The sequence below is a fragment of the Pseudophryne corroboree genome, unplaced genomic scaffold, assembly GCF_028390025.1.
Source record: "Pseudophryne corroboree isolate aPseCor3 unplaced genomic scaffold, aPseCor3.hap2 scaffold_1256, whole genome shotgun sequence".
Classification (NCBI taxonomy): domain Eukaryota; kingdom Metazoa; phylum Chordata; class Amphibia; order Anura; family Myobatrachidae; genus Pseudophryne; species Pseudophryne corroboree.
This window is the reverse complement of record NW_026967882.1, coordinates 11,767-82,800: the sequence shown is the minus strand read 5'-3', so window position 1 is coordinate 82,800 and position 71,034 is coordinate 11,767. Positions and strand designations below refer to the sequence as shown.

The 71,034-nt window shown below is 46.4% G+C and overlaps 13 non-coding genes across 13 annotated transcripts; 7 read left to right on the top strand and 6 right to left on the bottom strand.

Annotated features, from left to right (window-relative positions):
• The first annotated feature begins 42,981 nt into the window (after positions 1–42,981).
• On the top strand, positions 42,982–43,144 carry LOC134993193 (U1 spliceosomal RNA). The gene has a single exon (XR_010197076.1). It is a non-coding gene; the product is annotated as a U1 spliceosomal RNA (small nuclear RNA).
• A 671-nt stretch (positions 43,145–43,815) lies between these two features.
• LOC134993183 (U1 spliceosomal RNA) lies at positions 43,816–43,979 on the top strand. Its single transcript, XR_010197067.1, has one exon. It is a non-coding gene; the product is annotated as a U1 spliceosomal RNA (small nuclear RNA).
• A 152-nt stretch (positions 43,980–44,131) lies between these two features.
• LOC134993186 (U1 spliceosomal RNA) lies at positions 44,132–44,294 on the top strand. The gene has a single exon (XR_010197070.1). It is a non-coding gene; the product is annotated as a U1 spliceosomal RNA (small nuclear RNA).
• Positions 44,295–44,964: 670 nt separating this feature from the next.
• LOC134993185 (U1 spliceosomal RNA) lies at positions 44,965–45,128 on the top strand. Its single transcript, XR_010197069.1, has one exon. It is a non-coding gene; the product is annotated as a U1 spliceosomal RNA (small nuclear RNA).
• Positions 45,129–45,280: 152 nt separating this feature from the next.
• LOC134993187 (U1 spliceosomal RNA) lies at positions 45,281–45,443 on the top strand. Its single transcript, XR_010197071.1, has one exon. It is a non-coding gene; the product is annotated as a U1 spliceosomal RNA (small nuclear RNA).
• A 671-nt stretch (positions 45,444–46,114) lies between these two features.
• Positions 46,115–46,278, top strand: LOC134993180 (U1 spliceosomal RNA). The gene has a single exon (XR_010197064.1). It is a non-coding gene; the product is annotated as a U1 spliceosomal RNA (small nuclear RNA).
• A 152-nt stretch (positions 46,279–46,430) lies between these two features.
• Positions 46,431–46,593, top strand: LOC134993192 (U1 spliceosomal RNA). Its single transcript, XR_010197075.1, has one exon. It is a non-coding gene; the product is annotated as a U1 spliceosomal RNA (small nuclear RNA).
• A 10,467-nt stretch (positions 46,594–57,060) lies between these two features.
• On the bottom strand, positions 57,061–57,219 carry LOC134993188 (U1 spliceosomal RNA). The gene has a single exon (XR_010197072.1). It is a non-coding gene; the product is annotated as a U1 spliceosomal RNA (small nuclear RNA).
• Positions 57,220–57,371: 152 nt separating this feature from the next.
• Positions 57,372–57,535, bottom strand: LOC134993182 (U1 spliceosomal RNA). The gene has a single exon (XR_010197066.1). It is a non-coding gene; the product is annotated as a U1 spliceosomal RNA (small nuclear RNA).
• Positions 57,536–58,205: 670 nt separating this feature from the next.
• Positions 58,206–58,368, bottom strand: LOC134993191 (U1 spliceosomal RNA). The gene has a single exon (XR_010197074.1). It is a non-coding gene; the product is annotated as a U1 spliceosomal RNA (small nuclear RNA).
• Positions 58,369–58,520: 152 nt separating this feature from the next.
• On the bottom strand, positions 58,521–58,684 carry LOC134993184 (U1 spliceosomal RNA). The gene has a single exon (XR_010197068.1). It is a non-coding gene; the product is annotated as a U1 spliceosomal RNA (small nuclear RNA).
• Positions 58,685–59,355: 671 nt separating this feature from the next.
• On the bottom strand, positions 59,356–59,518 carry LOC134993190 (U1 spliceosomal RNA). Its single transcript, XR_010197073.1, has one exon. It is a non-coding gene; the product is annotated as a U1 spliceosomal RNA (small nuclear RNA).
• A 152-nt stretch (positions 59,519–59,670) lies between these two features.
• Positions 59,671–59,834, bottom strand: LOC134993181 (U1 spliceosomal RNA). Its single transcript, XR_010197065.1, has one exon. It is a non-coding gene; the product is annotated as a U1 spliceosomal RNA (small nuclear RNA).
• Between the last annotated feature and the right edge of the window lie 11,200 nt (positions 59,835–71,034).

The following is a 71,034-nucleotide window of genomic DNA, read 5'->3' as shown; positions in this document are numbered from 1 at the left end:
AATACATGGATGGGAGACTGCTTGGTAGTATCAGATTCTTTAGGTGTTTTTAAACTACCAACACCATTTTCTTGGTACATTTAATTTTTACATGTATTCTTTTATGTACCAGAAGTTAGAAGTAGAAGAGCTGTAACAGAAACCACCAGCTCATCTACAGCCACAGCACACTGGATTTGCCCAATCTCTCCTGATCATGGAAGCTGAGCAGTGTTGGTCCTGGTTTTAGTACTTGGATGGGAGACCACAAGGAAATACCAGGAGCTGTGTGTATTTTTTCAATACTAACTAGAGATGAGCGCCTGAAATTTTACGGGTTTTGTGTTTTGGTTTTGGGTTCGGTTCCGCGGCCGTGTTTTGGGTTCGAACGCGTTTTGGCAAAACCTCACCGAATTTTTTTTGTCGGATTCGGGTGTGTTTTGGATTCGGGTGTTTTTTTCAAAAAACACAAAAAAACAGCTTAAATCATAGAATTTGGGGGTCATTTTGATCCCAAAGTATTATTAACCTCAAAAACCATAATTTACACTCATTTTCAGTCTATTCTGAATACCTCACACCTCACAATATTATTTTTAGTCCTAAAATTTGCACCGAGGTCGCTGTGTGAGTAAGATAAGCGACCCTAGTGGCCGACACAAACACCGGGCCCATCTAGGAGTGGCACTGCAGTGTCACGCAGGATGTCCCTTCCAAAAAACCCTCCCCAAACAGCACATGACGCAAAGAAAAAAAGAGGCGCAATGAGGTAGCTGTGTGAGTAAGATTAGCGACCCTAGTGGCCGACACAAACACCGGGCCCATCTAGGAGTGGCACTGCAGTGTCACGCAGGATGGCCCTTCCAAAAAACCCTCCCCAAACAGCACATGACGCAAAGAAAAAAAGAGGCGCAATGAGGTAGCTGTGTGAGTAAGATTAGCGACCCTAGTGGCCGACACAAACACCGGGCCCATCTAGGAGTGGCACTGCAGTGTCACGCAGGATGTCCCTTCCAAAAAACCCTCCCCAAACAGCACATGACGCAAAGAAAAAAAGAGGCGCAATGAGGTAGCTGACTGTGTGAGTAAGATTAGCGACCCTAGTGGCCGACACAAACACCGGGCCCATCTAGGAGTGGCACTGCAGTGTCACGCAGGATGGCCCTTCCAAAAAACCCTCCCCAATCAGCACATGATGCAAAGAAAAAGAAAAGAAAAAAGAGGTGCAAGATGGAATTGTCCTTGGGCCCTCCCACCCACCCTTATGTTGTATAAACAAAACAGGACATGCACACTTTAACCAACCCATCATTTCAGTGACAGGGTCTGCCACACGACTGTGACTGATATGACGGGTTGGTTTGGACCCCCCCTAAAAAGAAGCAATTAATCTCTCATTGCACAAACTGGCTCTACAGAGGCAAGATGTCCACCTCATCTTCACCCTCCGATATATCACCGTGTACATCCCCCTCCTCACAGATTATCAATTCGTCCCCACTGGAATCCACCATCTCAGCTCCCTGTGTACTTTGTGGAGGCAATTGCTGCTGGTCAATGTCTCCGCGGAGGAATTGATTATAATTCATTTTAATGAACATCATCTTCTCCACATTTTCTGGATGTAACCTCGTACGCCGATTGCTGACAAGGTGAGCGGCGGCACTAAACACTCTTTCGGAGTACACACTTGTGGGAGGGCAACTTAGGTAGAATAAAGCCAGTTTGTGCAAGGGCCTCCAAATTGCCTCTTTTTCCTGCCAGTATAAGTACGGACTGTGTGACGTGCCTACTTGGATGCGGTCACTCATATAATCCTCCACCATTCTATCAATGTTGAGAGAATCATATGCAGTGACAGTAGACGACATGTCCGTAATCGTTGTCAGGTCCTTCAGTCCGGACCAGATGTCAGCATCAGCAGTCGCTCCAGACTGCCCTGCATCACCGCCAGCGGGTGGGCTCGGAATTCTGAGCCTTTTCCTCGCACCCCCAGTTGCGGGAGAATGTGAAGGAGGAGATGTTGACAGGTCGCGTTCCGCTTGACTTGACAATTTTGTCACCAACAGGTCTTTCAACCCCAGCAGACTTGTGTCTGCCGGAAAGAGAGATCCAAGGTAGGCTTTAAATCTAGGATCGAGCACGGTGGCCAAAATGTAGTGCTCTGATTTCAACAGATTGACCACCCGTGAATCCTTGTTAAGCGAATTAAGGGCTCCATCCACAAGTCCCACATGCCTAGCGGAATCGCTCCGTGTTAGCTCCTCCTTCAATGTCTCCAGCTTCTTCTGCAAAAGCCTGATGAGGGGAATGACCTGACTCAGGCTGGCAGTGTCTGAACTGACTTCACGTGTGGCAAGTTCAAAGGGCATCAGAACCTTGCACAACGTTGAAATCATTCTCCACTGCGCTTGAGACAGGTGCATTCCACCTACTATATCGTGCTCAATTGTATAGGCTTGAATGGCCTTTTGCTGCTCCTCCAACCTCTGAAGCATATAGAGGGTTGAATTCCACCTCGTTACCACTTCTTGCTTCAGATGATGGCAGGGCAGGTTCAGTAGTTTTTGGTGGTGCTCCAGTCTTCTGTACGTGGTGCCTGTACGCCGAAAGTGTCCCGCAATTCTTCTGGCCACCGACAGCATCTCTTGCACGCCCCTGTCGTTTTTTAAAAAATTCTGCACCACCAAATTCAAGGTATGTGCAAAACATGGGACGTGCTGGAATTTGCCCATATTTAATGCACACACAATATTGCTGGCGTTGTCCGATGCCACAAATCCACAGGAGAGTCCAATTGGGGTAAGCCATTCCGCGATGATCTTCCTCAGTTGCCGTAAGAGGTTTTCAGCTGTGTGCGTATTCTGGAAAGCGGTGATACAAAGCGTAGCCTGCCTAGGAAAGAGTTGGCGTTTGCGAGATGCTGCTACTGGTGCCGCCGCTGCTGTTCTTGCGGCGGGAGTCCATACATCTACCCAGTGGGCTGTCACAGTCATATAGTCCTGACCCTGCCCTGCTCCACTTGTCCACATGTCCGTGGTTAAGTGGACATTGGGTACAACTGCATTTTTTAGGACACTGGTGAGTCTTTTTCTGACGTCCATGTACATTCTCGGTATCGCCTGCCTAGAGAAGTGGAACCTAGATGGTATTTGGTAACGGGGGCACACTGCCTCAATAAATTGTCTAGTTCCCTGTGAACTAACGGCGGATACCGGACGCACGTCTAACACCAACATAGTTGTCAAGGCCTCAGTTATCCGCTTTGCAGTAGGATGACTGCTGTGATATTTCATCTTCCTCGCAAAGGACTGTTGAACAGTCAATTGCTTACTGGAAGTAGTACAAGTGGGCTTACGACTTCCCCTCTGGGATGACCATCGACTCCCAGCGGCAACAACAGCAGCGCCAGCAGCAGTAGGCGTTACACGCAAGGATGCATCGGAGGAATCCCAGGCAGGAGAGGACTCGTCAGAATTGCCAGTGACATGGCCTGCAGGACTATTGGCATTCCTGGGGAAGGAGGAAATTGACACTGAGGGAGTTGGTGGGGTGGTTTGCGTGAGCTTGGTTACAAGAGGAAGGGATTTACTGGTCAGTGGACTGCTTCCGCTGTCACCCAAAGTTTTTGAACTTGTCACTGACTTATTATGAATGCGCTGCAGGTGACGTATAAGGGAGGATGTTCCGAGGTGGTTAACGTCCTTACCCCTACTTATTACAGCTTGACAAAGGGAACACACGGCTTGACACCTGTTGTCCGCATTTCTGGTGAAATACCTCCACACCGAAGAGCTGATTTTTTTGGTATTTTCACCTGGCATGTCAACGGCCATATTCCTCCCACGGACAACAGGTGTCTCCCCGGGTGCCTGACTTAAACAAACCACCTCACCATCAGAATCCTCCTGGTCAATTTCCTCCCCAGCGCCAGCAACACCCATATCCTCCTCATCCTGGTGTACTTCAACACTGACATCTTCAATCTGACTATCAGGAACTGGACTGCGGGTGCTCCTTCCAGCACTTGCAGGGGGCGTGCAAATGGTGGAAGGCGCATGCTCTTCACGTCCAGTGTTGGGAAGGTCAGGCATCGCAACCGACACAATTGGACTCTCCTTGTGGATTTGGGATTTCGAAGAATGCACAGTTCTTTGCTGTGCTGCTTTTGCCAGCTTGAGTCTTTTCATTTTTCTAGCGAGAGGCTGAGTGCTTCCATCCTCATGTGAAGCTGAACCACTAGCCATGAACATAGGCCAGGGCCTCAGCCGTTCCTTGCCACTCCGTGTGGTAAATGGCATATTGGCAAGTTTACGCTTCTCCTCCGACAATTTTATTTTAGGTTTTGGAGTCCTTTTTTTTCTGATATTTGGTGTTTTGGATTTGACATGCTCTGTACTATGACATTGGGCATCGGCCTTGGCAGACGACGTTGCTGGCATTTCATCGTCTCGGCCATGACTAGTGGCAGCAGCTTCAGCACGAGGTGGAAGTGGATCTTGATCTTTCCCTAATTTTGGAACCTCAACATTTTTGTTCTCCATATTTTAATAGGCACAACTAAAAGGCACCTCAGGTAAACAATGGAGATGGATACTAGTATACAATTATGGACTGCCTGCCGACTGCAGACACAGAGGTAGCCACAGCCGTGAACTACCGTACTGTACTGTGTCTGCAGCTAATATAGACTGGTTGATAAAGAGAAGATGTCTATGTAACTATGTATGTATAAAGAAGACTGAAAAAAATCCACGGTTAGGTGGTATACAATTATGGACGGACTGCCTGCCGAGTGCAGACACAGAGGTAGCCACAGCCGTGAACTACCGTACTGTACTGTGTCTGCAGCTAATATAGACTGGTTGATAAAGAGAAGATGTCTATGTAACTATGTATGTATAAAGAAGAATGAAAAAAAACCACGGTTAGGTGGTATACAATTATGGACGGACTGCCTGCCGAGTGCAGACACAGAGGTAGCCACAGCCGTGAACTACCGTACTGTACTGTGTCTGCAGCTAATATAGACTGGTTGATAAAGAGAAGATGTCTATGTAACTATGTATGTATAAAGAAGAATGGAAAAAATCCACGGTTAGGTGGTATTACAATTATGGACGGACTGCCTGCCGAGTGCAGAGACACAGAGGTAGCCACAGCCGTGAACTACCGTACTGTGTCTGCTGCGACTGGATGATAAATGATATAAAAAATATATATATATCACTACTGCAGCCGGACAGGTATATATTATATATTATATAATGACGGACCTGCTGGACACTGTCTGTCAGCAGAATGAGTTTTATTTTTATAGAATAAAAAAAAAAAAACACACAAGTGAAGTCACACGACGAGTGTTTAACTTTTTCAGGCAATCACAATATAAGTATACTACTAACTATACTGGTGGTCAGTGTGGTCAGGTCACTGGTCAGTCACACTGGCAGTGGCACTCCTGCAGCAAAAGTGTGCACTGTTTAATTTTAATATAATATGTACTCCTGGCTCCTGCTATAACCTATAACTGGCACTGCAGTAGTGCTCCCCAGTCTCCCCCACAATTATAAGCTGTGTGAGCTGAGCAGTCAGACAGATATATAATATATATAGATGATGCAGCACACTGGCCTGAGCCTGAGCAGTGCACACAGATATGGTATGTGACTGACTGAGTCACTGTGTGTATCGCTTTTTTCAGGCAGAGAACGGATATATTAAATAAACTGCACTGTGTGTCTGGTGGTCACTCACTATATAATATATTATGTACTCCTGGCTCCTGCTATAACCTATAACTGGCACTGCAGTAGTGCTCCCCAGTCTCCCCCACAATTATAAGCTGTGTGAGCTGAGCAGTCAGACAGATATATATAATATTATATATAGATAATAGATGATGCAGCACACTGGCCTGAGCCTGAGCAGTGCACACAGATATGGTATGTGACTGACTGAGTCACTGTGTGTATCGCTTTTTTCAGGCAGAGAACGGATATATTAAATAAACTGCACTGTGTGTCTGGTGGTCACTCACTATATAATATATTATGTACTCCTGGCTCCTGCTATAACCTATAACTGGCACTGCAGTAGTGCTCCCCAGTCTCCCCCACAATTATAAGCTGTGTGAGCTGAGCAGTCAGACAGATATATATAATATTATATATAGATAATAGATGATGCAGCACACTGGCCTGAGCCTGAGCAGTGCACACAGATATGGTATGTGACTGACTGAGTCACTGTGTGTATCGCTTTTTTCAGGCAGAGAACGGATATATTAAATAAACTGCACTGTGTGTCTGGTGGTCACTCACTATATAATATATTATGTACTCCTGGCTCCTGCTATAACCTATAACTGGCACTGCAGTAGTGCTCCCCAGTCTCCCCCACAATTATAAGCTGTGTGAGCTGAGCAGTCAGACAGATATATATAATATTATATATAGATAATAGATGATGCAGCACACTGGCCTGAGCCTGAGCAGTGCACACAGATATGGTATGTGACTGAGTCACTGTGTGCTGTGTATCGCTTTTTTCAGGCAGAGAACGGATTATAAAGTAAACTGCACTGTCCTCACTAGTAAACTCTCTCCACTCAGTCTCTACACTTCTACAGTAACAGTACTCCTCCTAGTCAGCTCCAGTAAATCTCTCTCAGTCTCTTATAATCTAAATGGAGAGGACGCCAGCCACGTCCTCTCCCTATCAATCTCAATGCACGTGTGAAAATGGCGGCGACGCGCGGCTCCTTATATAGAATCCGAGTCTCGCGATAGAATCCGAGCCTCGCGAGAATCCGACAGCGTCATGATGACGTTCGGGCGCGCTCGGGTTAACCGAGCAAGGCGGGAAGATCCGAGTCTGCTCGGACCCGTGAAAAAAACCATGAAGTTCTGGCGGGTTCGGATTCAGAGAAACCGAACCCGCTCATCTCTAATACTAACACCGTTCTCTTGATGCATTCCATTTTGAAACATTGGGGCAGATCTATTAAGCCTGGTGAACTGATAAAGTGCAAGGTGATAAAGTACCAGCCAGTCAGCTCCTAACTGTCATTTTTCAAACCCAGCCTGTGACATGGCAATTAGGAGCTGATTGGCTGGTACTTTATCACCATGCAAATTATCATTTCACCAGGTTTAATAAATCGGCTGCTTACTCATTTATGTACGAGTAGTTAGAAGTAGAAGAACTCTAACAGAAACCACTAAGCTCATCTACAGCCACACCACACTGTATATGCCCAATATCACCTGATTTTAGGCCTGGTTTGTTCTTGGATGTGAGACCACCTGGGAATACCAGGTGCTGTAGGTAGTTTTATACTACCAACACCGTTCTCTTGATGCATTATATTTTGAAACTTATTCATTGATGTACCAGTAGTTAGAAGTAGAAGTTAGAAACAGCAAAAATCATCTACAGCCGCATCACACTGGATATGTCCAATCTCATCTGATGTTGGAAGCTAAGCAGTGTTGTGCCTGGTTAGTTTTTGGATTTCAGGTCCTGCCTTCTGGTTTGGCCACGGCACCTCGGAAATTCACCAAGGTCATGGCCGTGATGACGACCCTTCACCATCGGTGGACCAGGGAGGAATCTCTCCTCCCGATAAACATTCTGGAATTGCGGGCAGTGTTCAATTCATTGACACTGGCCCTGCCTCTAGTACAGAACAGGCCTGTTCAAGAACAATCGGACAACGACACCACGGTAGTGTACACAAATCATCAAGGCGGCACTCGAAATTGCATGGCAAAGCTGGAAGTATCAAAAATCCTCAGTTGGGTAGAACGTCATCTGCCAGCAATATCGGCAGTGTTCATTCCCGGAGTCCTCAACTGGGGAGCGGATTTCCTCAGTCGTCAGTACGTTCACGCTGGAGAGTGGAGAGGCCGCAGCAGAAATGTCTGCACTGGTGTCAGTAGGTGACTGAGGCAGGGATGACTGGGAGATAGTGGGTGACTGAAGCATGTATGACTGGGAGATAGTGGGTGACTGAGGCCGGGGTGACTGGGAGATAGTCAGTGACTAAGGCAGGGGTGATAGGGATATAGTGGATGACTGTGGCAGGGGTGACAGGGACAGTAGGAGACTGAGGCAGGGGTGACAGGGATAGTGGGTGACTGAGGCAGGGGTGATAGGGTGACAGTGGGTGACTGAGGCAGAGGTGACAGGGATAGTGGGTGACTGAGGTAGGGGTGATATGGAGATAGTGGTTGACTGAGGCAGGGGTGACAGAGATAGTGGGTGACTAAAGCAGGGGTGACTGGTATAGTGGGTGACTGAGGCAGGGGTCGCAGGTATAGTGGTTAACTGAGGCAGCGGTGACTGGGAGATAGTGGGTAACTGGGGCAGGGGTGACAGGGAAAGTGTGTGACTCAGGCAGGGGTGATAGGGAGATAGTGGGCAGCAGATCACTGCCTCGCTGACAGCAGCACATCCCTGCTTCACTGACAGCAGCACATCCCTGCCTCATTGACAGCAGCACATACCTGCCTCACTTATAGCAGCACATCCCTGCCTCACTGGCAGCAGCAGATCCCTGCCTCACTGGCAGCAGCAGATCACTGCTTCACTGACAGCAGCACATCCCTGCCTCACTGGCAGCAGCAGATCCCTGCCTTACTGACAGCTGTATTCAGACCTGATCTCTGCTGTGCATATTCACACAACAGGAGATCAGGTCTGAAGTGTGTGTGTGTGTGCTGGTGCCGCAGTGCACCTGCACATGCCAGAGATGCGATCAGCATCTCTGCCCAGTGAGCGCCTCTGCCAACACATACTTATCTTGCATATGAGATCTCTTGATCATGAAGATAGTTCTCACAGGGTGAGGTTCATCCATTACATTTTAAAGTAGGAAGGTACAAATTACATATTCAAATTACATATATGTGCTGGATTCAAATGTTTTCCCCCCTTCCTTTCTCAATTGTGCCCATCAGCAGCTATTCTAATGTTGCTGCCAATGGGTGTGACACATTCATTTCTTCTGTGGGGTACACTGGACTCCACAAGGATTCACATTGTGGTGTAGAGTAGGATCTTGATCTGAGGCACCAACAGGCTCAAAGCTTTTGACTGTTCCCAAGATGCTCAGCGCCCCCTGCTCTATAACCTCGCTTCCATGAACAGGGAGCTCAGTTTGTAGTTGGTGCCTTCAGTAGCAGGACACTTAACAGGGGGCTGCCTGAGGCAGCCTATACTTAGCTATTAATTTTGACAAGAAAAGAAGAACTTTTTTTATAAGAATGTACAAGGGCTGCAGCAGGCTAGGTCTAATAGACATCTTTACTGCAGCTCCGTCACTCCCAGCGGCGCAGTATACTCCCGTGCCCTGGTTGCTGGGTCACTGCAGCGGAGGCTCCGGTTTCTTCCTAAGGTCAGTCACACACACACCGCCCTCCGGGATCACGAGGCCGCTGATGAAAGGGAGGTAAGGGGCTTCTGTGCCCACACTATACCGTGATCCAGCATGGCTGTAGGGGGCGGGCCGTGTGCGCACTGGCGTGGACACTGATTACTGGGCAGCCGCTCCACTAGCCACCAGGGACAGTTAAGGAGCACAGCTCTGGGGGGTTTTCTCCTATATTAACCCCATTTTGTACTACCTGCAGTGCATTGTGATAGGTAATAGAGCCTGATTCAGGTTGGATTGCAATCACAATAAGCAATCCAACTGCAAAAATTGCTAAGAGCATACGCATGCGCCTGCATTTTCTGTGACTGTCAATCGGTGCGGGGGGGGGTCAGCAACACTCCATTTCAAAGTCGGAGATGGAGCGGTGCGGGGGCAGGGCTTCAACGGAGAAACAGGAGGCGTGGTCAGAGCGGCTGCATGACATCACATGCAGCCGTTGCGATCACAAAAATGGTGGCGGCTTCCTGCGCACACGTACAGTCTGCACCAACAGGAGGCTAACCCATTTTTTGTGATCACGCTGAACTGCACTGAGACTGCAATTTCAGCGTGGTCAAGAAGGGAGGCGGCATGCTGGGTGGCCATGCCCTGTGATGGGTGGCCCCAGCATGCGAACCAAAGGATTGCAAATTCTGTTACTTAGCAGAATTTGCAATCCTTACTGAATTAGGCCATTGATTACAAAATTGTAAACAATATTTGAAGTTTTTCTTCAGGGACTAACACAAAAGATGCTTGGGGCTACTAACACATGGGTAAGCCACGTAAAGCTTCCCATGGGTCAGTGGCATCACAACGGGGTTGCGGCACACACCCGAGTGTCACCCGCCAAGTGGGGTGACACCAAAGTGCCGGCTCTTCTTCAGTGACAGAATATGGGTGTTTCACTGTGACATTACGTGCAACACCCAGTTTCTGTCACTGTGCAGGAGCCAGCACCACTCACACACTAGTCCCCGGGTACAGCCCCCAACCCCCGGGATACCCGCAGCAACAAAATGGTGATTCAGGCCACGCCCCTACCTATGAGACCATGCCTCCTTTTTACCATTGCGCTGCTTATCTGCGCGCACTGCATTACAATCTCCCTCGCCGCCTCTCTGGGTGTCACCAGTGATAGTGACACCTCTGCCATGCTTGTAGCAGCTGGTCCTAAGATCTACGCCTCCAGCCCTGAGTGTTTTCCCTTGTGACTTGTTGATCATCATAGCGAAGCAGATGCTTACAGAAAACTGCAGGGGTTTAGATTGAAAAGAAAAACATTGACGAACCCATCATTTCAGCGACAGGGTCTGCCACACGACTGACTGAAATGACTGGTTGGTTTGGGCCCCCACCAAAAAAGAATCAATCTCTCCTTGCACAAACTGGCTCTACAGAGGCAAGATGTCCACCTCATCATCCTCCGATTCCTCACCCCTTTCACTGTGTACATCCCCCTCCTCACAGATTATTAATTCGTCCCCACTGGAATCCACCATCTCAGATCCCTGTGTACTTTCTGGAGGCAATTGCTGGTGAATGTCTCAACGGAGGAATTGATTATAATTAATTTTGATGATCATCATCTTCTCCACATTTTCTGGAAGTAACCTCGTACGCCGATTGCTGACAAGGTGAGCGGCCGCACTAAACACTCTTTCGGAGTACACACTGGAGGGAGGGCAACTTAGGTAGAATAAAGCCAGTTTGTGCAAGGGCCTCCAAATTGCCTCTTTTTCTCCACCATTCTTTCAAAGGTGACAGAATCATATGCAGTGACAGTAGACGACATGTCAGTAATCGTTGCAAGGTCCTTCAGTCTGGACCAGATGTCAGCACTCACTCCAGACTGCCCTGCATCACCGCCAGCGGGTGGGCTCGGAATTCTTAGCCTTTTCCTCGCACCCCCAGTTGCGGGAGAATGTGAAGGAGGAGCTGTTGACGGGTCACGTTCCGCTTGACTTGACAATTTTCTCACCAGCAGGTCTTTGAACCTCTGCAGACTTGTGTCTGCCGAAAAGAGAGATACAATGTAGGTTTTAAATCTTGGATCGAGCACGGCGGCCAAAATGTAGTGCTCTGATTTCAACAGATTGAATCCTGGTTAAGCAAATTAAGGGCTCCATCCACAAGTCCCACATGCCTAGTTGAATCGCTCTGTTTTAGCTCCTCCTTCAATGTCTCCAGCTTCTTCTGCAAAAGCCTGATGAGGGGAATGACCTGACTCAGGCTGGCAGTGTCTGAACTGACTTCACGTGTGGAAAGTTCAAAGGGTTGCAGAACCTTGCACAACGTTGAAATCATTCTCCACTGCGCTTGAGTCAGGTGCATTCCCCCTCCTTTGCCTATATCGTGGGCAGATGTATAGGCTTGAATGGCCTTTTGCTGCTCCTCCATCCTCTGAAGCATATAGAGGGTTGAATTCCACCTCGTTACCACCTCTTGCTTCAGATGATGGTAGGGCAGGTTCAGGAATGTTTGGTGGTGCTCCAGTCTTCGGCATGCGGTGGCTGAAGGCAGAAAGTGGCCCGCAATTCTTCGGGCCACCGACAACATCTCTTGCACGCCCCTGTCGTTTTTTAAATAATTCTGCACCACCAAGTTCAATGTATGTGCAAAACATGGGACGTGCTGGAATTTGCCCAGATGTAATGCACGCACAATATTGGTGGCGTTGTCCGATGTCACAAATCCCCAGGAGAGTTCAATTGGGGTAAGCAATTCTGCGATGATGTTCCTCAGTTTCCGTAAGAGGTTGTCAGCTGTGTGCCTCTTATGGAAAGCGGTGATACAAAGCGTAGCCTGCCTAGGAACGAGTTGGCAATTGCGAGATGCTGCTACTGGTGCCGCCGCTGCTGTTCTTGCTGTGGGAGGCAATACATCTACCCAGTGGGCTGTCACAGTCATATAGTCCTGAGTCTGCCCTGCTCCACTTAACCACAGACAAGTGGACATTGGGTACAACTGCATTTTTTAGGACACTGGTGACTCTTTTTCTGAGGTCTGTGTACATTTTCGGTATCGCCTGCCTAGAGAAATGGAACCTAGAGGGTATTTGGTACCGGGGACAAAGTACCTCAATCAAGTCTCTAGTTGCCTCTAAATTAACGATGGATACCGGAACCACGTTTCTCACCACCCAGACCTGAGTTATCCGCTTTGCAGCAGGATGACTGCTGTGATATTTCATCTTCCTCGCAAAGGACTGTTGGACAGTCAATTGCTTACTGGAAGAAGTACAAGTGGTCTTCCGACTTCCCCTCTGGGATGACGATCGACTCCCAGCAGCAACAACAGCAGCGCCAGCAGCAGTAGGCGTTACACTCAAGGATGCATCGGAGGAATCCCAGGCAGGAGAGGACTCGTCAGACTTGCCAGTGACATGGCCTGCAGGACTATTGGCTCTCCTGTCTAAGGAGGAAATTGACACTGAGGGAGTTGGTGGTGTGGTTTGCAGGAGCTTGGTTACAAGAGGAAGGGATTTAGTGGTTAGTGGACTGCTTCCGCTGTCATCCAAAGTTTTTGAACTTGTCACTGACTTATGATGAATGCGCTGCAGGTGACGTATAAGGGAGGATGTTCCGAGGTGGTTAACGTCCTTATCCCTACTTATTACAGCTTGACAAAGGCAACACACGGCTTGACACCTGTTGTCCGCATTTGTGTACAGGATGCATACCTTCATGTCCCCATTTATCCACCTCATCAGGCGTAACTCAGATTTGCGGTACAGGACTGTCATTGCCAATTTCAGACGTTGCTGTTTGGTCTCTCCATGGCCCTGAGAATTTTCACCAAGGTAATGGCGGAAATGATGGTGCTCCTGTGCAAGCAAGGTGTCACAATTATCCCGTACTTGGGCGATCTCATAAAAGCGAGATCAAGAGAGCAGTTGCTGAACAGCGTATCACTTTCACTGAAAGTGTTACAGCAACACGGCTGGATTTTCAATATCCCAAAGTCGCAGTTGATTCCTACTACTCGTCTGTCTTTCTTGGGCATGATTCTGGACACAGACCAGAAGAGGGTTTATCTCCTGATAGAAAAGGCCCAGGAACTCATGACTCTTGTCAGGAACCTATTGAAACCAAAACAGGTGTCAGTGCATCACTGCACTCGAGTCCTGGGAAAGATGGTGGCATCATACGAGGCCATTCCATTCGGCAGGTTCCATGCGAGGACTTTCCAATGGGACCTACTGGACAAGTGGTCCGGGTCACATTTACAGATGCATTGGTTGATCACCCTGTCCCCCAGGGTCAGGGTATCACTCTTGTGGTGGCTGCAGAGTGCTCACCTTCTCGAGGGACGCAGATTCAGCATTCAGGGCTGGATCCTGGTGACCACAGACGCAAGCCTCCAAGTTTGGGGAGCAGTCACACAGGGAAGAAATTTCCAAGGTCTTTGGTCAAGTCAAGAGACTTGTCTTCACATCAACATCCTGGAACTAAGGGCCATATACAATGCCCTACGTCAAGCGGAGACCTTACTTTGCGACCAACCGGTTCTGATCCAGTCAGACAACGTCACCGCAGTGGCTCATGTAAACCGCCAAGGCGGCACAAGAAGCAGAGTGGCGATGGCACAAGCCACCAGAATTCTTCGCTGGGTGGAGAATCACGCAAGCGCACTGTCAGCAGTGTTCATTCCGGGAGTGGACAACTGGGAAGCAGACATCCTCAGCAGACACGACCTACATCCGGGAGAGTGGGGACTTCATCAGGAAGTCTTTGCACAGATTACAAGTCGGTGGGAACTGCCACAGATAGACATGATGCCGTCCCGGCTCAACAAAAAGCTACAGAGGTATTGCGCAAGGTCAAGAGACCCTCAGGCAGTAGCTGTAGACGCCCTAGTGACACCGTGGGTGTTCCGGTCGGTCTATGTATTTCCTCCTCTTCCTCTCATACCCAAGGTGTTGAGGATAATAAGACAAAGAGGAGTGAGAACAATCCTCATTGTTCCAGATTGGCCACGGAGGACCTGGTATCCGGATCTGCAGGAAATGCTCACAGAAGATCTGTGGCCTCTCCCTCTAAGACAGGACCTGTTGCATCAGGGGCCCTGTCTGTTCCAAGACTTACCGCGGCTGCGTTTGACGGCATGGCGGTTGAATGCCGGATCCTAGCATTCCGGTTGAGGTCATCCCTACGCTGATAAAGGCTAGGAAGGATGTAACGTTAAAACATTACACCGTATATGGCGAAATTATGTTTCTTGGTGTGAGGCCAGGAATGCTCCTACGGAAGAATTCCATCTGGGCCGTTTCCTTCACTTCCTACAAACTGGAGTGAATTTGGGCCTAAAATTAGGCTCTATTAAGGTCCAGATTTCGGCCTTATCCATTTTCTTTCAAAAAGAATTGGCTTCTCTTCCAGAAGTTCAGACTTTTGTAAAAGGAGTGCTGCATATTCAGCCTCCTTTTGTGCCTCCGGTGGCACCTTGGGACCTTAACGTGGTGTTAAGTTTTCTAAAATTACACTGGTTTGAACCACTTAAAACAGTGGAGTTAAAATATCTCACATGGAAGGTGGTCATGTTATTAGCCTTGGCTTCGGCTAGGCGAGTGTCGGAATTAGCGGCTTTGTCACATAAAAGCCCATATTTGGTATTCCATGTGGATAGAGCGGAATTGCAGACCCGTCCTCAATTCCTACCAAAAGTGGTCTCATCTTTTCATATGAACCAACCTATTGTGGTGCCTGTGGCTACGCGTGACTTGGAGGATTCCGAGTTACTTGATGTGGTTAGGGCTTTGAAAATTTACGTGGCCAGGACGGCTAGAGTCAGGAAAACTGAAGCGCTGTTTGTCCTGTATGCAACCAACAAGATTGGTGCCCCTGCTTCAAAGCAGGCTATTGCTCGCCGGATTTGTAACACGATTCAGCAAGCGCATTCTATGGCTGGATTGCAGTTACTGAAATCGGTCAAGGCCCATTCCACGAGGAAAGTGGGCTCTTCTTGGGCGGCTGCCCGAGGGGTCTCGGCACTACAGCTGTGTCAAGCTGCTACTTGGTCGGGTTCACACACCTTTGCAAAATACTATAAGTTTGATACCCTGGCTGAGGAGGAACTCATGTTTGCTCAATCGGTGCTGCAGAGTCATCCGCACTCTCCCGCCCGTTTTGGAGCATTGGTATAATCCCCATGGTCCTTACGGAGTCCCCAGCATCCTCTAGGACGTTAGAGAAAATAAGATTTTAAACCTACTGGTAAATCTTTTTCTCGTAGTCCGTAGAGGATGCTGGGCGCCCGTCCCAAGTGCGGACTACTTCTGCAATACTTGTATATAGTTATTGCTTCAATAAGGGTTATGTTATAGTTGCATCGGTCCTGCACTGATGCTATGTTGTTTTTTCATACTGATAACTGGGTAGTTTATCACAAGTTATACGGTGTGATTGGTGTGGCTGGTATGAATCTTGCCCTGGATTAACAAAATCCTTTCCTCATACTGTCCGTCTCCTCTGGGCACAGTTTCTCTAACTGTGGCATAGAGGGAGGAGCCAGTGCACACCCAGAACTAAAGTCTTTCTTAAAGTGCCCATGTCTCCTGTGGAGCCCGTCTATCCCCATGGTCCTTACGGAGTCCCCAGCATCCTCTACGGACTACGAGAAAAAGATTTACCGGTAGGTTTAAAATCTTATTTTCTACTTTATTCTTTTCTATCCTAGTTTATTACGACCAACTCTCATCCAAGGAGTTTGATATTCTACTACCTGCATGCAATTTAAATTGCTTAAATTGTTTATATGGTTGATTTGTCCTTCACAATCCATAATCTGCAACTTGGATGTACTTGTGTCATTGAAAATCTTATAATAAAAATGTATATACAGATACTCAACCTGTATATTGAAAAAAAAAAGTTATAAGACATATGCATTCAATATTTGAAGAAACAAAATAAAATAAAGCTATCTATTGGGTTTCACTAACAAGCACATTGGAAGACTTGACTACTGTTAAAAGACATGCATTACATGGTATAGAGCCACAAACCACAATGTAGTAAAATAAAAACAAACTTACATGTGTATCAAACCTATGTGAGGCTTACATTGATAGTGCAAGATCAACACTCTATCAACTGTGCAAACTAGACTGCACATAAATGCCATAAATGTCACGCAGCCGTCACGGCCCGCCCCCATACGGTCCGGTCATGTCTGCGTTGTCCTGACTGTGCCCCCAAAATGGCGGCACAACGCCGCTGGCCCGACTCCTCCTGCCCAGTGACCGCCTCTGCCTGTCAATCAGGCAGAGGCGCTCACTGGGCAGAGATGCTGATCGCATCTCTGGCATGTGCCGGTGCACTGCGGCACCAGCACACACGCACTTCAGACCTGATCTCCTGTTGTGTGAATATGCACAGCAGGGATCAGGTCTGAATTAGGCCCTATATACAGCTGTCAGTAAGGCAGGGATGTGCTGCTGCCAGTGAGGCAGGGATGTGCTGCTGGTAGTGAAGCAGTGATGTGCTGCTGTCAGCGAAGCAGTGCTGTGCTGCTGTCAGCGAGACAGGGATGTGCTGCTGTCAGCGAGGCAGGGATGTGCTGCTGTCAGCGAAGCAGGGATGTGCTGCTGTCAGCGAAGCAGGGATGTGCTGCTGTCAGTGAAGCAGGGATGTGCTGCTGTCAGCGAGGCAGGGATGTGCTGCTGTCAGCGAGGCAGGGATGTGCTGCTGTCAGCGAGGCAGGGATGTGCTGCTATAAGTGAGGTAGGGATGTGCTGCTGTCATTGAAGCAGGAATGTGCTGCTGCAGTGAGGCAGAGATATGCAGCCCACTATCTCCCTATCACCCCTGCCTGAGTCACACACTTTCCCTGTCACCCCTTCCTCAGTTTCCTGGTGGTCTCCCATCCAAGTACTAAAACCAGGACCAACACTGCTCAGCTTCCATGATCAGGAGAGATTGGGCAAATCCAGTGTGCTGTGGCTGTAGATGAGCTCGTGGTTTCTGTTAGAGCTCTTCTACTTCTAACTTCTGGTACATAAAAGAATATGTGTAAAAATTAAATGTACAGTACCAAGAAAAGGGTGTTGGTAGTTTAAAAACACCTAAAGAATCTGATAATACATGGATGGGAGACTGCTTGGTAGTAACAAAGTCCAATACTGCTTTGCTTCAAAGATCAAATGAGATTGGGCATATCCAGTGTGGTGTGGCTTTAGATAAGCTTTGTGGTTTCTGTTAGAGCTCTTCTACTTCTAACTACTGGTACATTAATGAATATGTATAAGGTTGTAGTTTATCCAATATCCCTTTACTACATTACCTCCCCCCCCCCTCCCCTCCCCTCCCCTCCCCTCCTTATAGCTTCCTTTGTTCTCTCCTCCTCGTGTGTGTGTTATTTGTTTTCTCATACGTCCTAGAGGATGCTGGGATCACATTAAGAACCATGGGGTATAGACGGGATCCGCAGGAGACATGGGCACTTTAAGACTTTCAAAGGGTGTGAACTGTCTCCTCCCTCTATGCCCCTCCTCCAGACTCCAGTTTTAGAATTGTGCCCAGTGAGACTGGATGCACTACAGGGGAGCTCTACTGAGTTTCTCTGAAAAGACTTATGTTAGTTTTTCTTATTTTCAGGGAGGCTGCTGGCAACAGTCTCCCTGCTTCGTGGAACTTAGGGGAGAGAAGTATGACCAACTTCTAGTGAGTTCAATGGCTCTGCTTCTGGCTGACAGGACACCATTAGCTCCTGAGGGTGCTGATCGCTGGGTACGCCTAGATGCCCACTCCCGTAGCCTGCCATCACCCCCTTACAGAGCCAGAAGTCAGAAGACAGGCGAGTAGCAGAAGAACAGAAGACTTCTTCTCCAGTGACGGCATTCTGAGGTACCACGCAGCGAGCGGAATGCTGTGCGCCATGCTTCCACACAAACACAGGCACTGCAGGGTGCAGGGCATGTGGGTGGGTGGGGGGGGGCACCCTGGGCAGCATAAATTCCTCACAAAAGGCTGGCAAAAGTGGACATTAGTGCCTGGGCACTGTCCTTACCCCGCCAGCGTAATTAATTATTTGTTTCTGAGCGGGACAGAAGCGTGCCATTACAGCGGCGGGGCTTCTTCCTCACCTCACCAGCACATCTATAGAGCGTTACAAGTCTATCACTATAGAGTTTATTATTTCCCAGACTGTGTACTTTTGGCGCTGGGTTGTGAGCTGAAAAATCCTCTCTGTCCCTCTGACAGATTTACTGTAGGTCTATCCCCGATAAGCCGATGTGTCTGTGGGTACTTGGTACATGTGTGTCAACATGTCGGTGGCTGAATGTTTTTCCCAAGAGGAAACTATATTAGGAATGCAGACATATGATGGTGGCCCTGTTGGCACCACCAATAACTGACTGGGTGAAAGTTTCAATAATATCAGAGTGAGGTTGGATAAATCTGTGTCCCAGACACAGACGTAGAGAATAGATGTGATGTTCATGGCTATGCTTCTTTTCCCTCAGGCCCGCAAAAATGTTACTACACACTGATACTGACTCGGATACTGATTCCTATGTCGACCATAATATTTCCTGATTAGATCCAATATTGGCAAGGAGCATTCAGTACATGATTGTGGATATTAAGGACATATTAACATCACTGAGGACCCTGCTGTTCCTGACAAAGGGGTCTATATGTATGTATATATAGATATATAATGAAAGCTGATGTAACGTTCCTCCATCTCTGTTTGAGAAAGTCAGGGCCAGCTCGACAAGATGGTTTCAAATCCCCAAAAGGTTTCCGATTGTTTATTCATTTCCTGCTGCGGACAGAATAAAGTGGGAGTCACCCCCTGTTCTGCACGGGGCCCTGTCACAAATCCAGCGGATCATATGCAGGAAGCTACATTATTTCTAGTTATGTAACCACGGGTACATTACTTAGACCTGCCATTACATGCGCATGGGTGAGTAGTAGTATTCAAGAATTGGTCGAATACCTTGTCTTCCGATATAGATATCTTGGAGAGATGGGATACTCCTTACGTTGGATCATATCAAGGACACTGCAGCATACTTACGACTGCAAGGGATATAGGACTCTTGAGTTCACGGGCCAATTTCATGGCAGTCTCGGATAGGAGGGCATTGTGGATTCACCAAGGGAATGCTGATGCTGACTCCAAGAAGAAAGGGAGTCTCTTCCCTATGAAGGTGAAGCCTTGTTTGGCAACGGCCTAGTTAATTTGATCTCGGCAGCTCCCGCAGGTAAGTCAACCTTCTTGCCTTATGTTCCCTCTCAACGGATGAAGACGCATCATTGTCTAACGCAGTCATTTTGTCCCAATAGATATGCAAGAAGTTAAGATTCCCCTTTCTTTGCAGGTAGAGGAAGGAGAAGAGGGAAGAGGTCTGTAGCCTCTTCAAGATCGCAGGAGCAGAGATCGTCCTCTGCTTCTGCCAAATCCACTGCATGACGCTGGGGCTCTCTTGCAGGAGCCCGCACCAGTGGGGGCACGTCTAAAACACTTCAGTCAGTTCTGGATTAATTTGGACCTGGACTCGTGGGTTTTACAAATAGTGTCACAAGGGTACAAACTGGGGTTTCAAGACGTTCCCCCTCACCGATTGTTCAAATCGGCCTTAGTCAGCAGGGAGAAGGTTTTTATTCAAGCCTCTTCGTGCTCCCGAAGCCGGACGGCTCAGTCAGACCAATCTTAAATCTGAAATCCCTCAATTTCTACCTGAAGAAATTCAATTTCAAGATGGAATCTCTCAGGGTAGGGATCTCCAGTCCGGAGGAAGGAGATTTCATGGTTTTGGTAGACATAAGGATGCCTAATTACATGTTCCCGTTTAGCCACTGCATCAAGCTACCTGAGGTTTGCAATTCAGGATTGTCATTACCAATTTCAGACGTTGCCGTTTGGTCTGTCCACGGCTCCGAGGATTTTCACCAGGGTGATGGTGGAAATGATGGTTCTCCTTCGCAAGCAAGGAGTCACAATTATGCCGTACTTGGATGATCTCCTGATAAAGGCGAGATCCAGGGACCAGTTGGTGCAAAACATCTACTCTCCCTGACAGTTCTTCAACAACATGGTTGGCTCCTAAACTTGCCAAAATCGCAGTTGGTCCCAATGACGCGGTTGTTGTTTCTGGGAGTCATACTGGACACAGAATAGGCTTTCTTCCAGTGGAAAGGCTATGGAGTTCCAGAGTCTGGTCAAACAAATTCTGAAACCAGCAAGAGTGTTAATCCATCAATGCATTCTGTTGCTGGGGAAGATGGTTGCGGCCTACGAGGCCATTCAGTTTGGCAGGTTCCATGCCAGAGTGTTCCAGTGGGACCTGTTGGACAAGTGGTCCGGATCCCACCTACACATGCACCGGAGGATAATCCTGTCTTCCAAGACCAGAATCTTACTCCATTGGTGGCTGCACAGTTCTCACCTCCTAGAGGGGCGATGGTTCGGGATCCAGGACTGGATCCTAGGGACCATGGATGCAACCCTCCGAGGCTGGGGAGCAGTCACACAGGGGGAAAACATCCAAGGAAGATGGTCAAGTCAGGAAAGTTTTCTCCACATAAATGTTCTGGAGTTAAGGGCCATTTAATAACTGCAGGCACAGTACGCACTGGGACGGGTGCCCAGCATCCTCTACGGACTAAGAGAAAAGGATTTACCGGTAGGTATTAAAATCCTATTTTCTCTAACGTCCTAGAGGATGCTGGGGACTCCGTAAGGACCATGGGGATAGATAGGCTCCGCAGGAGACATGGGTACTTTAAGAAAGACTTTAGTTCTGGGTGTGCACTGGCTCCTCCCTCTATGCCCCTCCTCCAGACCTCAGTTTGATACTGTGCCCAGTGGAGACTGGGTGCTTTTCAGGAGCTCTCCTGAGCTTTCTGACAGAAAGTATTTTGTTAGGTTTTTAATTTTCAGGGAGCACTGCTGGCAACAGACTCCCTCATCGAGGGACTGAGGGGAGAGAAGCAGCCCTACTCTCTGAGTTGCAAGGTCCTGCTTCTTAGGCTACTGGACACCATTAGCTCCAGAGGGATTGGTACGCAGGATCTCACCCTCGCCGTCCGTCCCAGAGCCGCGCCTCCATCCCCCTTGCAGAGCCGGAAGATAGAAGCCGGGTGAGTATGAGAAGAAAAGAAGACTTCAGAGGCGGCAGAAGACTTCATAATCTTCACTGAAGTAACGCACAGCACTGCAGCTGTGCGCCATTGATCCCATACACCTCACACACTCCGGTCACTGTAAGGGTGCAGGGCGCAGGGGGGTGGGGGGGCACCCTGGGCAGCAATATAAACCTCTTTTTGGCAAAAATATAACACATATACAGCGGGGCACTGTATATATGTATGAGCCCCCGCCAATTTTACAGTTTAAGCGGGACAGAAGCCTGCCGCCGAGGGTGCGGGGCTTCTCCCTCAGCACTCACCAGCGCCATTTTTTCTTCACAGCACCGCTGAGAGGAAGCTCCCCGGACTCTCCCCTGCTTATACCACAGTAGACAAGAGAGTTGAAAAGAGGGGGGGGGGGCACATAATTTGGCGCAAATTACATGCTGCAGTACTACTGGGCAAACATTAAGTTACTGTGTATTCCTGGGTTATATAGCGCTGGGGTGTGTGCTGGCATACTCTCTCTCTGTCTCTCCAAAGGGCCTTGTGGGGAAACTGTCTTCAGAAAAAGCATTCCCTGTGTGTGTGGTGTGTCGGTACACGTGTGTCGACATGTCTGAGGAAGAAGGCTATATTAGAGAGGAGCAGGAGCAAATGAATGTGGTGTCTCCGCCGACAGCTGATTGGATGGATATGTGGAATGTTTTAAATGCTAGTGTAAACTCATTGCACAAAAGATTAGACAAGGCTGAAGCTTTGGGACAGTCAGGGTCTCAACCCATGCCTGATCCTATGTTGCAGGGACTGTCAGGGTCTCATAAGCGCCCACTATCCCAGATTGTTGACACAGATACAGACACGGATTCTGACTCCAGTGTCGATTACGATGATGCAAAGTTACAGCCAAAATTGGCAAAATCCATTCGATATATGATTATGGCAATAAAAGATGTTTTGCACATCAGAGAGGAACCCCCTGTCCCTGACAAGAGGGTACATATGTACAAGGTGAAAAAGCCTGAGGTAACCTTTGAGGGGGTCACATGAGCTGAACGAGTTATGTGAAAAAGCTTGGGAATCTCCAGATAAAAGACTGCAGATTTCCAAAAGGATTCTTATGGCGTATCCTTTCCCATCAACGGATAGGTTACGATGGGAATCCTCCCCTAGGGTGGACAAAGCATTAACACGCTTATCCAAGAAGGTAGCCCTCCCGTCCCAGTATACGGCTACCCTCAAAGAGTCTGCTGACCGCAAACATGAGATTACCCTGAAGTCCATTTATACACATTCAGGTACCTTACTCAGACCGGCAATTGCGTCGGCCTGGGTGTGTAGTGCTGTAGCGGCATGGACGGATACCTTATCTGAGGGGATGGATACCCTAGATAAGGATACTATTTTATTGACCCTGGGGCATATAAGAGATGCTGTCCTATATATGTGTGTATGCAAACTACAGGTGGTGCTGCAGGGCTCACACCCTTTTACTTGTCTTGTAGAGCAACTCTGGAGCTGTTTCTGGGTCCAGCTGCTGCAAGAAATCAGCTTGAATGCTTCAGGGGCTGGGGCATGGCCAACATGAGCCCACACTGATGGGGGGTGGGGGTGTATAAAGCGATTTAGGGGTCATCCAAGCGCAACCCCACAAAGGCCGCCATGCCCTGCGTGACCCTTTTCTCTTTTCATATGCAGACGAGGGTTGCAGCCAACTATGCCCACTGCTTGGATGACATCACTATATGCAAATCCATCTGCTGCAGGCCTTCCCCCAGGAATGCTTGCAGTAGTTGTTGCATTTGGTTTGTTGTTTGGGGGTGCTTCAGTATTAGGCAGCCTTCTGCCCTCCCACATTCGTCTGAAATGTGTTCTCCCTGCAGTTGTTGTTCCCAGATGAGAGTTCCCTTGTGCTTCCTCAGTTGAATCTCCTTAACTTGACAGGGGTGTGCCCGAGCAGCCGCCCTCCACAGCCCTATCCCAACACATACTTATCTTGCATATGAGATCTCTTGATCATGAAGATAGTTCTCACAGGGTGAGGTTCATCCATTACATTTTAAAGTAGGAAGGTACAAATTACATATTCAAATTACATATATGTGCTGGATTCAAATGTTTTCCCCCCTTCCTTTCTCAATTGTGCCCATCAGCAGCTATTCTAATGTTGCTGCCAATGGGTGTGACGCATTCATTTCTTCTGTGGGGTACACTGGACTCCACAAGGATTCACATTGTATATGTACACCAGAGTAGGATCTTGATCTGAGGCACCAACAGGCTCAAAGCTTTTGACTGTTCCCAAGATGCTCAGCGCCCCCTCCTCTATAACCTCGCTTCCATGAACAGGGAGCTCAGTTTGTAGTTGGTGCCTTCAGTAGCAGGCCACTTAACAGGGGGCTGCCTCAGGCAGCCTATTCTTAGCTATTAATTTTGGCAAGAAAAGAAGAACTTTTTTTATAAGAATCTACAAGGGCTGCAGCAGGCTAGGTCTAATAGACCTCTTTACTGCAGCTCCATCACTCCCAGTGGCGCAGTATACTCCCGTGCCCCGGTTGCTGGGTCACTGCAGCGGAGGCTCCGGTTTCTTCCTAAGGTCAGTCACACACACACCGCCCTCCGGGATCACGAGGCCGCTGATGGGGGCGGGCCGTGTGCGCACTGGCGTGGACACTGATTACTGGGCAGCCGCTCCACTAGCCACCAGGGACAGTTAAGGAGCACAGCTCTGGGGTTTTTTCTCCTATATTAACCCCATTTTGTACTACCCGCAGTGCATTGTGATAGGTAATGGGGCCTAATTCAGGTTGGATCGCAATCCAACTGCAAAAACTGCTAAGAGCATACGCATCCGCCTGCATTTTCTGCGGCACCCCGCAGATAATGCGATCACCTCTGCCTGTGAATCGGTGAAGGGGGGGGGGAGGGGGGTCAACAACACTCCATTTCCAAGTCGGAGATGGAGCGGTGCGGGGGCACGGTTTCAAAATGGGGTCGGCAACGGAGAAACAGGAGGCGTGGCCAGAGCAGCTGCATGACATCACATGGGCCGGACTCTGCCAGTGGAGCCCCAGCGTCATGAGGTAGATTTTGTAGAGGCCGGGGAGGACTTCTGTTCCTGGGAACTAGCTGTGTTGTGCAGCTTTATTCCTCTGCCCCTACCTCTGGCAAGAAAGGACGCACCTCGCACTTTCTTGTTTCTTTGTGACCGAAAGGACTGCATTTGATAGTGCGGAGCTTTCTTATGCTGTGAGGGAACATAAGGTAAAAAATTTGATTTTCCAACTGTAGCTGTGCGTGTTAATGCTTTGTCCATCCTATGGGAGGATTTCCATCGTAACCTATCCGTTGATGGAAAAGGATACGCCATAAGAATCCTTTTGGAAATCTGCAGTCTTTTATCTGGAGATTCCCAAGCTTTTTCACATAACTCGTTCAGCTCGTGTGACCCCCTCAAAGGTTACCTCAGGCTTCTTTCCCTTGTACATATGTACCCTCTTGTCAGGGACAGGGGGTTCCTCTGTGATGTGCAAAACATCTTTTATTGCCATAATCATATATCGAATGGATTTTGCCAATTTTGGCTGTAACTTTGCATCATCGTAATCGACACTGGAGTCAGAATCCGTGTCGGTATCTGTGTCAACAATCTGGGATAGTGGGCGCTTATGAGACCCTGACAGTCCCTGCAACATAGGATCAGGCATGGGTTGAGTCCCTGACTGTCCCAAAGCTTCAGCCTTGTCTAATCTTTTGTACAATGAGTTTACACTAGCATTTAAAACATTCCACATATCCATCCAATCAGGTGTCAGCGGAGACACCACATTCATTTGCTCCCGCTCCTCTCTAATATAGCCTTCTTCCTCAGACATGTCGACACACGTGTACCGACACACCACACACACAGGGAATGCTTTTTCTGAAGACATTTTCCCCACAAGGCCCTTTGGAGAGACAGAGAGAGAGTATGCCAGCACACTCCCCAGCGCTATATAACCCAGGAATAACACAGTAACTTAATGTTTGTCCAGTAGCGCTGCTGTATGTAATTTGCGCCGAATTATGTGCCCCCCCTCTCTTTTCAACCCTCTTCTCTACCGTGGTATAAGCAGGGGAGAGTCCGGGGAGCTTCCTCTCAGCGGTGCTGTGGAGAAAAAATGGCGCTGGTGAGTGCTGAGGGAGAAGCCCCGCCCCCTCGGCGGCGGGCTTCTGTCCCGCTTAAACTGTAAAATTGGTGGGGGCTCATACATATATACAGTGCCCAGCTGTATATATGTTATATTTTTGCCAAAAAGAGGTTTATATTGCTGCCCAGGGCGCCCCCCCTGCGCCCTGCACCCTTACAGTGACCGGAGTATGTGAGGTGTATGGGAGCAATGGCGCACAGCTGTAGTGCTGTGCGCTACCTCAGTGAAGATCATGAACTCTGTGGAGCCCGTCTATCCCCATGGTCCTTACGGAGTCCCCAGCATCCTCTAGGACGTTAGAGAAACTAGGATTTTAATACCTACCGGTAAATCCTTTTCTCTTAGTCTGTTGAGGATGCTGGGCACCCGTCCCAGTGTGTACTGTGTCTGCAGTTATTAAATGGCCCTTAACTCCAGAACATTTATGTGGAGACAACTTTCCTGACTTGACCATCTTCCTTGGACGTTTTCCCCCTGTGTGACTGCTCCCCAGCCTCGGAGGGTTGCATCTGTGGTCCCTAGGATCCAGTCCTGGATCCCGAACCATCGCCCCTCTAGGAGGTGAGAACTGTGCAGCCACCAATGGAGTGAGATTCTGGTCTTGGAAGACAGGATTATCCTCCGGTGCATGTGTAGGTGGGATCCGGACCACTTGTCCAACAGGTCCCACTGGAACACTCTGGCATGGAACCTGCCAAACTGAATGGTCTCGTAGGCCACAACCATCTTCCCCAGCAACAGAATGCATTGATGGATTAACACTCTTGCTGGTTTCAGAATTTGTTTGACCAGACTCTGGATCTCCATAGCCTTTCCAGTGGAAGAAAACCTCTTCTGTGTCCAGTATGTGTTATGATTCCAGCACTCTGGTCAGAGAAGATCTTATGGCAAGGACCGGAGCACTGGAACGGAATGCTGGGGAAGGGAGCAGGACAGGAAAATAGCCCTTGGCGCCCTAACTCTGTTGTCTCACCCGTGTTGTCAGAAATCCCCTGCGAGACTATGGTTTCTTGAGCCCTTGGCAGCCGCGTTTGAAGGGCGGATTATGTCTGCCCAACTTCGATGCCCCCCGGTCTTAATGAGAGACAAAGGGAAACCCGAGACAGGGTGATAACAAGAGGCCCTCTAACTAAACAACCAGGCCAGGGGCTAAGCAAACTCAAAACTATAATATGTGCTGAGAAACCGCCAGGAAAAAGGACAACCAAAATATCCACTTGTCCAATTCTCCTACCCGGCACCGCCGAGTACCAGAGAGGACTTGTGGAAGCGGAACCCTCCGCAAATGCTCCAAACACAAAATATAAAAGGTAAAGCGGCTGAGCCGCAACACACGGCAGAGCCGCAACTCACGAACACCACTGGATATAAAACGGTGATCAGTCAGGACTCCAGGGAACCAAACGACCTCTTGGGATGAGATGACAACTCCCGAATACCGGACTTCTGCGGACTGGAATGACCGGATACAGCAGGACTGGAAACAGACTCTCAGCAAACAAAGGCAGCATGCAGGAAGCTATTACCGGCATCTGTGAGAAGCCCTGGGAGTGTATTTAACAAGGAGTCCTCCAATCAGCTGCTAAAGGCTGATTAGAATAAATGCCGTGCAGCTGCCTTGCTGCACGGCCAGAGAGCAGGTGAATATCTTAATTTCCTAAAGCCTAGCAACGGGGAACGCGGTCCACCAGTGGCGTCCCCGTTGCTAGGGTCCGTGCGGCTCAGCGCGCCCGGCGTCTAGCATTGCTAGGGAGCCGGCGGCTGTACGTGCATGGCATCTCTAGTTGATAGGCGGGCCGCGCAGACCATCAAGCGGACCCCGGCGCCTAACAGTACCCCCCCCTTGAGGAGGGGTCAAGGAACCCCTAAAGCCAGGTTTCTGAGGAAATTCCCGAAAAAATGCCCTCTTGAGCCTCGGGGCATGAAGATCCTTATCCAGGACCCAAGACCTTTCCTCCGGACCATAGCCTTTCCAGTGAACCAGAAAATACAGCCGATCCCGGGACAATTTGGAATCGAGAACCTTCTCTACCAAGAACTCCTGTTGTCCCTGTACATCCACTGGAGATCTACCCTGAGAGATCTTCCGAGGAAATCTACTGGAAGAAACGTATTGTTTCAACAGGGAACAATGAAACGTATTTCCAATCCTGAGAGATCTTGGTAAACGTAACCGAAAGGCAACTGGGTTGACTCTTTTAATAATAAGAAATGGCCCAATAAATTTGGGTCCCAGTCTAGCTGAGGATTGTCGAAGCCTGATGTTGCGAGTCGACAACCACACCCTATCTCCCACCTTAAAAGTGCAAGGACGTCGGAGCCTGTCAGAAAATTTCTTCTCTCGAAAGGCCGCTTTTCTGAGAGCAAGGTGCACCTTTTTCCAAATGGCTCTGAGATGGGAGGTTAAGGTAAGCGAGGAGACTGAGGAATGATGAAAAAAAGAATTAGATCTGGGGTGAAAACCAAAAACTGAAAAGAATGGAGACTCTTTAGTGGAGGAATGACAAGAATTATTGTAAGCAAATTCAGCCAACGGAAGAAACTCGGACCAATCATTCTGGAGTTTGGCTGAATACAAGCGCAAATATTGTTTCAATGATTGGTTAACTCGTTCGGTTTGCCCGTTGGATTGTGGGTGGTAACCGGATGTTAACGACAATTTCATCTTCAATGAGGCACAAAAACATTTCCAGAATTGTGCGATGAATTGTGGACCCCGATCAGAAACAATATCAGTAGGCAACCCATGAAGCCTGAATACATGGCGGAGAAACAAAACTGCCAACCCTTGGGCAGAAGGCAATCGGGGAAGAGCAATAAAATGAGCCATTTTACTAAAACGGTCCACTACCACCCATATGACTCGGAATCCGGCTGAAAGGGGAAGGTCAACCACAAAATCCATGGAAATATGAGACCACGGCCGGAGAGGAACATTTACGGGCATAAGTTGCCCGATGGGCAAGGAACGGGGAACCTTATGCTGTGCACAAACCTGACTTGAATAAACAAATTCCTTGACGTCTTTAGAAAGACCAGGCCACCATACTGAGCGAGAGACTAACTCCAATGTCTTAGAGACTCCTGGATGCCCTGAAACTTTGTTATCATGGAATTCCGTTAAAACAGTAACTCTCAAAAACTCAGGGACGTAAAGACGACCAGCAGGAGTAATTCTAGGAGCTTGGTGTTGAAGCTGTTTTAACTGGGTAAATAAATCTTGTGTGAGGCCCGCCCAGATGACCGAAGATGGAAGTATGGGGGTAACAGGATTGTTATTGTGAACCGGAAGAAAGCTATGTGACAGGGCATCAGCCTTAGTATTCTTGGAACCAGGCCTGAAAGTGATTATAAATTTGAAACGCGTAAAAAATAATGCCCAACGTGCCTGCCGGGCATTAAGCCGCTTAGCCGATTCAATCTATTGCAGGTTCTTATGGTCAGTCAATACCGAAATAGTATGTTTTGCTCCCTCCAGCCAATGCCTCCACTCCTCGAAAGCCCATTTTACCGCCAGTAACTCCCGATTACCAACGTCATAGTTGGATTCAGCGGAGGAGAATTTCCTGGACATAAAGGCACAAGGATGTAACTCCAGAGACTCCGGATCCTTTTGAGAAAGGATAGCCCCCACTCCAACCTCCGAGGCATCAACCTCCACCACAAAGGGCAATTCCGGATTAGGATGTCAGAGGACTGGAGCCGAGACAAAGGCTTGTTTCAAGGCCCGGAAGGACAACTCAGCTTCACGCGACCAGTTGGTAGGATCCGCTCCTTTCTTTGTCAGAGCTACAATGGGAGCAACCAGGTCAGAAAAAGAATGAATGAACCTCCTATAATAATTCGCAAACCCTAAAAAACGCTTAATTGCTTTTAAATTGGTGGGTTGCGCCCAACTAAGGATGGCCTGGAGTTTCTTTGGTTCCATGGAAAATTATGTACCCTAAAAAAGATACTTCCGTGACATGAAACTCACACTTCTCCAGCTTGGCATATAAATGATTCTCACATAACTTTTGAAGAACCAGACGCACCTGGGTAACATGTTGTTCCATTGATTTAGAAAAAATCAGGATGTCGTCTAAGTAAACGACCACGAATTTCCCTAGGAAGTCACGGAGCACATCGTTAATGAGGTCTTGAAAAACTGCCGGAGCATTGGACAGGCCGAACGGCATCACCAGGTATTCGTAGTGACCCGACTGAGTACTGAAGGCCGTTTTCCACTCATCTCCAGATTTAATTCGGATGAGGTTGTACGCTCCTCTAAGGTCAATTTTAGAAAAAATCACAGCAGAACGTAACTGATCAAAGAGTACAGAAATCAACGGCAAAGGATAGGTGTTTTTAACTGAGATCTTATTCAGGGCTCTAAAATCAATGCAAGGTCTAAGCGAGCCATCCTTTTTCTCCACAAAGAAGAAGCCTGCACTTAAAGGAGATTTTGATGGTCTAATAAATCCTTTCTCAAGGCTCTCCTTTACATAATCATTCATAGCCGCAGTTTCTGGCCCGGATAATGCATATAATCTTCCCTTTGGCAATGCGGCACCAGGAATTAACTCAATAGCACAATCATAAGGCCGATGGGGAGGCAGAATGTCCGCATTGCCTTTGGAGAAAACATCAGCAAACTCCTGGTATTCCACCGGAATGAGTTCTGGAATGATAGCTGCTACTCTGACTGGAAACGTGATACATTCCTTATCACAAAAAGTACCCCAATGTGAAATCTTCCCCGACCGCCAATCAATGGTGGGATTATGAAAGGCCAGCCAAGGGTGACCCAGAACAACTGGAACTGCTGGGCAATGTGTAAGAAAGAACTCGATTTTCTCGGAATGTAGAGCTCCTACTGTAAGTAGTACAGGGGGTGTACGGAGAGAAATAATCCCATTAGACAGCGGACTCCCATCTAAGCCATGCATGGTGACACACCTACCCTACAAGGTGAAAAAGCCTGAGGTAACCTTTGAGGGGGTCACATGAGCTGAACGAGTTATGTGAAAAAGCTTGGGAATCTCCAGATAAAAGACTGCAGATTTCCAAAAGGATTCTTATGGCGTATCCTTTCCCATCAATGGATAGGTTACGATGGGAATCCTACCCTAGGGTGGACAAAGCATTAACACGCTTATCCAAGAAGGTAGCCCTCCCGTCCCAGTATACGGCTACCCTCAAAGAGTCTGCTGACCGCAAACAGGAGATTACCCTGAAGTCCATTTATACACATTCAGGTACCTTACTCAGACCGGCAATTGCGTCGGCCTGGGTGTGTAGTGCTGTAGCGGCATGGACGGATACCTTATCTGAGGGGATGGATACCCTAGATAAGGATACTATTTTATTGACCCTGGGGCATATAAGAGATGCTGTCCTATATATGTGTGTATGCAAACTACAGGTGGTGCTGCAGGGCTCACACCCTTTTACTTGTCTTGTAGAGCAACTCTGGAGCTGTTTCTGGGTCCAGCTGCTGCAAGAAATCAGCTTGAATGCTTCAGGGGCTGGGGCATGGCCAACATGAGCCCACACTGATGGGGGGTGGGGGTGTATAAAGCGATTTAGGGGTCATCCAAGCGCAACCCCACAAAGGCCGCCATGCCCTGCGTGACCCTTTTCTCTTTTCATATGCAGACGAGGGTTGCAGCCAACTATGCCCACTGCTTGGATGACATCACTATATGCAAATCCATCTGCTGCAGGCCTTCCCCCAGGAATGCTTGCAGTAGTTGTTGCATTTGGTTTGTTGTTTGGGGGTGCTTCAGTATTAGGCAGCCTTCTGCCCTCCCACATTCGTCTGAAAATGTGTTCTCCCTGCAGTTGTTGTTCCCAGATGAGAGTTCCCTTGTGCTTCCTCAGTTGAATCTCCTTAACTTGACAGGGGTGTGCCCGAGCAGCCGCCCTCCACAGCCCTATCCCAACACATACTTATCTTGCATATGAGATCTCTTGATCATGAAGATAGTTCTCACAGGGTGAGGTTCATCCATTACATTTTAAAGTAGGAAGGTACAAATTACATATTCAAATTACATATATGTGCTGGATTCAAATGTTTTCCCCCCTTCCTTTCTCAATTGTGCCCATCAGCAGCTATTCTAATGTTGCTGCCAATGGGTGTGACGCATTCATTTCTTCTGTGGGGTACACTGGACTCCACAAGGATTCACATTGTATATGTACACCAGAGTAGGATCTTGATCTGAGGCACCAACAGGCTCAAAGCTTTTGACTGTTCCCAAGATGCTCAGCGCCCCCTCCTCTATAACCTCGCTTCCATGAACAGGGAGCTCAGTTTGTAGTTGGTGCCTTCAGTAGCAGGCCACTTAACAGGGGGCTGCCTCAGGCAGCCTATTCTTAGCTATTAATTTTGGCAAGAAAAGAAGAACTTTTTTTATAAGAATCTACAAGGGCTGCAGCAGGCTAGGTCTAATAGACCTCTTTACTGCAGCTCCATCACTCCCAGTGGCGCAGTATACTCCCGTGCCCCGGTTGCTGGGTCACTGCAGCGGAGGCTCCGGTTTCTTCCTAAGGTCAGTCACACACACACCGCCCTCCGGGATCACGAGGCCGCTGATGGGGGCGGGCCGTGTGCGCACTGGCGTGGACACTGATTACTGGGCAGCCGCTCCACTAGCCACCAGGGACAGTTAAGGAGCACAGCTCTGGGGTTTTTTCTCCTATATTAACCCCATTTTGTACTACCCGCAGTGCATTGTGATAGGTAATGGGGCCTAATTCAGGTTGGATCGCAATCCAACTGCAAAAACTGCTAAGAGCATACGCATCCGCCTGCATTTTCTGCGGCACCCCGCAGATAATGCGATCACCTCTGCCTGTGAATCGGTGAAGGGGGGGGGGGAGGGGGGTCAACAACACTCCATTTCCAAGTCGGAGATGGAGCGGTGCGGGGGCACGGTTTCAAAATGGGGTCGGCAACGGAGAAACAGGAGGCGTGGCCAGAGCAGCTGCATGACATCACATGGGCCGGACTCTGCCAGTGGAGCCCCAGCGTCATGAGGTAGATTTTGTAGAGGCCGGGGAGGACTTCTGTTCCTGGGAACTAGCTGTGTTGTGCAGCTTTATTCCTCTGCCCCTACCTCTGGCAAGAAAGGACGCACCTCGCACTTTCTTGTTTCTTTGTGACCGAAAGGACTGCATTTGATAATGCGGAGCTTTCTTATGCTGTGAGGGAACATAAGGTAAAAAATTTGATTTTCCAACTGTAGCTGTGCGTGTTAATGCTTTGTCCATCCTACGGGAGGATTTCCATCGTAACCTATCCGTTGATGGAAAAGGATACGCCATAAGAATCCTTTTGGAAATCTGCAGTCTTTTATCTGGAGATTCCCAAGCTTTTTCACATAACTCGTTCAGCTCGTGTGACCCCCTCAAAGGTTACCTCAGGCTTCTTTCCCTTGTACATATGTACCCTCTTGTCAGGGACAGGGGGTTCCTCTGTGATGTGCAAAACATCTTTTATTGCCATAATCATATATCGAATGGATTTTGCCAATTTTGGCTGTAACTTTGCATCATCGTAATCGACACTGGAGTCAGAATCCGTGTCGGTATCTGTGTCAACAATCTGGGATAGTGGGCGCTTATGAGACCCTGACAGTCCCTGCAACATAGGATCAGGCATGGGTTGAGTCCCTGACTGTCCCAAAGCTTCAGCCTTGTCTAATCTTTTGTACAATGAGTTTACACTAGCATTTAAAACATTCCACATATCCATCCAATCAGGTGTCAGCGGAGACACCACATTCATTTGCTCCCGCTCCTCTCTAATATAGCCTTCTTCCTCAGACATGTCGACACACGAGTACCGACACACCACACACACAGGGAATACTTTTTCTGAAGACATTTTCCCCACAAGGCCCTTTGGAGAGACAGAGAGAGAGTATGCCAGCACACTCCCCAGCGCTATATAACCCAGGAATAACACAGTAACTTAATGTTTGTCCAGTAGCGCTGCTGTATGTAATTTGCGCCGAATTATGTGCCCCCCCTCTCTTTTCAACCCTCTTCTCTACCGTGGTATAAGCAGGGGAGAGTCCGGGGAGCTTCCTCTCAGCGGTGCTGTGGAGAAAAAATGGCGCTGGTGAGTGCTGAGGGAGAAGCCCCGCCCCCTCGGCGGCGGGCTTCTGTCCCGCTTAAACTGTAAAATTGGTGGGGGCTCATACATATATACAGTGCCCAGCTGTATATATGTTATATTTTTGCCAAAAAGAGGTTTATATTGCTGCCCAGGGCGCCCCCCCTGCGCCCTGCACCCTTACAGTGACCGGAGTATGTGAGGTGTATGGGAGCAATGGCGCACAGCTGCAGTGCTGTGCGCTACCTCAGTGAAGATCATGAACTCTGTGGAGCCCGTCTATCCCCATGGTCCTTACGGAGTCCCCAGCATCCTCTAGGACGTTAGAGAAACTAGGATTTTAATACCTACCGGTAAATCCTTTTCTCTTAGTCTGTTGAGGATGCTGGGCACCCGTCCCAGTGTGTACTGTGTCTGCAGTTATTAAATGGCCCTTAACTCCAGAACATTTATGTGGAGACAACTTTCCTGACTTGACCATCTTCCTTGGACGTTTTCCCCCTGTGTGACTGCTCCCCAGCCTCGGAGGGTTGCATCTGTGGTCCCTAGGATCCAGTCCTGGATCCCGAACCATCGCCCCTCTAGGAGGTGAGAACTGTGCAGCCACCAATGGAGTGAGATTCTGGTCTTGGAAGACAGGATTATCCTCCGGTGCATGTGTAGGTGGGATCCGGACCAATTGTCCAACAGGTCCCACTGGAACACTCTGGCATGGAACCTGCCAAACTGAATGGTCTCGTAGGCCACAACCATCTTCCCCAGCAACTGAATGCATTGATGGATTAACACTCTTGCTGGTTTCAGAATTTGTTTGACCAGACTCTGGATCTCCATAGCCTTTCCAGTGGAAGAAAACCTCTTCTGTGTCCAGTATGTGTTATGATTCCAGCACTCTGGTCAGAGAAGATCTTATGGCAAGGACCGGAGCACTGGAACGGAATGCTGGGGAAGGGAGCAGGACAGGAAAATAGCCCTTGGCGCCCTAACTCTGTTGTCTCACCCGTGTTGTCAGAAATCCCCTGCGAGACTATGGTTTCTTGAGCCCTTGGCAACCGCGTTTGAAGGGCGGATTATGTCTGCCCAACTTCGATGCCCCCCGGTCTTAATGAGAGACAAAGGGAAACCCGAGACAGGGTGATAACAAGAGGCCCTCTAACTAAACAACCAGGCCAGGGGCTAAGCAAACTCAAAACTATAATATGTGCTGAGAAACCGCCAGGAAAAAGGACAACCAAAATATCCACTTGTCCAATTCTCCTACCCGGCACCGCCGAGTACCAGAGAGGACTTGTGGAAGCGGAACCCTCCGCAAATGCTCCAAACACAAAATATAAAAGGTAAAGCGGCTGAGCCGCAACACACGGCAGAGCCGCAACTCACGAACACCACTGGATATAAAACGGTGATCAGTCAGGACTCCAGGGAACCAAACGACCTCTTGGGATGAGATGACAACTCCCGAATACCGGACTTCTGCGGACTGGAATGACCGGATACAGCAGGACTGGAAACAGACTCTCAGCAAACAAAGGCAGCATGCAGGAAGCTATTACCGGCATCTGTGAGAAGCCCTGGGAGTGTATTTAACAAGGAGTCCTCCAATCAGCTGCTAAAGGCTGATTAGAATAAATGCCGTGCAGCTGCCTTGCTGCACGGCCAGAGAGCAGGTGAATATCTTAATTTCCTAAAGCCTAGCAACGGGGAACGCGGTCCACCAGTGGCGTCCCCGTTGCTAGGGTCCGTGCGGCTCAGCGCGCCCGGCGTCTAGCATTGCTAGGGAGCCGGCGGCTGTACGTGCATGGCATCTCTAGTTGCTAGGCGCCGGGCCGCGCAGACCATCAAGCGGACCCCGGCGCCTAACAGTACCCCCCCCTTGAGGAGGGGTCAAGGAACCCCTAAAGCCAGGTTTCTGAGGAAATTCCCGGAAAAATGCCCTCTTGAGCCTCGGGGCATGAAGATCCTTATCCAGGACCCAAGACCTTTCCTCCGGACCATAGCCTTTCCAGTGAACCAGAAAATACAGCCGATCCCGGGACAATTTGGAATCGAGAACCTTCTCTACCAAGAACTCCTGTTGTCCCTGTACATCCACTGGAGATCTACCCTGAGAGATCTTCCGAGGAAATCTACTGGAAGAAACGTATTGTTTCAACAGGGAACAATGAAACGTATTTCCAATCCTGAGAGATCTTGGTAAACGTAACCGAAAGGCAACTGGGTTGACTCTTTTAATAATAAGAAATGGCCCAATAAATTTGGGTCCCAGTCTAGCTGAGGATTGTCGAAGCCTGATGTTGCGAGTCGACAACCACACCCTATCTCCCACCTTAAAAGTGCAAGGACGTCGGAGCCTGTCAGAAAATTTCTTCTCTCGAAAGGCCGCTTTTCTGAGAGCAAGGTGCACCTTTTTCCAAATGGCTCTGAGATGGGAGGTTAAGGTAAGCGAGGAGACTGAGGAATGATGAAAAAAAGAATTAGCTCTGGGGTGAAAACCAAAAACTGAAAAGAATGGAGACTCTTTAGTGGAGGAATGACAAGAATTATTGTAAGCAAATTCAGCCAACGGAAGAAACTCGGACCAATCATTCTGGAGTTTGGCTGAATACAAGCGCAAATATTGTTTCAATGATTGGTTAACTCGTTCGGTTTGCCCGTTGGATTGTGGGTGGTAACCGGATGTTAACGACAATTTCATCTTCAATGAGGCACAAAAACATTTCCAGAATTGTGCGATGAATTGTGGACCCCGATCAGAAACAATATCAGTAGGCAACCCATGAAGCCTGAATACATGGCGGAGAAACAAAACTGCCAACCCTTGGGCAGAAGGCAATCGGGGAAGAGCAATAAAATGAGCCATTTTACTAAAACGGTCCACTACCACCCATATGACTCGGAATCCGGCTGAAAGGGGAAGGTCAACCACAAAATCCATGGAAATATGAGACCACGGCCGGAGAGGAACATTTACGGGCATAAGTTGCCCGATGGGCAAGGAACGGGGAACCTTATGCTGTGCACAAACCTGACTTGAATAAACAAATTCCTTGACGTCTTTAGAAAGACCAGGCCACCATACTGAGCGAGAGACTAACTCCAATGTCTTAGAGACTCCTGGATGCCCTGAAACTTTGTTATCATGGAATTCCGTTAAAACAGTAACTCTCAAAAACTCAGGGACGTAAAGACGACCAGCAGGAGTAATTCTAGGAGCTTGGTGTTGAAGCTGTTTTAACTGGGTAAATAAATCTTGTGTGAGGCCCGCCCAGATGACCGAAGATGGAAGTATGGGGGTAACAGGATTGTTATTGTGAACCGGAAGAAAGCTATGTGACAGGGCATCAGCCTTAGTATTCTTGGAACCAGGCCTGAAAGTGATTATAAATTTGAAACGCGTAAAAAATAATGCCCAACGTGCCTGCCGGGCATTAAGCCGCTTAGCCGATTCAATCTATTGCAGGTTCTTATGGTCAGTCAATACCGAAATAGTATGTTTTGCTCCCTCCAGCCAATGCCTCCACTCCTCGAAAGCCCATTTTACCGCCAGTAACTCCCGATTACCAACGTCATAGTTGGATTCAGCGGAGGAGAATTTCCTGGACATAAAGGCACAAGGATGTAACTCCAGAGACTCCGGATCCTTTTGAGAAAGGATAGCCCCCACTCCAACCTCCGAGGCATCAACCTCCACCACAAAGGGCAATTCCGGATTAGGATGTCAGAGGACTGGAGCCGAGACAAAGGCTTGTTTCAAGGCCCGGAAGGACAACTCAGCTTCACGCGACCAGTTGGTAGGATCCGCTCCTTTCTTTGTCAGAGCTACAATGGGAGCAACCAGGTCAGAAAAAGAATGAATAAACCTCCTATAATAATTCGCAAACCCTAAAAAACGCTTAATTGCTTTTAAATTGGTGGGTTGCGCCCAACTAAGGATGGCCTGGAGTTTCTTTGGTTCCATGGAAAATTATGTACCCTAAAAAAGATACTTCCGTGACATGAAACTCACACTTCTCCAGCTTGGCATATAAATGATTCTCACATAACTTTTGAAGAACCAGACGCACCTGGGTAACATGTTGTTCCATTGATTTAGAAAAAATCAGGATGTCGTCTAAGTAAACGACCACGAATTTCCCTAGGAAGTCACGGAGCACATCGTTAATGAGGTCTTGAAAAACTGCCGGAGCATTGGACAGGCCGAACGGCATCACCAGGTATTCGTAGTGACCCGACTGAGAACTGAAGGCCGTTTTCCACTCATCTCCAGATTTAATTCGGATGAGGTTGTACGCTCCTCTAAGGTCAATTTTAGAAAAAATCACAGCAGAACGTAACTGATCAAAGAGTACAGAAATCAACGGCAAAGGATAGGTGTTTTTAACTGAGATCTTATTCAGGGCTCTAAAATCAATGCAAGGTCTAAGCGAGCCATCCTTTTTCTCCACAAAGAAGAAGCCTGCACTTAAAGGAGATTTTGATGGTCTAATAAATCCTTTCTCAAGGCTCTCCTTTACATAATCATTCATAGCCGCAGTTTCTGGCCCGGATAATGCATATAATCTTCCCTTTGGCAATGCGGCACCAGGAATTAACTCAATAGCACAATCATAAGGCCGATGGGGAGGCAGAATGTCCGCATTGCCTTTGGAGAAAACATCAGCAAACTCCTGGTATTCCACCGGAATGAGTTCTGGAATGATAGCTGCTACTCTGACTGGAAACGTGATACATTCCTTATCACAAAAAGTACCCCAATGTGAAATCTTCCCCGACCGCCAATCAATGGTGGGATTATGAAAGGCCAGCCAAGGGTGACCCAGAACAACTGGAACTGCTGGGCAATGTGTAAGAAAGAACTCGATTTTCTCGGAATGTAGAGCTCCTACTGTAAGTAGTACAGGGGGTGTACGGAGAGAAATAATCCCATTAGACAGCGGACTCCCATCTAAGCCATGCATGGTGACACACCTACCCAAAGGTAACTGAGGAATGCCTAAGGCCTTAGCCCAAGTTAAATCCATAAAGTTTCCTGCAGCTCCACTGTCAACAAAAGCCGACACCAAAGAACTGAGGCTGCCAAAGGAAACTTTAACTGGGACTAAAAGGGAGTTATTCGAGGAGATAAGCTGCAGACCTAGGTGAACCCCCTCACAATTCACCTGGTCAAAGCGTTTCCCGACTTGTTCGGACAATTACGAGCAAAATGTCCCTTACCCCCACAGTACAGACAAAGACCAGAATTTTGCCTTCTGGCTCTTTCTTCAGGAGACAGCCGGGAGAGACCCATCTGCATGGTCTCCTCTACGTCTTCAGGAATGGAATATACACACGGACTTGTCCTTACAGGTGCTCCTTTTTCAGCCCTCCGCTCTCTGAGACGACGATCAATCTTAATAGAAAGCTCCATGAGTTTATCGAGAGTCTCAGGAGCAGGGTACTGAAGGAGACTGTCTTTTATAGACTCTGATAAGCCGAGGCGAAACTGACTGCGCAGGGCTGGGTCATTCCAGCCACAGTCGTTCGACCAACGGCGAAACTCCGTACAATAAACCTCTGCAGGATTTCTACCCTGTCTGAGAGGGCGCAACTGACTTTCAGCGGACGCCTCTCTATCAGGGTCATCATACAAGAGCCCTAAAGACTCAAAAAAAGCGTCAATTGACAACAATGCCGGATCCTCTGCTCTTAAACCAAATGCCCAGGTCTGAGGATCCCCCTGGAGCAAAGAAATAATAAACCCGACCCGCTGAGATTCAGTACCCGAGGAAGTCGGTCTTAAACGAAAATAAAGTTTACAGGATTCTTTAAAATTAAAAAACTCTTTTCTATCACCAGAAAAACGGTCAGGCAAATGCATCTTTGGTTCAGGGACTACCCTTGGGGAAGCTCGCAAAAGATCTTCCTGCGACTTCACCCGAAGAGAAAGATCCTGAACCATCTGAGTAAGTTCTTGAATCTGGCTGACTAAGAGCTGACCAGGATTTGGCCCTAAACCTGTTGGATTCATGAGGCCGATAAACTCTCACAAAACTGAATGAGAAAAAATTAAACCCCGTTTAATTTTAAGTTTTGGTATGGCCGGTAATAATGTTATGATTCCAGCACTCTGGTCAGAGAAGATCTTATGGCAAGGACTGGAGCACTGGAACGGAATGCTGGGGAAGGGAGCAGGACAGGAAAATAGCCCCTGGCGCCCTAACTCTGTTGTCTCACCCGTGTTGTCAGAAATCCCCTGCAAGACTATGGTTTCTTGAGCCCTTGGCAGCCGCGTTTGAAGGGCGGATTATGTCTGCCCAACTTCGATGCCCCCCCGGTCTTAATGAGAGACAAAGGGAAACCTGAGACAGGGTGATAACAAGAGGCCCTCTAACTAAACAACCAGGCCAGGGGCTAAGCAAACTCAAAACTATAATAAGTAGACAAGTCAAAATTTCAAACCCCCTGTTATGGTGTAGGGTACCTGGCCTTCTCTGATGTAATCAGAGTTAGATTTGATTCAGTGATTTTATAAAAACAGCTAGGAAGCACAATTTAGCAGTGGGTTGCAGAGAAAAAAAATATGCTGGCAGAAAAATCCAATTGAGTGATTAAACAGCTCTTCATTTTCTGGCTTTATTTTTATGCTAACAAATTTGTTCTCTGAAAAGTGTCCACAAAGCTAAGTCTCTGATTAACACCTTTGTAAGGATGGTTTTTCACCTATTACTAAATTAAACTTGCTTCATTGGAAAGGCAGCAAGATGCATCCTCATTTCAATGGTAAGTCAACCTTCTTGCCCTATGTTCCCTGTCAACGGATGAAGACGCATCATTATCTACCGCAGTCATTTTGGCCCAATAGATATGCAAGAAGTTTAGATTCCCCTTTCTTTGCAGGTAGAGGAAGGAAAAGGAAGAGGTCTGTAGCCTCTTCAAGATCGCAGGACCAGAGATTGTCCTCTGCTTCTGCCAAATCCACTGCATGACACTGGGGCTTTCTTGCAGGAGCCCACACCAGTGGGGGCACGTCTAAAACTCTTCAGTCAGTTCTGGATTCATTCGGACCTGGACTCGTGGGTTTTACAAATAGTGTCCCAAGGGTACAAACTGGGGTTTCAAGACGTTCCCCCTCACCGATTGTTCAAATTGGCCTTAGTCAGCAGGGAGAAGGTTTTTATTCAAGCCTCTTCGTGGTCCCGAAGCCGGACGGCTCAGTCAGACCAATCTTAAATCTGAAATCCCTCAATTTCTTCCTAAAGAAATTCAATTTCAAGATGGAATTTCTCAGGGCAGTGATCTCCAGTCCGGAGGACGGAGATTTCATGGTTTTGGTAGACATAAAGGATGCCTACTTACATGTTCCCATTTAGCCACTGCCTCAAGCTACCTAAGGTTTGCAATTCAGGATTGTCATTACCAATTTCAGACATTGCCGTTTGGTCTGTCCACGGCTCCGAGGATTTTCACCAGGGTGATGGCGGAAATTATGGTTCTCCTTCGCAAGCAAGGAGTCACAATTATCCCGTACTTGGATGATCTCCTGATAAAGGCGAGATCCAGGGACCAGTTGGTGCAAAACATTGCACTCTCCCTGACAGTTCTTCAACAACATGGTTGGCTCCTAAACTTGCCAAAATCGCAGTTGGTCCCAATGACGCGGTTGTTGTTTTTGGGAGTCATACTGTTAGGCGCCGGGGTCCGCTTGATGGTCTGCGCGGCCCGGCGCCTAGCAACTAGAGACGCCGTGCACGTACAGCCGCCGGCTCCCTAGCAACGCTAGACGCCGGGCGCGCTGAGCCGCACGGACCCTAGCAACGGGGACGCCACTGGCGGACCGCGTTCCCCGTTGCTAGGCTTTAGGAAATTAAGATATTCACCTGCTCTCTGGCCGTGCAGCAAGGCAGCTGCACGGCATTTATTCTAATCAGCCTTTAGCAGCTGATTGGAGGACTCCTTGTTAAATACACTCCCAGGGCTTCTCACAGACGCCGGTAATAGCTTCCTGCATGCTGCCTTTGTTTGCTGAGAGTCTGTTTCCAGTCCTGCTGTATCCGGTCATTCCAGTCCGCAGAAGTCCGGTATTCGGGAGTTGTCATCTCATCCCAAGAGTTCGTTTGGTTCCCTGGAGTCCTGACTGATCACCGTTTTATATCCAGTGGTGTTCGTGAGTTGCGGCTCTGCCGTGTGTTGCGGCTCAGCCGCTTTACCTTTTATATTTTGTGTTTGGAGCATTTGCGGAGGGTTCCGCTTCCACAAGTCCTCTCTGGTACTTGGCGGTGCCGGGTAGGAGAATTGGACAAGTGGATATTTTGGTTGTCCTTTTTCCTGGCGGTTTCTCCGCACATATTATAGTTTTGAGTTTGCTTAGCCCCTGGCCTGGTTGTTTAGTTAGAGGGCCTCTTGTTATCACCCTGTCTCAGGTTTCCCTTTGTCTCTCATTAAGACCGGGGGGCATCGAAGTTGGGCAGACATAATCCGCCCTTCAAACGCGGCTGCCAAGGGCTCAAGAAACCATAGTCTCGCAGGGGATTTCTGACAACATGGGTGAGACAACAGAGTTAGGGCGCCAGGGGCTATTTTCCTGTCCTGCTCCCTTCCCCAGCATTCCGTTCCAGTGCTCCAGTCCTTGCCATAAGATCTTCTCTGACCAGAGTGCTGGAATCATAACATTATTACCGGCCATACCAAAACTTAAAATTAAACGGGGTTTAATTTTTTCTCATTCAGTTTTGTGAGAGTTTATCGGCCTCATGAATCCAACAGGTTTAGGGCCAAATCCTGGTCAGCTCTTAGTCAGCCAGATTCAAGAACTTACTCAGATGGTTCAGGATCTTTCTCTTCGGGTGAAGTCGCAGGAAGATCTTTTGCGAGCTTCCCCAAGGGTAGTCCCTGAACCAAAGATGCATTTGCCTGACCGTTTTTCTGGTGATAGAAAAGAGTTTTTTAATTTTAAAGAATCCTGTAAACTTTATTTTCGTTTAAGACCGACTTCCTCGGGTACTGAATCTCAGCGGGTCGGGTTTATTATTTCTTTGCTCCAGGGGGATCCTCAGACCTGGGCATTTGGTTTAAGAGCAGAGGATCCGGCATTGTTGTCAATTGACGCTTTTTTTGAGTCTTTAGGGCTCTTGTATGATGACCCTGATAGAGAGGCGTCCGCTGAAAGTCAGTTGCGCGCTCTCAGACAGGGTAGAAATCCTGCAGAGGTTTGTTGTACGGAGTTTCGCCGTTGGTACCTGCCAGGTGAGATACTATGATCATGTTGGTGCTTCTCCCAGGGCAAGGCTCACCCATTGCACTCTGGGTGTGCTGCCCCTGTGATTTCCCCAAATGTGGGAAACTTGACTGCATAATTTGTGTTTCCCCTGGTCGGCTCTCGTATAATTCAGATCTCTTTGTCTCAGGTCTCTCTCCAGCCTAGTTTGCTGTCTGTTTCCACTTCTCTTTTCTTGAGCCGCTCCCTTCTATGCCCTTGCGCACTATCCTGACTTCTCCCGTCTGCTTACTTTGTGCCTTCCAACACACAATGCAAACTACAGGTAGTGCTGCAGGGCCCACACCCTTTTACTTGCCTCACAGAGCAGCTCTGGAGCTGTTACAGTGCCCAGCTGCTGCAAGAAATCAGCTTGAATGCTTCAGGGGCTGGGGCATTGCCAACATGAGCCCCACACCGAAGGAGGGTGGGGGTGTTTAATGCGAACTAAGGGTCACCCAAGCGCCGCAAAAGGCCGCCATGCCCTGCATGCCCCTTTTCTCTTTTCATATGCAGACGAGGGTTGAAGCCAACTTTGACCCACTGCTTGGATGGCATTACCATATGCAAATCAATCTGCTGCAGGCCTTCCCCCAGGAATGCTTGCACTAGTTGTTGCATTTGGTTTGTTGTTTGGGGGTGCTTCAGTATTAGGCAGCCTTCTGCCCTCCCATGTTCATCTGAAAATATGTGTTCTCCCTGCAGTTGTTGTCCCCAGATGAGAGTTCCCTTGTGCTGCCTCAGTTGAATCTCCTTTACTTGACAGAGATGTGCCTGAGCAGCGGCCCTCCCCAGCCCTATCCCAAATCATACTTATTTTGCATAGGAGATACCATGGTCATGAAGATTGTTCTCCCAGGTTGAGGTTCATTCATTGCATTCTGGGTATGCTGACCCCTGTGATTTCCCCAAATGTGGGAAACTCGACTGCATTATTTGTGGTAGTGGGGGACTGTGTTTGTGCTTTCCTCTGCTCAGCTCTGGTAAAAATCAGATTTCTATGTCTCAGATCTTCCTCTAGCCTTGTTCTTCTTTCGAGAGTTCCCTTGTGCTGCCTCAGTTGGATCTCCTTCACTTGACAGGGGGGTGCCCGAGCAGCGACCCTCCCCAGCTCTAGCCCAACTCCTACTTACCTGCCAGGTGAGATACTATGATCAGGAAGGTGCTTCTCCCAGGGCAAGGCTCACCCATTGCACTCTGGGTGTGCTGCTCCTGCGATTTCCCCAAATGTGGGAAACTTGACTGCATAATTTGTGTTTCCTCTGGTCGGCTCTCGTATAATTCAGATCTCTTTGTCTCAGGTCTTTCTCCAGCCGAGTTTGCTGTCTGTTTCCACTTCTCTTTTCTTGAGCCGCTCCCTTCTATGCCCTTGCACACTATACTGACCTCTCCCGTCTGCTTACTTGTGCCTTCCAACGCACAATGCATACTACAGGTAGTGCTGCAGGGCCCACACCCTTTTACATGCTTTTCAGAACAGCTCTGGAGCTGTTACAGTGCCCAGCTGCTGCAAGAAATCATCTTGAATGCTTCAGGGGCTGGGGCATAGCCAACATGAGACCCACACCGAAGGAGGGTGGAGATGTTTAATGTGAATTAGGGGTCATCCAAGCGCCACAAAAGGACGCCATGCCCTGCACATCCCTTTTTTCTTTTCATATGCAGACGAGGGTTGAAGCCAACTTTGACCCACTGCTTGGATGACATCACCATATGCAAATCCATCTGCTGTAGGCCTTCCCCCAGGAATGCTTGTACTAGTTGTTGCATTTGGTTTGTTGTTTGGGGGTGCTTCAGTATTAGGCAGCCTTCTGCCCTCCCATGTTCATCTGAAAATATGTGTTCTCCCAGCAGTTGTTGTCCCCAGATGAGAGTTCCCTTGTGCTGCCTCAGTTGAATCTCCTTTACTTGACAGAGATGTGCCTGAGCAGCGGCCCTCCCCAGCTCTATCCCAAATCATACTTATTTTGCATAGGAGATACCATGGTCATGAAGATTGTTCTCCCAGGGTGAGGTTCATTCATTGCATTCTGGGTATGCTGACTCCTATGATTTCCCCAAATGTGGGAAACTTGACTGCATTATTTGTGGTAGTGGGGGACTGTGTTTGTGCTTTCCTCTGGTCAGCTCTGGTAAAAGTCAGATTTATTTGTCTCAGATCTTCCTCTAGCCTTGTTCTTCTTTCGAGAGTTCCCTTGTGCTGCCTCAGTTGGATCTCCTTCAATTGACAGGGGGGTGCCCGAGCATCGACCCTCCCCAGCTCAAGCCCAACTCCTACTTACCTGCCAGGTGAGATATTATGATCATGAAGGTGCTTCTCCCAGGGCAAGGCTCACCCATTGCACTCTGGGTGTGCTGCTCCTGCGATTTCCCCAAATGTGGGAAACTTGACTGCATAATTTGTGTTTCCCCTGGTCAGCTCTCGTATAATTCAGATCTCTTTGTCTCAGGTCTCTCTCCAGCCTAGTTTGCTGTCTGTTTCAACTTCTCTTTTCTTGAGCCGCTCCCTTCTATGCCCTTGCGCACTATCTTGACTTCTCCCATCTGCTTACTTTGTGCCTTCCAACGCACAATGCGAACTACAGGTAGTGCTGCAGGGCCCACACCCTTTTACTTGCCTTACAGAGCAGCTCTGGAGCTATTACAGTGCCCAGCTGCTGCAAGTAATCAGCTTGAATGCTTCAGGGGCTGGGGCATAGCCAACATGAGCCCCACACCGAAGTAGGGTGGAGGTGTTTAATGCGAACTAGGGGTCATCCAAGCGCCGCAAAAGGCCGCCATGCCCTGCACGCCCCTTTTCTCTTTTCATATGCAGACGAGGGTTGAAGCCAACTTTGACCCACTGCTTGGATGACATCACCATATGCAAATCCATCTGCTGCAGGCCTTCCCCCAGGAATGCTTGTACTAGTTGTTGCATTTGGTTTGTTGTTTGGGGGTGCTTCAGTATTAGGCAGCCTTCTGCCCTCCCATGTTCATCTGAAAATATGTGTTCTCCCTGCAGTTGTTGTCCCCAGATGAGAGTTCCCTTGTGCTGCCTCAGTTGAATCTCCTTTACTTGACAGAGATGTGCCTGAGCAGCGGCCCTCCCCAGCCCTATCCCAAATCATACTTATTTTGCATAGGAGATACCATGGTCATGAAGATTGTTCTCCCAGGGTGAGGTTCATTCATTGCATTCTGGGTATGCTGACCCCTGTGATTTCCCCAAATGTGGGAAACTCGACTGCATAATTTGTGGTAGTGGGGGACTGTGTTTGTGCTTTCCTCTGGTCAGCTCTGGTAAAAGCCAGATTTCTGTGTCTCAGATCTTCCTCTAGCCTTGTTCTTCTTTCGAGAGTTCTCTTGTGCTGCCTCAGTTGGATCTCCTTCACTTGACAGGGGGGTGCCCGAGCAGCGACCCTCCTCAGCTCTTGCCCAACTCCTACTTACCTGCCAGGTGAGATACTATGATCATGAAGGTGCTTCTCCCAGGGCAAGGCTCACCCATTGCACTCTGTGTGTGCTGCTCCAGCTATTTCCCCAAATGTGGGAAACTCGACTGCATAATTTGTGTTTCCCCTGGTCGGCTCTCGTATAATTCAGATCTCTTTGTCTCAGGTCTCTCTCCAGCCTAGTTTGCTGTCTGTTTCCACTTCTCTTTTCTTGAGCCGCTCCCTTCTATGCCCTTGCGCACTATCCTGACTTCTCCCGTCTGCTTACTTTGTGCCTTCCAACGCACAATGCGAACTACAGGTAGTGCTGCAGGGCCCACACCCTTTTAGTTCCCTTACAGAGCAGCTCTGGAGCTGTTACAGTGCCCAGCTGCTGCAAGAAATCAGCTTGAATGTTCTTCGTTGATTGATGGAAGAAACATCTTACAAAAACTCTCCAGATTATTGACTTTTTAAAGTTTTTCTAGGAAACGTTCTAGATGAATGCTTATTAGCGTTTGTCAGAATGTACGTTTGCAAAGTGTCTCTGTGGCGCAATCAGTTAGCGTGTTCGGTTATTATCCAAAAGGTTGGTGGTTCAATCCCACCCAGGGACGTAATTTACCTTGTTATCAGATTTTGGTGATCTTTAAGTAGACAAGTCAAAATTTCAAACCCCCTCTTGTGGTGTAGGGTACCTGGCCTTCTCTGATGTAATCAGAGTTAGATTTGATTAAGTGATTTTATAAAAAAAACAGCTAGGAAGCACAATTTAGCAGTGGGTTGCAGAGAAAAAGAAATATGCTGGCAAAAAAATCCAATTGAGTGATTAAACAGCTCTTCATTTTCTTGCTTTATTTTTGTGCTAACAAATTTTTTCTCTGAAAAGTGTCCACAAAGCCAAGTCTCTGATTAACACCTTTGTAGGGATGGTTTTTCACCTATTACTAAATTAAACTTGCTTCATTGGAAAGGCAGCAAGATGCATCGTCATTTCAATATCTACTGAAATAATACAGGTTGACACCAGGAAACATTAACGCCACTGCATCCTTGCTGCTTTCTCATGTGGAAGTCTGTTTAATGTGAAAACAAGGTGATATCTAATTAGCACACAGGTAAGGAATTAAGAAAATCTTTATTTAAGGGTGAAGATGTTTCTCACAAAATCGTTGCCCCAATGCATCATTGAAATTCAAGCTGGAAAGATGATTTTAATATATCACTTGTACATTTTGTATTGCTCTTCTGGTGACAATGTAGTTTGTTTTTGTCAATTACCATTTTAATAATAGGGTAAAGAAAATTAAGTGGATTTTTGAAAGAAAACAATACTGTCAATATACTATTAAACAAATTAAAATGGTAAAAGTTATTGTACTTTAAGTAAAAATAAAAGAGCCAAAATATCAATCCCAATATTGGATTACTTTAATTAAAAAAAAATGCATATAGCAGAGGATAGTTTCAATCTGCCTACCTCTGGGTTATCGGCCCAGCATGCTTCCATTGCAGTACTCTGCTGCACATGTAAGTGCAAGAGATCCTGAAGCACTCACTCATCGTGGGAAAGTACCAATGTGTTTCTTCGTTGGTTGATGGAAGAAACATCTTACAAAAACTCTCCAGATTATTGACTTTTTAAAGTTTTTCTAGGAAACGTTCTAGATGAATGCTTATTAGCCTTTGTCAGTATGTACTTTTTGCAAAGTGTCTCTGTGGCGCAATCGGTTAGTGTGTTCGGCTATTAACCAAAAGGTTGGTGGTTCAATCCCATCCAGGGATGTAATTGACCTTGTGATCAGATTTTGGTGATATTTAAGTAGACAAGTCAAAATTTCAAACCCCCTGTTATGGTGTGGGTACCTGGCCTTCCCTGATGTAATCAGAGTTAGATTTGATTCAGTGATTTTATAAAAACAGCTAGGAAGCACAATTTAGCAGTAGGTTGCAGAGAAAAAAAATATGCTGGCAGAAAAATCCAATTGAGTGAATAAACAGCTCTTCATTTTCTGGCTTTATTTTTATGCTAACAAATTTGTTCTCTGAAAAGTGTCCACAAAGCCAAGTCTCTGATTAACACCTTTGTAAGGATGGTTTTTCACCTATTACTAAATTAAACTTGCTTCATTGGAAAGGCAGCAAGATGCATCCTCATTTCAATGTCTACTGAAATAATACAGGTTGACACCAGGAAACATTAACGCCACTGCATCCTTGCTGCTTTCTCATGTGGAAGTCTGTTTAATGTGAAAACAAGGTGATATCTAATTAGCACACAGGTAAGGAATTAAGAAAATCTTTTTTTAAGGGTGAAGATGTTTCTCACAAAATCGTTGCCCCAATGCATCATTGAAATTCAACCTGGAAAGATGATTTTAATATATCACTTGTACATTTTGTATTGCTCTTCTGGTGACAATGTAGTTTGTTTTTGTCAATTACCATTTTAATAATAGGGTAAAGAAAATTAAGTGGATTTTTGAAAGAAAACAATACTGTCAATATACTATTAAAACAAATTAAAATGGTAAAAGTTATTGTACTTTAAGTAAAAATAAAAGAGCAAAAATATCCATCCCAGTTTTGGATTACTTTAATTAACAAAAAAAATGCATATAACAAAGGATAGTTTCAATCTGCCTACCTCTGGGTTATGGGCCCAGCATGCTTCCATTGGAGTACTCTGCTGCACATGTAAGTGCAAGAGATCCTGAAGCACTCACTCATCATGGGAAAGTACCAATGTGTTTCTTTGTTGGTTGATGGAAGAAACATCTTACAAAAACTCTCCAGATTATTGACGTTTTAAAGTTTTTCTAGGAAACGTTCTAGATGAATGCTTATTAGCCTTTGTCAGTATGTACTTTTTGCAAAGTGTCTCTGTGGCGCAATTGGTTAGTGTGTACGGCTATTAACCAAAAGGTTGGTGGTTAAATTCTACCCAGGGACGTAATTGACCTTGTGATCAGATTTTGGTGATATTTAAGTAGACAAGTCAAAATTTCAAACCCCCTCTTATTGTGTAGGGTACCTAGCCTTCTCTGATGTAATCAGAGTTAGATTTGATTCAGTGATTTTATAAAAACAGCTAGGAAGCACAATTTAGCAGTGGGTTGCAGAGAAAAAGAAATATGCTGGCAAAAAAATCCAATTGAGTGATTAAACAGCTCTTCATTTCTGGCTTTATTTTTATGCTAACAAATTTGTTCTCTGAAAAGTGTCCACAAAGCCAAGTCTCTGATTAACACCTTTGTAGGGATGGTTTTTCACCTATTACTAAATTAAACTTGCTTCATTGGAAAGGCAGCAAGATGCATCCTCATTTCAATGTCTACTGAAATAATACAGGTTGACACCAGGAAACATTAACGCCACTGCATCCTTGCTGCTTTCTCATGTGGAAGTCTGTTTAATGTGAAAACAAGGTGATATCTAATTAGCACACAGGTAAGGAATTAAGAAAATCTTTATTTAAGGGTGAAGATGTTTCTCACAAAATCGTTGCCCCAATGCATCATTGAAATTCAAGCTGGAAAGATGATTTTAATATATCACTTGTACATTTTGTATTGCTCTTCTGGTGACAATGTAGTTTGTTTTTGTCAATTACCATTTTAATAATAGGGTAAAGAAAATTAAGTGGATTTTTGAAAGAAAACAATACTGTCAATATACTATCAAAACAAATTAAAATGGTAAAAGTTATTGTACTTTAAGTAAAAATAAAAGATCCAAAATATCAATCCCAGTTTTGGATTACTTTAATTAACAAAAAAAATGCATATAGCAAAGGATAGTTTCAATCTGCCTACCTCTGGGTTATGGGCCCAGCATGCTTCCATTGCAGTACTCTGCTGCACATGTAAGTGCAAGAGATCCTGAAGCACTCACTCATCATGGGAAAGTACCAATGTGTTTCTTCATTGGTTGATGGAAGAAACATCTTACAAAAACTCTCCAGATTATTGACTTTTTAAAGTTTTTCTAGGAAACGTTCTAGATGAATGCTTATTAGCCTTTGTCAGTATGTACTTTTGCAAAGTGTCTCTGTGGCGCAATTGGTTAGTGTGTAAGGCTATTAACCAAAAGGTTGGTGGTTCAATCCCACCCAGCGACGTAATTGACCTTGTGATCAGATTTTGGTGATATTTAAGTAGACAAGTCAAAATTTCAAACCCCATCTATTGTGTAGGGTACCTGGCCTTCTCTGATGTTATCAGAGTTAGATTTGATTCAGTGGTTTTATAAAAAACAGCTAGGAAGCACAATTTAGCAGTGGGTTGCAGAGAAAAAAAATATGCTGGCAAAAAAATCCAATTGAGTGATTAAACAGCTCTTCATTTTCTGGTTTATTTTTATGCTAACAAATTTGTTCTCTGAAAAGTGTCCACAAAGCCAAGTCTCTGATTAACACCTTTGTAGGGATGGTTTTTCACCTATTACTAAATTAAACTTGCTTCATTGGAAAGGCAGCAAGATGCATCCTCATTTCAATGTCTACTGAAATAATACAGGTTGACACCAGGAAACATTAACGCCACTGCATCCTTGCTGCTTTCTCATGTGGAAGTCTGTTTAATGTGAAAACAAGGTGATATCTAATTAGCACACAGGTAAGGAATTAAGAAAATCTTTATTTAAGGGTGAAGATGTTTCTCACAAAATCGTTGCCCCAATGCATCATTGAAATTCAAGCTGGAAAGATGATTTTAATATATCACTTGTACATTTTGTATTGCTCTTCTGGTGACAATGTAGTTTGTTTTTGTCAATTACCATTTTAATAATAGGGTAAAGAAAATGAAGTGGATTTTTGAAAGAAAACAATACTGTCAATATACTATTAAAACAAATTAAAATGGTAAAAGTTATTGTACTTTAAGTAAAAATAAAAGAGCAAAAATATCAATCCCAGTTTTGGATTACTTTAATTAACAAAAAAAAATGCATATAGCAAAGGATAATTTCAATCTGCCTACCTCTGGGTTATGGGCCCAGCATGCTTCCATTGCAGTACTCTGCTGCACATGTAAGTGCAAGAGATCCTGAAGCACTCACTCATCATGGGAAAGTACCAATGTGTTTCTTCGTTGGTTGATGGAAGAAACATCTTACAAAAACTCTCCAGATTATTGACTTTTTAAAGTTTTTCTAGGAAACGTTCTAGATGAATGCTTATTAGCCTTTGTCAGTATGTACTTTTGCAAAGTGTCTCTGTGGCGCAATTGGTTAGTGTGTAAGGCTATTAACAAAAGGTTGGTGGTTCAATCCCACCCAGGAATGTAATTGACCTTGTGATCAGATTTTGGTGATATTTAAGTAGACAAGTCAAAATTTCAAACCCCCTCTTATTGTGTAGGTTACCTGGCCTTCTCTGATGTAATCAGAGTTAGATTTGATTCAGTGATTTTATTAAAAACAGCTAGGAAGCACAATTTAGCAGTGGGTTGCAGATAAAAAAAATATGCTGGCAAAAAAATACAATTGAGTGATTAAACAGCTCTTCATTTTCTGGCTTTATTTTTATGCTAACAAATTTGTTCTCTGAAAAGTGTCCACAAAGCCAAGTCTCTGATTAACACCTTTGTAGGGATGGTTTTTCACCTATTACTAAATTAAACTTGCTTCATTGGAAAGGCAGCAAGATGCATCCTCATTTCAATGTCTACTGAAATAATACAGGTTGACACCAGGAAACATTAACGCCACTGCATCCTTGCTGCTTTCTCATGTGGAAGTCTGTTTAATGTGAAAACAAGGTGATATCTAATTAGCACACAGGTAAGGAATTAAGAAAATCTTTATTTAAGGGTGAAGATGTTTCTCACAAAATCGTTGCCCCAATGCATCATTGAAATTCAAGCTGGAAAGATGATTTTAATATATCACTTGTACATTTTGTATTGCTCTTCTGGTGACAATGTAGTTTGTTTTTGTCAATTACCATTTTTTTTAATAATAGGGTAAAGAAAATTAAGTGGATTTTTGAAAGAAAACAATACTGTCAATATACTATCAAAACAAATTAAAATGGTAAAAGTTATTGTACTTTAAGTAAAAATAAAAGAGCCAAAATATCAATCCCAGTTTTGGATTACTTTAATTAACAAAAAAAATGCATATAGCAAAGGATAGTTTCAATCTGCCTACCTCTGGGTTATGGGCCCAGCATGCTTCCATTGCAGTACTCTGCTGCACATGTAAGTGCAAGAGATCCTGAAGCACTCACTCATCATGGGAAAGTACCAATGTGTTTCTTCATTGGTTGATGTAAGAAACATCTTACAAAAACTCTCCAGATTATTGACTTTTTAAAGTTTTTCTAGGAAACGTTCTAGATGAATGCTTATTAGCCTTTGTCAGTATGTACTTTTGCAAAGTGTCTCTGTGGCGCAATTGGTTAGTGTATAAGGCTATTAACCAAAAGGTTGGTGGTTCAATCCCACCCAGGGACGTAATTGACCTTGTGATCAGATTTTGGTGATATTTAAGTAGACAAGTCAAAATTTCAAACCCCATCTTATTGTGTAGGGTACCTGGCCTTCTCTGATGTAATCAGAGTTAGATTTGATTCATTGATTTTATAAAAACAGCTAGGAAGCACAATTTAGCAGTGGTTTGCAGAGAAAAAAAAATATGCTGGCAGAAAAATCCAATTGAGTGATTAAACAGCTCTTCATTTTCTGGCTTTATTTTTATGCTAACAAATTTGTTCTCTGAAAAGTGTCCACAAAGCCAAGTCTCTGATTAACACCTTTGTAAGGATGGTTTTTCACCTATTACTAAATTAAACTTGCTTCATTGGAAAGGCAGCAAGATGCATCCTCATTTCAATGTCTACTGAAATAATACAAGTTGACACCAGGAAACATTAACGCCACTGCATCCTTGCTGCTTTCTCATGTGGAAGTCTGTTTAATGTGAAAACAAGGTGATATCTAATTATCACACAGGTAAGGAATTAAGAAAATCTTTATTTAAGGGTGAAGATGTTTCTCACAAAATCGTTGCCCTAATGCATCATTGAAATTCAAGCTGGAAAGATGATTTTAATATATCACTTGTACATTTTGTATTGCTCTTCTGGTGACAATGTAGTTTGTTTTTGTCAATTACCATTTTAATAATAGGGTAAAGAAAATTAAGTGGATTTTTGAAAGAAAACAATACTGTCAATATACTGTCAAAACAAATTAAAATGGTAAAAGTTATTGTACTTTAAGTAAAAATAAAAGAGCCAAAATATCAATCCCAGTTTTGGATTACTTTAATTAACAAAAAAAATGCATATAGCAAAGGATAGTTTCAATCTGCCTACCTCTGGGTTATGGGCCCAGCATGCTTCCATTGCAGTACTCTGCTGCACATGTAAGTGCAAAAGATCCTGAAGCACTCACTCATCATGGGAAAGTACCAATGTGTTTCTTCATTGGTTGATGGAAGAAACATCTTACAAAAACTCTCCAGATTATTGACTTTTTAAAGTTTTTCTAGGAAACGTTCTAGATGAATGCTTATTAGATTTTGTCAGTATGTACTTTGGCAAAGTGTCTCTGTGGCGCAATTGGTTAGTGTGTAAGGCTATTAACCAAAAGGTTGGTGGTTCAATCCCACCCAGGGACGTAATTGACCTTGTGTTCAGATTTTGGTGATCTTTAAGTAGACAAGTCAAAATTTCAAACCCCCTCTTATTGTGTAGGGTACCTGGCCTTCTCTGATGTTATCAGAGTTAGATTTGATTCAGTGATTTTATAAAAAAAACAGCTAGGAAGCACAATTTAGCAGTGGGTTGCAGAGAAAAAAAATATGCTGGCAAAAAAATCCAATTGAGTGATTAAACAGCTCTTCATTTTCTGGTTTATTTTTATGCTAACAAATTTGTTCTCTGAAAAGTGTCCACAAAGCCAAGTCTCTGATTAACACCTTTGTAGGGATGGTTTTTCACCTATTACTAAATTAAACTTGCTTCATTGGAAAGGCAGCAAGATGCATCCTCATTTCAATGTCTACTGAAATAATACAGGTTGACACCAGGAAACATTAACGCCACTGCATCCTTGCTGCTTTCTCATGTGGAAGTCTGTTTAATGTGAAAACAAGGTGATATCTAATTAGCACACAGGTAAGGAATTAAGAAAATCTTTATTTAAGGGTGAAGATGTTTCTCACAAAATCGTTGCCCCAATGCATCATTGAAATTCAAGCTGGAAAGATGATTTTAATATATCACTTGTACATTTTGTATTGCTCTTCTGGTGACAATGTAGTTTGTTTTTGTCAATTACCATTTTAATAATAGGGTAAAGAAAATTAAGTGGATTTTTGAAAGAAAACAATACTGTCAATATACTATCAAAACAAATTAAAATGGTAAAAGTTATTGTACTTTAAGTAAAAATAAAAGAGCCAAAATATCAATCCCAGTTTTGGATTACTTTAATTAACAAAAAAAATGCATATAGCAAAGGATAGTTTCAATCTGCCTACCTCTGGGTTATGGGCCCAGCATGCTTCCATTGCAGTACTCTGCTGCACATGTAAGTGCAAAAGATCCTGAAGCACTCACTCATCATGGGAAAGTACCAATGTGTTTCTTCATTGGTTGATGGAAGAAACATCTTACAAAAACTCTCCAGATTATTGACTTTTTAAAGTTTTTCTAGGAAACGTTCTAGATGAATGCTTATTAGATTTTGTCAGTATGTACTTTTGCAAAGTGTCTCTGTGGTGCAATTGGTTAGTGTGTAAGGCTATTAACCAAAAGGTTGGTGGTTCAATCCCACCCAGGGACGTAATTGACCTTGTGTTCAGATTTTGGTAATCTTTAAGTAGACAAGTCAAAATTTCAAACCCCCTCTTATTGTGTAGGGTACCTGGCCTTCTCTGATGTTATCAGAGTTAGATTTGATTCAGTGATTTTATAAAAAACAGCTAGGAAGCACAATTTAGCAGTGGGTTGCAGAGAAAAAAAATATGCTGGCAAAAAAATCCAATTGAGTGATTAAACAGCTCTTCATTTTCTGGTTTATTTTTATGCTAACAAATTTGTTCTCTGAAAAGTGTCCACAAAGCCAAGTCTCTGATTAACACCTTTGTAGGGATGGTTTTTCACCTATTACTAAATTAAACTTGCTTCATTGGAAAGGCAGCAAGATGCATCCTCATTTCAATGTCTACTGAAATAATACAGGTTGACACCAGGAAACATTAACGCCACTGCATCCTTGCTGCTTTCTCATGTGGAAGTCTGTTTAATGTGAAAACAAGGTGATATCTAATTAGCACACAGGTAAGGAATTAAGTAAATCTTTATTTAAGGGTGAAGATGTTTCTCACAAAATCGTTGCCCCAATGCATCATTGAAATTCAAGCTGGAAAGATGATTTTAATATATCACTTGTACATTTTGTATTGCTCTTCTGGTGACAATGTAGTTTGTTTTTGTCAATTACCATTTTAATAATAGGGTAAAGAAAATTAAGTGGATTTTTGAAAGAAAACAATACTGTCAATATACTATTAAAACAAATTAAAATGGTAAAAGTTATTGTACTTTAAGTAAAAATAAAAGAGCCAAAATATCAATCCCAGTTTTTTGATTACTTTAATTAACAAAAAAAAAGCATATAGCAGAGGATATTTTCAATCTGCCTACCTCTGGGTTATGGGCCCAGCATGCTTCCATTGCTGTACTCTGCTGCACATGTAAGTGCAAGAGATCCTGAAGCACTCACTCATCATGGGAAAGTACCAATGTGTTTCTTCGTTGGTTGATGGAAGAAACATCTTACAAAAACTCTCCAGATTATTGACTTTTTTAAGTTTTTCTAGGAAACGTTTTAGATGAATGCTTATTAGCATTTGTCAGTTTGTACTTTTGCAAAGTGTCTCTGTGGCGCAATCAGTTAGTGTGTACGGCTGTTAACCAAAAGGTTGGTGGTTCAATCCCACCCAGGGACGTAATTGACCTTGTGATCAGATTTTGGTGATATTTAAGTAGACAAGTCAAAATTTCAAACCCCATCTTATTGTGTAGGGTACCTGGCCTTCTCTGATGTAATCAGAGTTAGATTTGATTCATTGATTTTATAAAAACAGCTAGGAAGCACAATTTAGCAGTGGTTTGCAGAGAAAAAAAATATGCTGGCAGAAAAATCCAATTGAGTGATTAAACAGCTCTTCATTTTCTGGCTTTATTTTTATGCTAACAAATTTGTTCTCTGAAAAGTGTCCACAAAGCCAAGTCTCTGATTAACACCTTTGTAAGGATGGTTTTTCACCTATTACTAAATTAAACTTGCTTCATTGGAAAGGCAGCAAGATGCATCCTCATTTCAATGTCTACTGAAATAATACAAGTTGACACCAGGAAACATTAACGCCACTGCATCCTTGCTGTTTTCTCATGTGGAAGTCTGTTTAATGCGAAAACAAGGTGATATCTAATTATCACACAGGTAAGGAATTAAGAAAATCTTTATTTAAGGGTGAAGATGTTTCTCACAAAATCGTTGCCCTAATGCATCATTGAAATTCAAGCTGGAAAGATGATTTTAATATATCACTTGTACATTTTGTATTGCTCTTCTGGTGACAATGTAGTTTGTTTTTGTCAATTACCATTTTAATAATAGGGTAAAGAAAATTAAGTGGATTTTTGAAAGAAAACAAATTATGCAGTCAAGTTTCCCACATTTGGGGAAATCGCAGGAGCAGCACACCCAGAGTGCAATGGGTGAGCCTTGCCCTGGGAGAAGCACCTTCATGATCATAGTATCTCACCTGGCAGGTAAGTAGGAGTTGGGCTTGAGCTGGGGAGGGTCGATGCTCGGGCACCCCCCTGTCAAGTGAAGGAGATCCAACTGAGGCAGCACAAGGGAACTCTCGAAAGAAGAACAAGGCTAGAGGAAGATCTGAGACAAATAAATCTGACTTTTACCAGAGCTGACCAGAGGAAAGCACAAACACAGTCCCCCACTACCACAAATAATGCAGTCGAGTTTCCCACATTTGGGGAAATCATAGGAGTCAGCATACCCAGAATGCAATGAATGAACCTCACCCTGGGAGAACAATCTTCATGACCATGGTATCTCCTATGCAAAATAAGTATGATTTGGGATAGAGCTGGGGAGGGCCGCTGCTCAGGCACATCTCTGTCAAGTAAAGGAGATTCAACTGAGGCAGCACAAGGGAACTCTCATCTGGGGACAACAACTGCTGGGAGAACACATATTTTCAGATGAACATGGGAGGGCAGAAGGCTGCCTAATACTGAAGCACCCCCAAACAACAAACCAAATGCAACAACTAGTACAAGCATTCCTGGGGGAAGGCCTACAGCAGATGGATTTGCATATGGTGATGTCATCCAAGCAGTGGGTCAAAGTTGGCTTCAACCCTCGTCTGCATATGAAAAGAAAAAAGGGATGTGCAGGGCATGGCGTCCTTTTGTGGCGCTTGGATGACCCCTAATTCACATTAAACATCTCCACCCTCCTTCGGTGTGGGTCTCATGTTGGCTATGCCCCAGCCCCTGAAGCATTCAAGATGATTTCTTGCAGCAGCTGGGCACTGTAACAGCTCCAGAGCTGTTCTGTAAGGCATGTAAAAGGGTGTGGGCCCTGCAGCACTACCTGTAGTATGCATTGTGCGTTGGAAGGCACAAGTAAGCAGACGGGAGATGTCAGGATAGTGCGCAAGGGCATAGAAGGGAGCGGCTCAAGAAAAGAGAAGTGGAAACAGACAGCAAACTAGGCTGGAGAGAGACCTGAGACAAAGAGATCTGAATTATACGAGAGCCGACCAGGGGAAACACAAATTATGCAGTCAAGTTTCCCACATTTGGGGAAATCACAGGGGCAGCACACCCAGAGTGCAATGGGTGAGCCTTGCCCTGGGAGAAGCACCTACATGATCATAGTATCTCACCTGGCAGGTAAGTAGGAGTTGGGCTAGAGCTGCGAAGGGTCGCTGCTCGGGTACCCCCCTGTCAAGTGAAGGAGATCCAACTGAGGCAGCACAAGGGAACTCTCGAAAGAGGAACAAGGCTAGAGGAAGATCTGAGACAAAGAAATCTGATTTTTACCAGAGTTGACCAGAAGAAAGCACAAACACAGTCCCCCACTACCACAAATAATGCAGTTGAGTTTCCCACATTTGGTGAAATCACAGGGGTCAGCATACCCAGAATGCAATGAATGAACCTCACCCTGGGAGAACAATCTTCATGACCATGGTATCTCCTATGCAAAATAAGTATGATTTGGGATAGGGCTGGGGAGGGCCGCTGCTCAGGCACATCTCTGTCAAGTAAAGGAGATTCAACTGAGGCAGCACAAGGGAACTCTCATCTGGGGACAACAACTGCAGGGAGAACACATATTTTCAGATGAACATGGGAGGGCAGAAGGCTGCCTAATACTGAAGCACCCCCAAACAACAAACCAAATGCAACAACTAGTGCAAGCATTCCTGGGGGAAGGCCTGCAGCAGATGGATTTGCATATGGTGATGTCATCCAAGCAGTTGGTCAAAGTTGGCTTCAACCCTCGTCTGCATATGAAAAGAAAAAAGGGATGTGCAGGGCATGGCGTCCTTTTGTGGCGCTTGGATGACCCCTAATTCGCATTAAACATCTCCACCATCCTTCGGTGTGGGGCTCATGTTGGCTATGCCCCAGCCCCTGAAGCATTCAAGATGATTTCTTGCAGCAGCTGGGCACTGTAACAGCTCCAGAGCTGCTCTGTAAAGCATGTAAAAGGGTGTGGGCCCTGCAGCACTACCTGTAGTATGCATTGTGCGGTGGAAGGCACAAAGTAAGCAGACGGGAGAGGTCAGGATAGTGCGCAAGGGCATAGAAGGGAGCGGCTCAAGAAAAGAGAAGTGGAAACAGACAGCAAACTAGGCTGGAGAAAGACCTGAGACAAAGAGATCTGAATTATATGAGAGCCGACCAGAGGAAACACAAATTATGCAGTCAAGTGTCCCACATTTGGGGAAATCGCAGGAGCAGCACACCCAAAGTGCAATGGGTGAGCCTTGCCCTGGGAGAAGCACCTTCCTGATCATAGTATCTCACCTGGCAGGTAAATAGGAGTTGGGCTAGAGCTGGGGAGGGTCGCTGCTCGTGCACCCCCCTGTCAAGTGAAGGAGATCCAACTGAGGCAGCACAAGGGAACTCTCGAAAGAAGAACAAGGCTAGAGGAAGATCTGAGACAAAGAAATCTGACTTTTACCAGAGTTGACCAGAAGAAAGCACAAACACAGTCCCCCACTACCACAAATAATGCAGTCGAGTTTCCCACATTTGGGGAAATCACAGGGGTCAGCATACCCAGAATGCAATGAATGAACCTCACCCTGGGAGAACAATCTTCATGACCATGGTATCTCCTATGCAAAATAAGTATGATTTGGGATAGGGCTGGGGAGGGCCGCTGCTCAGGCACATCTCTGTCAAGTAAAGGAGATTCAACTGAGGCAGCACAAGGGAACTCTCATCTGGGGACAACAACTGCAGGGAGAACACATATTTTCAGATGAACATGGGAGGGCAGAAGGCTGCCTAATACTGAAGCACCCCCAAACAACAAACCAAATGCAACAACTAGTGCAAGCATTCCTGGGGGAAGGCCTGCAGCAGATTGATTTGCATATGGTAATGCCATCCAAGCAGTGGGTCAAAGTTGGCTTCAACCCTCGTCTGCATATCAAAAAAGAGAAAAGGGGCGTGCAGGGCATGGCGGCCTTTTGCGGCGCTTGGATGACCCCTAGTTCGCATTAAACACCTCCACCCTCCTTCGGTGTGGGGCTCATGTTGGCTATGCCCCAGCCCCTGAAGCATTCAAGCTGATTTCTTGCAGCAGCTGGGCACTGTAACAGCTCCAGAGCTGCTCTGTAAGGCAAATAAAAGGGTGTGGGCCCTGCAGCACTACCTGTAGTTCGCATTGTGCGTTGGAAGGCACAAAGTAAGCAGACGGGAGAAGTCAGGATAGTGCGCAAGGGCATAGAAGGGAGCGGCTCAAGAAAAGAGAAGTGGAAACAGACAGCAAACTAGGCTGGAGAGAGACCTGAGACAAAGAGATCTGAATTATATGAGAGCCGACCAGGGGAAACACAAATTATGCAGTCAAGTATTGGAAAATTCAGGGCTATGTCGTGTAGATGATGGCCTAACAGGAGGCTTTAAAATTTTCTTTCTAGTGTCCTTCGTTTGGGAGAAAAATGCAAAGGTACAAGACAGCTTTTCCTTGCCAATATCTCTCTTTTGCAAAGAGCTGCGCATTGGAAAATTCAGGGCTATGTCGTGTAGATGATGGCCTAACAGGAGGCTTTAAAATTTTCTTTCTAGTGTCCTTCGTTTGGGAGAAAAATGCAAAGGTACAAGACAGCTTTTCCTTGCCAATATCTCTCTTTTGCAAAGAGCTACGCATTGGAAAATTCAGGGCTATGTCGTGTAGATGATGGCCTAACAGGAGGCTTTAAAATTTTCTTTCTAGTGACCTTCGTTTGGGAGAAAAATGCAAAGGTACAAGACAGCTTTTCCTTGCCAATATCTCTCTTTTGCAAAGAGCTGCGCATTGGAAAATTCAGGGCTATGTCGTGTAGATGATGGCCTAACAGGAGGCTTTAAAATGTTCTTTCTAGTGTCCTTCGTTTGGGAGAAAAATGCAATGGTACAAGACAGATTTTCCTTGCCAATATCTCTCTTTTGCAAAGAGCTGCGCATTGGAAAATTCAGGGCTATGTCGTGTAGATGATGGCCTAACAGGAGGCTTTAAAATTTTCTTTCTAGTGTCCTTCGTTTGGGAGAAAAATGCAAAGGTACAAGACAGCTTTTCCTTGCCAATATCTCTCTTTTGCAAAGAGCTACGCATTGGAAAATTCAGGGCTATGTCGTGTAGATGATGGCCTAACAGGAGGCTTTAAAATTTTCTTTCTAGTGACCTTCGTTTGGGAGAAAAATGCAAAGGTACAAGACAGCTTTTCCTTGCCAATATCTCTCTTTTGCAAAGAGCTGCGCATTGGAAAATTCAGGGCTATGTCGTGTAGATGATGGCCTAACAGGAGGCTTTAAAATTTTCTTTCTAGTGTCCTTCGTTTGGGAGAAAAATGCAAAGGTACAAGACAGCTTTTCCTTGCCAATATCTCTCTTTTGCAAAGAGCTACGCATTGGAAAATTTAGGGCTATGTCGTGTAGATGATGGCCTAACAGGAGGCTTTAAAATTTTCTTTCTAGTGTCCTTCGTTTGGGAGAAAAATGCAATGGTACAAGACAGCTTTTCCTTGCCAATATCTCTCTTTTGCAAAGAGCTGCGCATTGGAAAATTCAGGGCTATGTCGTGTAGATGATGGCCTAACAGGAGGCTTTAAAATTTTCTTTCTAGTGTCCTTCGTTTGGGAGAAAAATGCAAAGGTACAAGACAGCTTTTCCTTGCCAATATCTCTCTTTTGCAAAGAGCTGCGCATTGGAAAATTCAGGGCTATGTCGTGTAGATGATGGCCTAACAGGAGGCTTTAAAATTTTCTTTCTAGTGTCCTTCGTTTGGGAGAAAAATGCAATGGTACAAGACAGCTTTTCCTTGCCAATATCTCTCTTTTGCAAAGAGCTGCGCATTGGAAAATTCAGGGCTATGTCGTGTAGATGATGGCCTAACAGGAGGCTTTAAAATTCTCTTTCTAGTGTCCTTCGTTTGGGAGAAAAATGCAAAGGTACAAGACAGCTTTTCCTTGCCAATATCTCTCTTTTGCAAAGAGCTACGCATTGGAAAATTCAGGGCTATGTCGTGTAGATGATGGCCTAACAGGAGGCTTTAAAATTTTCTTTCTAGTGTCCTTCGTTTGGGAGAAAAATGCAAAGGTACAAGACAGCTTTTCCTTGCCAATACTGAAGACAATTTCCCCACAAGGCCCTTTGGAGAGACAGAGAGAGAGTATGCCAGCACATACCCCAGCGCTATATAACCCAGGAATAGCACAGTAACTTAATGTTTGAACAATCAGTGAGGGGGAACATCTTGAAACCCCAGTTTGTACCCTTGGGACACTATTTGTAAAACACACGAGTCCATGTCCGAATGAATCCAGAACTGACTGAAGAGTTTTAGACGTGCCCCCACTGGTGCGGGCTCCTGCAAGAGAGCCCCAGCGTCATGCAGTGGATTTGGCAGAAGCAGAGGATGATCTCTGCTCCTGCGATCTTGAAGAGGATGCAGACCTCTTCTCTCTTCTCCTTCCTCTACCTGCAAAGAAAGGGGAATCTTAACTTCTTGCATATCTATTGGGCCGAAATGACTGCATCAGAGAATGATGCGTCTTCATCCGTTGGGAGGGAACATAGGGCAAGAAGGTTGACTTACCTGCGGGAGCTGCCGAGATCAAATTAACTAGGCAGTCACCAAACAAGGCTTCACCTTCATAGGGAAGAGACTCCCTTTCTTCTTGGAGTCAGCATCAGCATTCTCTTGGTGAATCCACAATGCCCTCCTATTCGACACTGCCATGAAATTGGCCCGTGAACTCAAGAGTCCTATATCCCTTGCAGTCTCACGTAAGTATGCTGCAGTGTCCTTGATATGATACAACGTAAGGAGTATCCCATCTCTCCAGGGTATCTATATCGGATGACAAGGTATTCGACCAATTCTTGAATACTACTACTCACCCATGCACATGTAATGGCAGGTCTAAGTAATGTACCCGTGGTTACATAACTAGAAATAATGTAGCTTCCTGCATACGATCCGCTGGATTTGTGACAGGGCCCCGTGCAGAACAGGGGGTGACTCCCACTTTATTCTGTCCGCGGCGGGAAATGAATAAACAACCAGAATCCTTTTGGGGATTTGAAACCATCTTGTCGAGCTGGCCCAGACTTTCTCAAACAGAGATGGAGGAACGTTACATCAGCTTTCATTATATATCTATATATACATACATATAGACCCCTTTGTCAGGAACAGCAGGGTCTTCAGTGATTTTAATATGTCCTTAATATCCACAATCATGTACTGAATGCTCCTTGCCAATATTGGATCTAATCAGGAAACATTATGGTCGACATAAGTATCAGTATCCGTGTCAGTATCAGTGTGTAGTAACTGGGCAAAATAACATTTTTGCGACCCAGCGGGGCCTGAGGGAAAAGAAACATAGCCATGAATATCACATCTATTCTCTACGTCTGTGTCTGGGACACAGATTTATCCAACCTTACTCTGATATTACTGAAACATTTACCCAGTCAGTTATTGGTGGTGCCAACAGGGCCACCATCATATGTCTGCATTCCTAATATAGTTTCCTCTTGGGAAAAACATTCAGCCACCGACATGTTGACACACATATACCAAGTACCCACAGACACACCGGCTTATGGGGGACAGACCGTCAGTAAATCTGTCAGAGGGACACAGAGGATTTTTCAGCTCACAATCCAGCGCCAAAAGTACACAGTCTGGGAAATAATAAACTCTATAGTGATAGACTTGTAATGCTCTAAAGATGTTCTGGTGAGGTGAGGAAGAAGCCCCGCCGCTGTAATGGCGCGTATCTGTCCCGCTCAGAAATAATTAATTACGCTATTGGGGTAAGGACAGTGCCCAGGCACTAATGTCCACTTTTTCCAGCCTTTTGTGAGGAATTTATGCTGCCCAGGGTGCCCCCCCCCCCCGTGCCCTGCACCCTGCAGTGCCTGTGTTTGTGTGTGAGCATGGCGCGCAGCGTTCCGCTCGCTGCTCGGTACCTCAGAATGCCGTCACTGAAGAAGAAGTCTTCTGTTCTTCTGCTACTCACCTGTCTTCTGGCTCTGTAAGGGGGTGACGGCAGGCTGCGGGAGTGTGCATCTAGGCGTACCCAGCGATCAGCACCCTCAGGAGCTAATGGTGTCCTGTCAGCCTGAAGCAGAGCCATTGAACTCACTAGAAGTTGGTCATACTTCTCTCCCCTAAGTCCAACGAAGCAGGGAGACTGTTGCCAGCAGCCTCCCTGAAAATAAAAAAAACTAACTAGTCTTTTCAGAGAAACTCAGTAGAGCTCCTCTGTAGTGCATCCAGTATCACTGCGCACAATACTAAAACTGGAGTCTGGAGGAGGGGCATAGAGGGAGGAGACAGTTCACACCCTTTGAAAGTCTTAAAGTGCCCATGTCTCCTGCGGATCCCGTCTATACCCCATGGTTCTTAATGTGACCCCAGCATCCTCTAGGACGTATGAGAAAACAAATAACGCACACACGAGGAGGAGAGAACTAAGGAAGTTATAAGGAGAAGAGGGGAGGGAGGGGGGGTTGAAAGGTAAGGTAGTAAAGGCATATTGGATAAACTACAACCTTATACATCAGGCATGTCCAAACTGCGGCCCTCCAGCTGTTGTGAAACTACATATCCCAGCATGCCCAGACACAGTTTTGCTGTCAGGGAATGCTAAAGCTGCGTCAGGGCATGCTGGGATGAGTAGTTTCTCAACAGCTGGAGGGCCGCAGTTTGGACATGCCTGTTATACATATTCGTTAATGTACCAGTAGTTAGAAGTAGAAGAGCTCTAACAGAAACCACAAAGCTTATCTAAAGCCACACCACACTGGATATGCCCAATCTCATTTGATTTTTGAAGCAAAGCAGTATTGGACTTTGTTAATACATGGATGGGAGACTGCTTGGTAGTATCAGATTCTTTAGGTGTTTTTAAACTACCAACACCATTTTCTTGGTACATTTAATTTTTACATGTATTCTTTTATGTACCAGAAGTTAGAAGTAGAAGAGCTGTAACAGAAACCACCAGCTCATCTACAGCCACAGCACACTGGATTTGCCCAATCTCTCCTGATCATGGAAGCTGAGCAGTGTTGGTCCTGGTTTTAGTACTTGGATGGGAGACCACAAGGAAATACCAGGAGCTGTGTGTATTTTTACAATACTAACACCGTTCTCTTGATACATTCCATTTTGAAACATTGGGGCAGATCTATTAAGCCTGGTGAACTGATAAAGTGCAATGTGATAAAGTACCAGCCAGTCAGCTCCTAACTGTCATTTTTCAAACCCAGCCTGTGACATGGCAATTAGGAGCTGATTGGCTGGTACTTTATCACCATGCAAATTATCATTTCACCAGGTTTAATAAATCGGCTGCTTACTCATTTATGTACGAGTAGTTAGAAGTAGAAGAACTCTAACAGAAACCACTAAGCTCATCTACAGCCACACCACACTGTATATGCCCAATATCACCTGATTTTAGGCCTGGTTTGTTCTTGGATGTGAGACCACCTGGGAATACCAGGTGCTGTAGGTAGTTTTATACTACCAACACCGTTCTCTTGATGCATTATATTTTGAAACTTATTCATTGATGTACCAGTAGTTAGAAGTAGAAGTTAGAAACAGCAAACATCATCTACAGCCGCATCACACTGGATATGTCCAATCTCATCTGATGTTGGAAGCTAAGCAGTGTTGTGCCTGGTTAGTTTTTGGATTTCAGGTCCTGCCTTCTGGTTTGGCCACGGCACCTCGGAAATTCACCAAGGTCATGGCCGTGATAACGACCCTTCACCATCGGTGGACCAGGGAGGAATCTCTCCTCCCGATAAACATTCTGGAATTGCGGGCAGTGTTCAATTCATTGACACTGGCCCTGCCTCTAGTACAGAACAGGCCTGTTCAAGTACAATCGGACAACGACACCACGGTAGCAGTGGTGGGATTCAGCCGGTTCGCACCGGTTCCATAGAACCGATACCTAATATTAGGTACAGTTCTGAGAACCGTTTGCTAATGAGCACTGCCAGGGATATATTTGCACCGGAAGCCCTCTATCCTAGCCTGAGCTGCCGCCCGCACACCAGCCCGCCAGCACAGACCGGTGACCGCAACAGGGCCGAGCGTCATTGTTTGTGTACCACTGCAGAGTTCCTCTGCGCCCGGCCCTGTCCTGCTGACTCCTCCTCTCCCTGGAGTCCTGACATGCGCAGTAAGCATGTCCAGACGCTGAGAGAGGGTGGACCGGGCGCGGAGGAACTCTGCAGTGCTACACAGACACAAGGCCCTGTTGCGGTCTGTGCGGGGGGGCGGGTGTGCGGACGGCAGCTCAGGTTAAGCAGGGGTGACAGAGGGCTCCACCACTGGTTCCGGAATGCCCGTTCCTATGAGGCACCATTTTCAGGAGCGGAGCGGTCACTCACCTATCACCACCTACCACCAGCGTGCAGCTGCATCGAGGAATCAAGTGCAGGACCTGTCCTGTGGTAAGGGCGACTGGCTGGGGGGGTATGTATGTAGTCCCTCTTTTCATCTACTTTTGTGTACCTCTTTTATTGTTCTTATTGGAGTATTAAATACGTGAATTATTAAACTACCTTTAGGTATGTCTTTTGGTATACTTAAAATGGTCATTAGGACATAGAACCGGTTGTTAATTTATTTGAATCCCACCACTGCACTGTAGTGTACACAAATCATCAAGGCGGCACTCGAAATTGCATGGCAAAGCTGGAAGTATCAAAAATCCTCAGTTGGGTAGAACGTCATCTGCCAGCAATATCGGCAGTGTTCATTCCCGGAGTCCTCAACTGGGAAGCGGATTTCCTCAGTCGTCAGTACGTTCACGCTGGAGAGTGGAGAGGCCGCAGCAGAAATGTCTGCACTGGTGTCAGTAGGTGACTGAGGCAGGGATGACTGGGAGATAGTGGGTGACTGAAGCATGTATGACTGGGAGATAGTGGGTGACTGAGGCCGGGGTGACTGGGAGATAGTCAGTGACTAAGGCAGGGGTGATAGGGATATAGTGGATGACTGTGGCAGGGGTGACAGGGACAGTAGGAGACTGAGGCAGGGGTGACAGGGATAGTGGGTGACTGAGGCAGGGGTGATAGGGTGACAGTGGGTGACTGAGGCAGAGGTGACAGGGATAGCGGGTGACTGAGGTAGGGGTGATATGGAGATAGTGGTTGACTGAGGCAGGGGTGACAGAGATAGTGGGTGACTAAAGCAGGGGTGACTGGTATAGTGGGTGACTGAGGCAGGGGTCGCAGGTATAGTGGTTAACTGAGGCAGCGGTGACTGGGAGATAGTGGGTAACTGGGGCAGGGGTGACAGGGAAAGTGTGTGACTCAGGCAGGGGTGATAGGGAGATAGTCGGCAGCAGATCACTGCCTTGCTGACAGCAGCACATCCCTGCTTCACTGACAGCAGCACATCCCTGCCTCATTGACAGCAGCACATACCTGCCTCACTTATAGCAGCACATCCCTGCCTCACTGGCAGCAGCAGATCCCTGCCTCACTGGCAGCAGCAGATCACTGCTTCACTGACAGCAGCACATCCCTGCCTCACTGGCAGCAGCAGATCCCTGCCTTACTGACAGCTGTATTCAGACCTGATCTCTGCTGTGCATATTCACACAACAGGAGATCAGGTCTGAAGTGTGTGTGTGTGTGTGTGTGTGTGTGTGTGTGTGTGTGTGTGCTGGTGCCGCAGTGCACCGGCACATGCCAGAGATGCGATCAGCATCTCTGCCCAGTGAGCGCCTCTGCCAACACATACTTATCTTGCATATGAGATCTCTTGATCATGAAGATAGTTCTCACAGGGTGAGGTTCATCCATTACATTTTAAAGTAGGAAGGTACAAATTACATATTCAAATTACATATATGTGCTGGATTCAAATGTTTTCCCCCCTTCCTTTCTCAATTGTGCCCATCAGCAGCTATTCTAATGTTGCTGCCAATGGGTGTGACACATTCATTTCTTCTGTGGGGTACACTGGACTCCACAAGGATTCACATTGTGGTGTAGAGTAGGATCTTGATCTGAGGCACCAACAGGCTCAAAGCTTTTGACTGTTCCCAAGATGCTCAGCGCCCCCTGCTCTATAACCTCGCTTCCATGAACAGGGAGCTAAGTTTGTAGTTGGTGCCTTCAGTAGCAGGACACTTAACAGGGGGCTGCCTCAGGCAGCCTATACTTAGCTATTAATTTTGACAAGAAAAGAAGAACTTTTTTTATAAGAATGTACAAGGGCTGCAGCAGGCTAGGTCTAATAGACATCTTTACTGCAGCTCCATCACTCCCAGCGGCGCAGTATTCTCCCGTGCCCTGGTTGCTGGGTCACTGCAGCGGAGGCTCCGGTTTCTTCCTAAGGTCAGTCACACACACACCGCCCTCCGGGATCACGAGGCCGCTGATGAAAGGGAGGTAAGGGGCTTCTGTGCCCACACTATACCGTGATCCAGCATGGCTGTAGGGGGCGGGCCGTGTGCGCACTGGCGTGGACACTGATTACTGGGCAGCCGCTCCACTAGCCACCAGGGACAGTTAAGGAGCACAGCTCTGGGGGGTTTTCTCCTATATTAACCCCATTTTATACTACCTGCAGTGCATTGTGATAGGTAATAGAGCCTAATTCAGGTTGGATTGCAATCACAATAAGCAATCCAACTGCAAAAATTGCTAAGAGCATAGGCATGCGCCTGCATTTTCTGTTACTGTCAATCGGTGCGGGGGGGGGGTCAGCAACACTCCATTTCAAAGTCGGAGATGGAGCGGTGCGGGGGCAGGGCTTCAACGGAGAAACAGGAGGCGTGGTCAGAGCGGCTGCATGACATCACATGCAGCCGTTGCGATCACAAAAATGGTGGCGGCTTCCTGCGCACACGTACAGTCTGCACCAACAGGAGGCTAACCCATTTTTTATGATCACGCTGAACTGCACTGAGACTGCAATTTCAGCGTGGTCAAGAAGGGAGGCGGCATGCTGGGTGGCCATGCCCTGTGATGGGTGGCCCCAGCATGCGAACCAAAGGATTGCAAATTCTGTTACTTAGCAGAATTTGCAATCCTTACTGAATTAGGCCATTGATTACAAAATTGTAAACAATATTTGAAGTTTTTCTTCAGGGACTAACACAAAAGATGCTTGGGGCTACTAACACATGGGTAAGCCACGTAAAGCTTCCCATGGGTCAGTGGCATCACAACGGGGTTGCGGCACACACCCGAGTGTCACCCGCCAAGTGGGGTGACACAAAAGTGCCGGCTCTTCTTCAGTGACAGAATATGGGTGTTTCACTGTGACATTACGTGCAATACCCAGTTTCTGTCACTGTGCAGGAGCCAGCACCACTCACACACTAGTCCCCGGGTACAGCCCCCAACCCCCGGGATACCTGCAGCAACAAAATGGTGATTCAGGCCACGCCCCTACCTATGAGACCATGCCTCCTTTTTACCATTGCGCTGCTTATCTGCGCGCACTGCATTACAATCTCCCTCGCCGCCTCTCTGGGTGTCACCAGTGATAGTGACACCTCTGCCATGCTTGTAGCAGCTGGTCCTAAGATCTACGCCTCCAGCCCTGAGTGTTTTCCCTTGTGACTTGTTGATCATCATAGCGAAGCAGATGCTTACAGAAAACTGCAGGGGTTTAGATTGAAAAGAAAAACATTGACGAACCCATCATTTCAGCGACAGGGTCTGCCACACGACTGACTGAAATGACTGGTTGGTTTGGGCCCCCACCAAAAAAGAATCAATCAATCTCTCCTTGCACAAACTGGCTCTACAGAGGCAAGATGTCCACCTCATCATCCTCCGATTCCTCACCCCTTTCACTGTGTACATCCCCCTCCTCACAGATTATTAATTCGTCCCCACTGGAATCCACCATCTCAGATCCCTGTGTACTTTCTGGAGGCAATTGCTGGTGAATGTCTCCACGGAGGAATTGATTATAATTAATTTTGATGATCATCATCTTCTCCACATTTTCTGGAAGTAACCTTGTACGCCGATTGCTGACAAGGTGAGCGGCCGCACTAAACACTCTTTCGGAGTACACACTGGAGGGAGGGCAACTTAGGTAGAATAAAGCCAGTTTGTGCAAGGGCCTCCAAATTGCCTCTTTTTCTCCACCATTCTTTCAAAGGTGACAGAATCATATGCAGTGACAGTAGACGACATGTCAGTAATCGTTGCCAGGTCCTTCAGTCTGGACCAGATGTCAGCACTCACTCCAGACTGCCCTGCATCACCGCCAGTGGGTGGGCTCGGAATTCTTAGCCTTTTCCTCGCACCCCCAGTTGCGGGAGAATGTGAAGGAGGAGCTGTTGACGGGTCACGTTCCGCTTGACTTGACAATTTTCTCACCAGCAGGTCTTTGAACCTCTGCAGACTTGTGTCTGCCGGAAAGAGAGATACAATGTAGGTTTTAAATCTAGGATCGAGCACGGCGGCCAAAATGTAGTGCTCTGATTTCAACAGATTGAATCCTGGTTAAGCAAATTAAGGGCTCCATCCACAAGTCCCACATGCCTAGTTGAATCGCTCTGTTTTAGCTCCTCCTTCAATGTCTCCAGCTTCTTCTGCAAAAGCCTGATGAGGGGAATGACCTGACTCAGGCTGGCAGTGTCTGAACTGACTTCACGTGTGGAAAGTTCAAAGGGTTGCAGAACCTTGCACAACGTTGAAATCATTCTCCACTGCGCTTGAGTCAGGTGCATTCCCCCTCCTTTGCCTATATCGTGGGCAGATGTATAGGCTTGAATGGCCTTTTGCTGCTCCTCCATCCTCTGAAGCATATAGAGGGTTGAATTCCACCTCGTTACCAC